At 43.5% G+C, this 72,089-nt stretch overlaps 3 protein-coding genes and 3 non-coding genes across 9 annotated transcripts in view; 2 read left to right on the forward strand and 4 right to left on the reverse strand.

Moving 5' to 3' along the window:
* Positions 1-3,589: 3,589 nt before the first annotated feature.
* On the forward strand, positions 3,590-3,683 carry trnai-uau (transfer RNA isoleucine (anticodon UAU)). The gene is made up of 2 exons: positions 3,590-3,627; positions 3,648-3,683. It is a non-coding gene; the product is annotated as a tRNA-Ile (tRNA).
* Positions 3,684-10,129: 6,446 nt separating this feature from the next.
* Positions 10,130-25,006, reverse strand: LOC148664487 (uncharacterized). Its single transcript, XM_088630909.1, has 3 exons — positions 24,970-25,006; positions 11,930-12,821; positions 10,130-10,331 (listed from the first exon to the last, which is right to left on the reverse strand). The coding sequence occupies exons 1-3, from the start codon at positions 25,004-25,006 to the stop codon at positions 10,130-10,132; spliced, it is 1,131 nt and encodes a 376-aa protein (XP_088487035.1).
* On the reverse strand, positions 18,837-18,924 carry trnay-gua (transfer RNA tyrosine (anticodon GUA)). Its single transcript is given in 2 exon segments — positions 18,837-18,872; positions 18,888-18,924. It is a non-coding gene; the product is annotated as a tRNA-Tyr (tRNA).
* Positions 20,383-20,454, forward strand: trnat-ugu (transfer RNA threonine (anticodon UGU)). The gene has a single exon. It is a non-coding gene; the product is annotated as a tRNA-Thr (tRNA).
* A 5,607-nt stretch (positions 25,007-30,613) lies between the features above and the next one.
* On the reverse strand, positions 30,614-40,689 carry LOC148664490 (uncharacterized). Its single transcript, XM_088631491.1, has 2 exons — positions 40,169-40,689; positions 30,614-32,700 (listed from the first exon to the last, which is right to left on the reverse strand). Exons 1-2 carry the CDS (start codon positions 40,548-40,550, stop codon positions 31,274-31,276), a joined length of 1,809 nt encoding a protein of 602 aa, XP_088487617.1. The 5' UTR covers positions 40,551-40,689; the 3' UTR covers positions 30,614-31,273.
* Positions 40,690-70,113: 29,424 nt separating this feature from the next.
* The window catches only part of LOC148664491 (uncharacterized), a 21,521-nt gene continuing 19,545 nt past the window's right edge, over positions 70,114-72,089 (reverse strand). For all 4 annotated transcript variants that reach the window (XM_088631505.1, XM_088631506.1, XM_088631504.1 and 1 more), the window contains 2 exons: positions 71,408-71,752; positions 70,114-70,427 (listed from right to left, as the gene is read on the reverse strand). The gene's annotated coding sequence lies outside the window, so the exon portion shown is untranslated. The remainder of the gene's footprint in view (positions 70,428-71,407; positions 71,753-72,089) is intronic.

The following is a 72,089-nucleotide window of genomic DNA, read 5'->3' on the forward strand; positions in this document are numbered from 1 at the left end:
GTGAGCTTTTGACATGTATGGTAGAGGTAGATTTTCAATGTGTGTTTGGGTTTTTGGTAAGAAAGAAGGCACTGTGAGGTTCAGATCATAGGTGAGAGGTGAGGAGTGAGCGAGAGAGGCTGGGAGTTTGATAGTTTGATATTGCGGGGGTAAAAACTGTTTCTGAGTCTAGTAGTCCGGACCCGAATGCTCCGGTACCGTTTTCCATGTCATAATAAACGCCACAAATTGTGTTAGTCCAGTCATATCAATCGTCCTAAAATTACGGAAAATCGGATGGGACTGGTGCAGTCAGCACCTATTTCTTCAGGATAGTCGAGCGGTTTAAAACAGCAAATTCACAGATTCGTGTTTCACTCTCCAAATAGAGGCACGGGTTCAAATCCCACTCCCGAGAATCAGGCGTTTTACCCTGTCTTTTTTACCTGCCTTTACACTGTTTCAGTCTTGTTGTGCTCGCTGACAATCACAGTACGAGGAAAACGGAGAAACTGCTTAGCAAAAACATAACGGACAGAAAAGAGCTTCGTAAACACGTGAATGTGATTAGCAGCAGTAAGGTATGTATTCAAATGTTTAAGGCTGATTTATAACAGCAGCAGAAGAAAGGTGCAGCCTTTGTGAGAATTCGCGGGTTTTTATGCTGCTTGGACTTCTTTCAAGCCTATGAAGTGACCCCCGTTTTATTTTCATTTTCAAACTTCAGAACCGAATAACAAAGAGGTTTCATGAGTGACAGCATTCCGTTCCAAATACCGTTTCCACGATGTATTCAGCGACGGGAATGAAATATTTTAGTGCTGGCTCAAATGCGAGGAATTTCAGAAAAACCTGGAAAAGCAACGCTTGCAGTAAATGACAAATGTAATGCGTGTAGTCAGCATGAACAGAACAACGCAATGCTCTGTAAAAAACGATCTGAAGCCGCAATTACTCTTTTATCTCGGGCAGTTCATTCCGATACGTTTCCGCAGAATAAATAAAATGCCGAGCTCCAAACATGTTGTTGCCATTATTGTTACTCCTGCTACTGTAGTTTAAAGCTTTAATCAGTGGGTATGTAATGTTGTAAAAGGGCTGGACTGATTTGTTCAGTCCAAATTCCACTATGTGAATTTATGCTTTTTTAATATAAGCATTAACAATACAATGCGTGCTCAAAAACCCTTACTTATTAGCTTAAGAAACGGCAGTGTTTTGACAAAGTGTGGTATTCGAACAGAAAATGCTGAAGTGTTTAATACTTGCTTGTGAGCAGATCTCCCTCGATTTAGACAAACTCTTGTTCGGCTGATGATTTCAGATCAAAATCTGAATCAAGTGGAAAGAAAGCTGAATTACGCTGGGTACTGGGTATCACTGTTACGCCATCAGGTCATGCTAGGAGGATTGGGGGGATCAAATTGACACAGAGGGACCCAATGTGGGGGCTGAACCCACAGTTCTGAGATTAAGAGATTCTTGCTCTTTGGACTGCGCCTATATAACTCTTGTGCTACAGCGGTAATGTTTCTGGGTGTGGATGAACATGACATTATAGACTGACAGCAGGAACACGTGGCCCACAGGCAGTGACAGTTTCGCTATATTTGGCTGCAGTATATTGTGTTGAGAGCAGCATTAACTTTCCTGCAGAGATGGGAGTGCCTTTAATACAGCTCTTTCAATCGGACAGAGTAACAGGAACTGACCTAAAGTTTCGGCTGTGGATCCATCTCCACATGGGGGACAGTAAAATAGCGATGAAGTAATGTTTCTGGGTGTGGATGAACATGACATAATAGACTGCCAGCAGGAACACGTGGCCCACAGGCAGTGACAGTATCGCTATATTTGGCTGCAGTATATTGTGTTGAGAGCAGCAATAACTTTCCTGCAGAGATGGGAGTGCCTTTAATACAGCTCTTTCAATCGGACAGAGTAACAGGAACTGACCTAAAGTTTCAGCTGTGGATCTATCTCCACATGGGGGAAAGAGACAGTAAAATTGCAATGAAGAAACATAAAGATTTGTGCTCGCTGCAAAGTAGGAAAGAGGTGGTCAGACACATGAAACAGCTTGGTGATAATTTGCAGTGACAATTTTATGTTATTTAGTACACGGATTTCTCTTCATGTTCCTTAAGATGTGTAATTTGTATGTTGGTTGTATGAGAACAGTTTCTCCTAAAGTCCTGTCAATTGACAGTGGAGAGCTAGCTGGTGCACATCTTCAAGAAGACTCTCTTTAAGGCGGTTACAAGTTTCTCGAACAAATCTGTGTCATATTTTTAAAATAGTTTAGCTAATGAGCAACGAGAGTACAAATAAATTCTCCCACCCTCCATTTGAAGATAAAACTCCATGTGCGAGTCAAAGTTTCCTTGAAGCTACTGATGTTCGTCATTATTGGACATTCCCGATGATATTGATTAAGAAGCTCAATTTTTACGTGTTGTAGTTCAACATGTGCAAAACATTCGTATCCCCTGCAAATATCGGCAAGGTCAGTGATATTCTCAACAATTTGTGCCATTGCAATTCGTGCGATTGGTGCCATACTTTTTCGAAATGTATACTGACATGCCAGGATCAGAGGGTCATATTTAAAAAACTGGTGCATTAAAATTTCTTGTACTTCAGGATTTTGATAGTCTGTTACATTGTCTTTCACACGGCGGTGTCAGAACTGTGAGACATTTTCATAATCGGGGGGAAGGCCGTAGCAATAAGCAGAAAGTGCAGTTACCTTTTCCCAGTGTAAGTCTGTGTTGTGGTGAGTTTTTAAAATTGGTTTGCGATTTTCTGAAATATATTCCATACAAAAATATAATTTGGACAGTCGCTATTTATTTGGATATTCCTTTTCAGTGAAGATGTCTACAGTATTCCAGCCGGATTTAGTACTGATCGAAGAGAGCCATCTACAGGCGAAAGGCGACATAACATCACAGCAGCACCATTTAAGGTGGAACGAAAAAAACGCATAAGAAGCTGGTGAATAAGAAGCTACTGTAACTTCAGCCTCGTAGCAGACCCTTGGAGGCACGCTCAAAATAATCATCTTTCCAAGTACTTAAGAGTCATATTTAGATCGCTTTACTGCAATTTTATGTGATTGATGGGAGATGTGAAGCCATCGAGCCTGTACTGCACTTTCACATTGAAACTGAAGCCATTTCTCATGCTTTCTCTCAGTTTCGGGGCTGCAATTGAGTGTAAAGGAGGCGACTTGAAATTGAAACGTGTAATCACCTTACAGAGGGTCTTCACGACGGGGTGCGTCAGCTAGTTCTCCATTATTGTCAGTTTACTGGACTTCTGAAGAAACCTATCTACAGCGAAGATACAAACTGCACAGTTTAAGGCACATGAAGAGAAATCTGTTTGCTGATTGAAAAATGTCGATACAAATAATCTGCCAGGCTGATTTACTTGTCTGACCACCTCCCTCAGTTCCCCTTTGCTGTTAGCACAATTCTTTCAGTTTCTTTTCTTGTATTTTCCTTGCTATTTTAGTGTTCCCCATGTATAGATGGATCCACAACCGAAATCGTTTTCACCCTGTGTTTCTGCAGCGTCAGTCTGTATGAGGAGCACGACTTGCACAGCTCCAGTGGCGCAATCGGTCAGCGCGCGGTACTTATACAGCAGTGCACAGCGGAGTCATGCCGAGGTTGTGAGTTCAAGCCTCACCTGGAGCAGTGTCTTTAGCTACTGAGAGCAACTTTCGAGTTTAGATACTGTTAGGTATTTGATGGAGATAAATTAACATCAAACGAACAAGTAAAGATTTATTTCGAGTCACAATCAAAGAAGGCTCCACAGCTGAAACGTTGTGTTTACTTCTAGTTTCAGCATGGAATAAACCTATACTTTTCCATTTGCAGCCCACGCATGCTGTGATGCAGCTCCCTACTTAAATTTCTATCAGCTGTGTACCTCCAGTTGACCTGTACATAAATATATGAGAGAGGTCTACTGAGACAAGAGGAGCACTGAAGACTTGATAAAGCTCTCGCATTAGATTCTGTGTTTATGTTGTTCCCCAGATTTGTTTTTAATGTTCTTTTTCTTTTGAAGTTGTTGCGTTTGGTTTTTTTTCTGATTGGTAGCTACAACGGGTCAGTTGCAACAAACTGGCTGCTGAAATTTGTCAGCAGCTCTGTAGCAAACCTGTTCTCAATTGCAACAAACCTAAAATAACAGCTGCTCCCCATTAGATGTTACTAAAGTAGGAGACTAAGCAGATGAAGTGGAACAATAGATTACATTGGAACTGTCCTGAATGTAGTGGAAATAATATCGTCATTAAGTAATGAACAATTGCTTTCCAGACACTACAATTATTCACAAGGAATTTTATCAATACTTATTTTATTAATAAAAGTGTAATATCTTAATAATCAACTTTAATGTTATCTTTATTAGTAGCTGTATTACAGGTAATGCATGCACAGACTTTATTATACTATAATGAATTTTCAGATATCCCGGGGAGAGAACTGAAATGAAGGAAATACATATTTAAAAGGGGTGTAAGTCTTAAATGTGTTCTGTCACATAGGGGTGTTAATTGAATAGATTTGTTGTAATATTATTTGACTCTACACTTGTGTTTCTCAGGAGACAGCATTAATATTGGGGATTTGCGGATACAGATAATAAGTTTTACTATACAGGCAAATGTATGGTTACCTTAATGAAAAAAAACTTTTATCATTACCCTTTTCAACATTATTATTTAAGACAGTCTTTCAGAACAGTATTCTCGTATTAGTGGCTATAGTCTAATCATAATGGTGGTGAAACAGGCGAAATGTGCGGAAAGAATTGGAGATGGAACAGGAGACTCATCCAGTCGATAGAAAGCTTGGGTAGGACTGCACTAACACCGTGCCAGTGCTTAGTAGCGTCATTTAAAAATAATACGTGGTTTAACAATATCAACTGCTCTACTGTGAGCTCAGCTCCACTACTAGTAATACATTGCCCAAATTTTCAAATTAGATACATGTGTTTTCTACGTGTATGTAATAGGTACTTTTTTGTTTTAACTGATTTAAAATATAATCTTTATAAAACAGACAAAGGGTTTATGTGTCGCGCTGAAATTCACACACAAGTAAGGAAAGATATCGCGCTAAGGAAGAAATCCAGAGTGGAGACGCCGGCGATTGAAAACAACCACATACAGCCTGTATGTGCTCTACCACTGAACAAACTTCCGACAACTACTGTATCTTTATCTGCAGCACTTTCTTTTAGGAAGAGTGAGGAGTCTACAAGCCTAGAAAATAAGACAACTAAGTGAACGACAAATTTTCACTTTTTGATTAAAGAACATAAAAAACACCTTTCTTCCAGCCAAATTCAAACCAGAGAACAAAGAGTTCCCAGCTGTTTCCACTATATTCCTCCGCTCTTACAACTGAGTTATCGAAAACACAGGAAGCCCACCTTTTGTCTTACATAAAGCACAATGTAGTGCAGCGGTCCTATTTATTTAAAACCCAGTTCGAAATCAAATCTCATTCCCATAGTCCTGTTTAGTTTGAATTTAAGCAGTTGTAGCAGCAATGCTTGGTAATAAGACAGAATTAAGCGTTGCTGTGCTTTCCTTAATGAGGCCCCATCTCAGTCTCCATCTCTGTGGTTCAGCCACAGAGAAAGTATTCATGCAGGCTGATTTAAGATGTTTTCTTTTGATAAGGGACAGCTTAGATAAGTCTTAGATAAGCAATTAAATAAGCCTGGCTATCATGATCAATGGTCATCCATTGGCGCCTATCTGTCTAGGGAGTGCCAAATGGACATTTGGACTGCATTCCTAAGTGTCAGGAGTATGTGACTCGTATCTCACCTTGATCAACCAATTAGAGACTGGCAGGGTGTGGTAACACCATGTGGGTCTCCAATGCCCGCCAAACTCTCAACCAATCAGAACACATCTGTGTCTTGGTCAAAAAGGGAGCGCAAGCTCAGATCAGGGCTCTCCTTGGCCATTTTCGCGCATCCTCAGAGACAATCACGTGACAAAGGCTGTTGTCTGCAAAGGGACTTGGACTTTGTTCTAAGCGCGGGGCCGAGGATCCCGTACGTACTCAGAATTCTACCAACGTGAACGCTCCGCTTGATCAACGGCAGCCCACAGTTGGACCCTCGTCGACAACCTGAATAGCTTATTCAGAAGCAGCGCTGGACCGGGAACGAACCAGCTTCTTCCTGGGCAAAAGAGTGACTTGTGAGGACTAGCCGTCACACTGCATAGAGTGCATAGTGCATAGAGACTTTCTACCAGCCAGCCGGACTGCTGGTAGATCCCCTCGGAGCAACGACTGCCCTGCGCGCCGCAGTCAGATTCCTCCGCCCGTCCTACTCCGAGCTGCACCTCGACTGGTTGGCCAGTAGCCAGAGGACGCCGGGACAACGCCCATTGGACAACCGCTGGGACTGAGGCTGCAACAGAGCCTGTCAGCTGGTTTGGTGTTCGTGCTGGGAAATTCCAAATCCATACACAGTGGATAAGTAAACCCCATGTTCTACATTGCGTCTCGAGAATTCAATTGTACCTCAACACAAGTTGTTATCAATTTAATTCATGAGTAATGTATTTACTTCCGAGTTTAGAGTAACAGTGGGTAATAACACTGATTAGCGATTTGGTAACCGAACGATATATATTGACATATATTCTCTGTTGTGTATCTCTTTGTGTTTGCATCTCTTCGAGATTATATACTTTGTATATTGATAACCCTCACAGTAAGGTCTGCTGCTCGTATCCAGGCAGACTAGTATATGTTTGGTGCACAATTTATATGAATAAATGTATCTCGTGTATTGAACCCGTGTGTGTGCGTTGTTAGTTGTTCTGACGATTGATTTTCTAAAAACCACAACGAACAACCTCGTGATTACTGCTACAATTAATAATTGTCTCAGTAAACCCATCAAACCTCTACACTTGTATAGTATAATTTATTATCTGTACCCGCAAATCCCCAATATTACTGCTGTCTCCTGAGAAACACAAGTGTAGAGTCAAATCATATGAAATAATACAACAAATCTATTCAATTAACACCCAGATGTGACAGAACACTTTTAAGACTTTAAGACCCCTTTAAATAAGTATTTCCTTAATTTCAGTTCTCTTCCCTCCATGGGATACCTGAAAATTCACTATAGCATAATAAAGGCTGTGCATGCATTACCTGTAATACAGCTACTAATAAAGATAACATTAAAGTTGATTATTAAGAAATCACGCTTTTATTAATAAAATATGTTTTGATAAAAGAAGTCTTAATAGAACCTAGGTAAATCCCTGTAGTAGTCTAACACCTACAAAAAGAAAAAAAAACAGAACAACTTCAAAACAAAGAGAAAAAGAACATTAAAAACAAATCTGGGTAACAACAAAAACACAGAAAAGTGAGTGCTTTTTCAAGTCTTCGGTACTCCATCGTGCTCCTCTCGTTTCAGTAGACCTCTCTCATATATTTGTGTATAGGTCTGCTGGAGGTCCATTGCTGATGGTAATTTAAGTAGGGAGCTGTGTCAGCATGTGTGGACTGCATAGGAACAAGTAAAATTTTATTCCATGCTGAAAAGAGAAGCAAACAATGTTTGAGCTTTGGAGCCTTCTTCAGGTCTGACAAGGAACAAACCTTTACTTGTTCCTTTCATGTTAATTTAGACCTGATCTCCAGCAAATACTTAACAGGACCTAAACTGGTCAGTTAGTTTAAATAGTTGAAAATATAGGCCACACTGCTCCAGGTGAGGCTTGAACTCAATCTCAGCATGAGTTCGATCGCACCACTGGAGCTGCAGAAGTCTTTTTTTACACAGACTAATGCAATTGCAATCAGTCACGAAACAAACGAGAACTGCAGCTGTACACTTGAGACAGGACGCTACTGTATTAATTTTGTTTAACACTCCAGTCGAACAAGCCGACATGTCACTATTGCTAAATCGTTACAAAAGACGTCAACTAATGACCAGTTTTATTTTTAACAGAACTTTACTGAAAGTTAAACTTATAAAACTACCTGAGCAAATAAATACAACAATTATTGTTCCTCTGACCTTCTCAGTATTTCTTTTTTTAAATTAATACATTTATTTATCCACAGTGTGCCTTGTGCTTACTTTTCAGAACTCTCTCTCCTGTGTCAGTAGGAGCTTACATTTCAAGTTAAGTTCTTTAATCAGTTCCAATATCTTCCTTTCAAAGTAGGGAAGAGCAAGCTGGCATGTTGTTTTGCCTGTGGTTATTCTTTATGACTATATCTTCTGACACCTGTGCACAATCCTACAACATTACAAGAGAAGCACTATAGCAGGAGTCATAAAAATGCAAGAAGCCACTTTGAACAATCTTTCAGAATTGTAAAACAACTAACCCTTTGCTTGGCTGTCATTTGGTTTGTATACCAGTCCATCAAGAGCCAGCACCATCATCATCAGGTCATGTGCAGTCCTACACAACCTTGCGATTGACTGGGATGAGCTACCTTTTCCATCTCCATGGCATGCAGCACACTCTGGCTGTTTCAACACAGTCATTATTGGACCACAGTGTACTGTCTCTTCTGTCCTGTGGCTATCATAATCACTTTTAAGAAGCCAAGTTTGTTTCTTTAACATGTGCTTGGGTGCCACCCATTTCCTTATTATCCCTGCTTTCCACTGAAAACCACAAATACAGAGACCCATCACAATAAAATACTTAGCAAATCTATGCAGTTGACTCCCAAATTTTATAGAACATATTAAAAGCTCCCACTCTATTTATATAACCATTTGCTCTGTTCTGTTCTCTTCACTTCCTAGCATATCTTAAAGCTCACAGCTACTAGTAATGATTGACATTAAACATAAATAGTAAATGACACTTCTGTAAATACACACATTAATAAACTTAATTATTAATAAATATGGTATGAATGTAAAGCAATTTTAATTAATATTCCAATACATTTCCAAGCAACGGATTATTTCCACTATATTTGGGAGCCTTCTAATGCAATCCTGCGTTACACCGAGTACGGTGCTAAGCCATATGAAGACAGTTTAAATTAGTCCGCTACTTTAGTTACTCTGGAGTGCTGCAGTTGTTACTTTGTGTTCATTGCAATTGAGAACAGGTTAAGTTCGGCACTGCGGACTAAGCACAGCAGCAAAGTTTGTTGCAATTGGACTTAAGGTGGAGCACAAGTTTAGACGGCATCTGCGTTCTAAGCATGGGTTGAACTCCTGTTAGTATGCTACTTTCAGTTCGATGCAATTGACCCATAGAGTTTGCCCTAATAAGATCTGAATAAAGCTTAAGCAGAGCCAACCCATTGCCTTTATAACTTCCATTAATCTCCACCCATCTTCCCTCGCTCACTTTTGATCTTTCTAAGACAAGCATTTAACTGGAGTTCAGCCCAATGATACTGCTGAGAACCAGAGAAAAAATATATATATATTGTAACGCCCTCGCCTGGTGGTGAGGAGGAAGCGCCCCTAGGCGTGCATAGTACCGCTGGGCATGCTGGGAGTTGTAGCCGGGGAGAGTCTGAGGGTCAGCACGGTGACCAGCGGCTGACCCTACCTGTGTAAATAATGTCCTAGTAGTTCTAGTGCCCTGTGTAGTCTTATAAGTGTATAGCGTGTTGTTAAGTAATTACCACCCTAAAGATGTGTACGTGTTCTGTCAGTCTTCTCATGTGCATGTATATGCTGTGTTTGGTTTTGTGGTTGTTAAAGAATAAAGCTATTGCTTGGTTTGTTAATCGTGTCTCCACTGGTCCTTTGTTCTGAGAAGAACCTGTGAATGCTATATCGGTGTCAGAAGCGGGCAGGATGGACAAATTGTGGCAGACACTACCCGATTCTGTCAAGTGCCGGTTGACTCTAAAAGAGACAAAACCCACCGGCAGCACACATAGGGAGCCTGAGCAACTCCTGGGTGCGACCGGTGGCCACGGCCCTTACCAGGGCTACTCAGTAGTTGTCCCGCCGGTAGAATTGGGGCGACTGACCGCTACTCCTGGCCAGTGGGTGCCCCTGAGAGAGGATACCCTCCCTGCCGGAAACGACCAGTGGCGCGGGTGCGACCCAGTCACTACAACAGGGAAGTGCCTTGTGAAACCTACGAGGCGCAGTTCCAGCTGGCGGCCCAGAAGAATGGCTGGAGCCGAGCGGAGATGGTGGCGGCTCTGGAAGGATCGGGCTGCCAAATGCTCTTGGATGTCTCGGAGGAGGACAGAGGCGAATACACGGCGCTGGCGGCAGCTCTCCAGCTGCACTTCGCCGTGGAGGAGCCGCTGGACCTGATGCGGGAGAGACTGGCCCTGCGGCAGCGCCAACCAGGAGAGCGACTGGGCCCGGTTGCCACTGATGTCATGTTCCTCGCCCGCCGAGGATACCCAACTTTTCCCCGGGAGGCGCAGCGGGAGATGGCTCTCCAGGCCTTTCTCAAGGCCCTCTCACCCGAGGAGCTGCGGCGCCACGTGCAGCTGGCCGCGCCAACATCGCTGGAGCAGGCCTTGGCCCTTGCTACACGGGCTGAGGCCGTGTTCGGGGTGACTGGAAGCGCCAGCAGACGCAGTGCACCCTGCCGGCTGACCGAGGCGACGACGGAGGAGTCCAGCGAGGGGGAAGAGGAGCCAGACCTTGCAGCGACCCCTGACGAACAGCCCCACACGCTGCTTTGCGACCGATGCAGGAAGAGGGGACTCCGAACTCCTCGATCGGCGTCGGGAAACGGGAACGGGACAGCTCGCTGCAGTCCGGGGGAAACGGGTGCTTGCCTTCCGTCTGGGTGCAGCGACGGTGCGCCACCCCTGCTACCTTGCACCCATCCAGGAGGACTGCATTCTGGGGCTGGACCTACTGCAGCGAGTGGGGGCCAGGTTGGACTTGGACCGGCAGGAGTTGGTGTGGCATTGCGTGGAAGCGAGGTGTGCCGTTGAGGACCTCTTCCAGCGGAGCTGCGAGGGCCTCGATCAGGACCAGCGGCAGCGGCTCCAGGAGCTACTCGCCCAGAACGAAGACCTCTTTGCGGCGAGAGATGAGGACTGCACCCGCACTGCCCTGGTCCAACACGAGATCAACACCGGCGACGCTCGGCCCATCCGCATCCCACCGGGACGCATGGTCCATGCCAAGCGGACCGCCGCCGAGGAAAAGATCCGGGAGATGGCCGCAGCGGGGGTGATTGAGCCCTCCGCGAGCCCGTGGTCGCCGCCAGCCGTACTGGTTAAAAAAAAAGACTGCTCGTGGAGGTTTTGCGTCAACTACCGCAAGCTGAACGAGGTCACCCGGAAAGATTCCTACCCCCTGCCGAGGATCGATGATGCCCTGGACTACATCACCGGGTCGACCTGGTTCAGCTCCCTGGACCTCCGCTGCGGCTACTGGCAGGTACCGCATGCTCCCGATGCTCGCCCGAAGACGGCCTTTTCCATCGGCCAGGGCCTCTGGCAGTTTACTGTCATGCCTTTTGGCCTGTGCAATGCCCCGGCGACGTTCGAGAGGCTGATGGAGAGGGTGCTGGCATCGGTCCCGATCGGTCCCGACGATCTGCTGGTTCATGCACGGAGTTTCGACCAGGCCTTGACGAACCTCCAGGCGGTGCTGGCCTGCATCCGCCGTGCTGGCCTGAGGCTCAACCCCCGCAAGTGCGAGCTCCTGCAGCGGGAGGTGACCTTCCTGGGACATATTGTTGGACCGCGAGGGGTGGCTACGGACCCAGGTAAGGTCACCGCAGTGAGGGGCTGGCCGACTCCACGCACCGTCGTGGAGCTCCGCAGCTTTCTGGGGTTGGCCTCGTACTACTGGAGGTTCGTCCGGGACTTTGCCAGCATCGCCGCCCCGCTGCACCGCCTCACCGACAAGGGCCGCCGTTTTGACTGGGACTCGGGCTGTGAGACTGCCTTTGGCCGGTTGCGCGAAGCTCTGGTGGGGGCCCCCGTGCTGGCCTACCCCGACCCGCGGTTGCCGTATATTCTCGACACCGACGTGAGTGACTCGGGGGTGGGGGCGGTGTTGGCACAGGAAGGGCCGGATGGGGAGCGCGTAGTGGCTTACTATAGTCGGGCTCTGACTAGGCCTGAGCGGAACTACTGCGTGACCCGTCGCGAGCTGCTGGCGGTGATGGCGGCGGTCCACCACTTCAGGCCGTACCTGTTCGGGACCCAGTTCCGGTTGAGGACCGACCATGCGTCCCGCACCTGGCTGCTCCACTTTAAGGAGCCAGAGGGACAGATGGCGCGATGGATAGAGATCCTGCAGGAGTACGACTTCACTGTCGTGCACCATGCGGGGTCTCGCCATCTCAATGCCGACGCTCTCTAGCGGCGCCCCTGCGAGGCCGCGGACTGCCACCACTGCGCCCGACGGGAGCAGCGTGAGGAGGCTGTCCGCACCGCGGCGGGGGTGAGCGCCGTGGCCACGGCCCGGGAGGGGCCGCTGGGGGTGGGCCTGCCAGACCTGGCGCAGCGTCAGGCAGCTGATCCTGACGTGGGGCCGGTGCTCCGCTGGAGGGCAGCTGGAGTGCGGCCTACGCGAGAGGAGCTCGCCCCGCACCCGAAGTCTGTCAAGGCCCTCTGCGCCCTGTGGGAGGCCTTGGAGGTAAAGGACGGGGTGCTGCGCAAGGGGTGGCGGGTACCCTCCAGTGGCGAGGTACGGTGGCAGCTGGTGGTGCCTCGGTCGCTCTGTGGGGCGGTGCTCCAAACGGTGCAAAGCCAGCCGGGCGTGGGACACTTCGGCGGTAAAAAAACCCTGCAGCGTCTCCGAGGCCGTTTTTATTGGGGTCTTTGCCACCGGGACGTGCAGCGGTACTGCCGAACGTGTGCGGTGTGTGTGGCGCAGAAGGGTCCCCCCGAGCGCTCTCGGGCCCCCCTCCAACAACGCCAGGTGGGGGCTCCTATGGAGCGGGTGGGGGTGGACGTTTTGGGCCCGTTTCCACGCACCGAGGCCGGGAACCGCTACGTCTTGGTGGCCATGGATTATTTAATGAAGTGGCCGGAGGGCAACGCCCTCCCAGACCAGAGTGCCCCCACGGTGGCCGATGCACTGCTGGAGGGGATGTTTGCCAGGCTGGGGGTGCCGGAGGAGTTACACAGTGACCAGCGGTGTAACTTCGAGTCCCAGGTCTTCGCCAGAGTGTGCCAGCGCCTGGGGATCACTAAGACGTGGACCACACCGCTGCATCCCCAGAGCGACGGGTTGGTGGAGCGGTTTAATCGGACTCTCGCCACCCAGCTGGCCACCCTGGTGTCCCGGCACCAACGGGACTGGGACCGCCACCTCCCCCTTGCGCTCTGGGCGTATCGGACCGCGGTCCAGGAATCCACCGGGTGCACCCCGGCTTCGCTCATGCTGGGCCGGAAATGCGAACACCGGTGGACCTGGTCTTCGGCCCGCCGCCCGGAGATGGGTCGGCACCACCGGCTGGACCGGACTACGAGTGGGACCTGCGGCAGCGGATGCAGCGGGTGCACAGCTTTGCACGGACCCACCTGACACAGGTGGGGGTCCGGCAGAAGCGGTACTACGACCTGCGCTGCAGGGGGCCTGCCTTCCAGCCCGGGGACTCGGTTTGGGTGTACAACCCGCGCCGCCGCAAAGGCCTCAGCCCTAAGCTGGCGCCGTCGTGGGAGGGGCCCGCTGAGGTACTCGGGGTGGTGGGCGAGGTCTGCTACCGTGTCCGGTTGCGAACACGGGGGAGAGTGGTGGTCCTGCACCGAGACCGCCTGGCCCCCTACCGGGCCCGGGAGGAGGAGCCGTGTGGGGAGGCTCCAGAGGAGCAGCTGGGGCCGGAGCCGGCCGATAGTGGGGCGTCCGTGGATCGCCAGCCGTCACCGCGGCGCAGCGGCCGCTCACGCAGGGTTCCGCAGCAGTTGGCCGAATACGAGTACAGCCTGAGGGGGGTGTTCGACGTCGGCGAGACGCCAGACGCTTCAGGTGGGGGCAGTGTAACGCCCTCGCCTGGTGGTAAGGAGGAAGCGCCCCTAGGCGCTCGTAGTACCGCTGGGCATGCTGGGAGTGGAAGCCGGGAAGAGTCTGAGGGTCAGCACGATGACCAGCGGCTGACCCTACCTGTGTAAATAATGTCCTAGTAATTCTAGTGCCCTGTGTAGTCCTGTAAAAGTATAGTGTGTTGTTAGGTAATTACCACCCTAAATGTGTGTACGTGTTCGTCAGTCTCCTCATGTGTGTGTTGATCCTGTGTTTGGTTTTTGGTGTGGTTGTTAAATAAAGTCAGTGCTTGGTTAATCGCTGGTATAAACAGATGTGTGCCATGTTTGCCTTTGTCAGCATTTGTTTCAAAAATAAGTTCACGATACGTTAAAAACACAAAAAGCACAAACTTCATAACACAACGATACAAAATCAAAACCAAATCATAAAGCCAATTAAGTACCTATCCTTTGAAAACAGAGAACACCTTTATATCTACAAAAAAACCGTGACATTTGTATCTATATTTGAATTACAAAGCAGACCAAGTAGTCGCTGCATTCAAAGTTCAGATCTTGGCCAAAACAAGAAAATCAGACCTGAGCTAAATTCGGAACAAAAGCCTCTGCTTCGCCGTTTACTGAGCTTTTGATCAACGTCTGAGTGAAAAAGCCACTCTCTGGCACATACTGCCCAATGTAGCGTAATATTTCAGGTGATCTAAATCCCAGTTCGACATCAAGTTTCCAACTCGTTTCCTTAGTCTTGTTTACCCACGAACCAGGATTCTACTGTATGAACTTCCGGGGATATTACAAAATGTTTGATGGGGCATCAATCATTCCAGGCGGAAATGGACTCTTTTTTTTTCTCGAGGGATCATATTAAACATTTCATTCATATCGAGAGGAGGATCACCATGAGACACAAAACAAACAGTTTAATTCTGTCTTTTTTAGAAAGTAGCGTTTGTGATACATTAATAATATTTTCGTGGAAATATAGAAGTTGTAAATTTTTTAATTTATATTTGAATCGAAATGTGGTTTTGAGTCAAATATTAGTGTGTTCATGTAATTAGTTTGTGTTTGTCATTACTATATATATATTGCCATGTTACTAGAATTTGTAACTAAAGTTTACTAGTTGTGTTTTTTTATGATGATTAGCCATTTGTTGATTACAATTTAAAAGGTATGGGTTTAATAGTCGTATATTCTACATCTTTTGCCCACTGGGATGTGCTGGTTTTAATTGAACAAAGTTAGATACACATTTTCTAATGCAGCCTTCATTACAAGACAGTTTATTTCTCGAAAGCGTGATATGTAAAAAAGAGAAAAACGAAAATATATGGATGACAATATTTCAAAGATGAAGATATTACTTTTGAGAAATTTTCATTTTATGTATCTAGACGCTTTTCAACCTCTGCTTTTAGAACTTTGCTGTGCTTCCTGAATCATTTTCAGTGTTATAAACTGGGTGTGGAGGTAGCGATCACTTTGTAGAGCAGTTGACAGGCTGGAGCTGTTCAGACTACTCTTGTTATTTCTCAAATGCTTCCATCTTTTTTCTTTCACGCTAGGACGCGAGTGTGTACATGTGTTTGGTTTTCATTTCACTGATTCTCATTGAAGATTTGGGAATTAAAGACGAAAGAATCAGTTGCCTTGGAAAGCAGAAGCTTTGGTTCACAACGATCTTGAAGACACGCCCATGTAGTGCAGCGTGTGATATTTGTACTATAAAAGACCAAGTGCTCAAAGTGACGTCTGCGTTTACCGTTTAGACTTTTCATCTCGGGCACACTTTTAGAAAGCAAAGATAGAGCAGTTGTGTTGAATCACACCACGACAGCTGTCAGGAGAGTGGCGCAGCGGAAGCGTGCTGGGCCCATAACCCAGAGGTCGATGGATCGAAACCATCCTCTGCTATACACACCGTCAGTTTAATGAAGTGAATTAAAACGGGTTTTTTTCTCTCGTGTGTGTGCAAACTTCACACTTACTGTATTCATTAATCTTTACCAATAGCAGATGCCCAAATGTATCTTTGGTTGTTCTGAGATCCTTGATAGTTTCCTCAAATCCTTCAAATGAACATCCATATCAAAGCACAGTGTACGAAGTTAATTTATTATATTTATTACTATATTTATTATACACGTGTAAATTAATTACTTTTTCGCAATAATTAATTTATTATATTTATTACTATATTTATTATACACGTGTAAATTAATTACTGCAAAAATAATTTACTTCGTACACTGTGCAGAGTGCCGTATACTCCTAGTTGCGGCACACACGATACATACTGTAAAAAGCCTCAGGCACTGTGTTAGATGTGTTTTCGACGTTTTATATGCGTTTATTAATGATTATATTTGATTATACGTCGAGGCGACGTATATATACGTATAGCCGTATTTTCGCCGTGAATATACGTATATTCGACGAATCAATGCCCACAGCTTGGCATACAAGGGTTTTGCTGAGGGGGTCTTGCCACCTGCCTGAAAAAAAACAGTAAAATGTTTGAGTGCCTATAGAGTTTATATTTTTATTTTCTTGAGAAAAGTTGATACCATTTCCTGGACACCCCGTCCCCCATCAGTGCGCGGTGCCCGGGGAAAAAGCTGTAGGGGGCTTCTGAAATTCTGAGGGGGGGTTGATATTTTGGTTGAAACGGAGCAGTATGGTGCAGCTACCCAAATGAAATCTCGCAGCTATGCCATTGATTAGTGCTTCATGATAGAAGATAACGACTAGCAATCTGGTATTTGCGATGAAGTTCAGTTTCACATTTTTCGTCACTCTCACAATTTGTATTGCCTGGAGCGAAAAGTACCATAAGCGTTCATTTTTGCAGCTACATAGACGTTCTGAATCGTTAAGAAAAAAATGTTGTAAAACCAACAGAAAGCACAGACTGCTATAACTAGTCCTAATTATATAACGATTTTAAGTATAATGATAAACTACTGCAAGGAATCGGTCCACCTGAGCAAACAGGATCGTAATGTTGACACTCAATAACGACACTGATATGTGCAGTTCCTGGACGGATAGCCCTCCTGCCCATCAAACAGACTGAGTGACTGTTCGTGTCATTTAGTGTTGTCTGACCATTGACAAAGTACAACTATTTTTTTAGGGCGCAAATTAAGTTAGGTAAATCTTTTTGCCCAAAACTGAAGGGGCGACACTCCTCCCTCCCCCCCGTGATGCCAGGCCTGTCCCCATCCTATTCCATAATGTCATTATATATAATACCATAAAACAGTACGATCCTTACTAACTGCATGCGTTAAAATTGCACATCAGCTCATAGCAGGGGGCACATAGCCGCGATGTATTATCAATGTTAAATTTCAACCATAATATCGACAACATTAATAAACGCATACGTTGAGAAAATATCGAACCCAGCATATTTTCCGGTTATATACCACAATGCATTGCTAGTATTCGTTGGTCACCATTTTGGACACGTTTTTCAAACGTAGAAGTATATCCGCAAATATCTCAGCAATCCTCTTTTGACGAGTAAGTATGAACAATAATAATACTATCTGAATACATACAGATCTTTCTTAATATTATTTTGATTAAAATAGTACGTGAATAAGCAAAAAATGGCACATAAAATAGTGTGAATGGGGAAGATGACACAAAATCGTTTTGCCGTTTCTCTTATTATTCTTATTCTATGTTGTACTTTCAAACTTTGGGTACTCTTTAATTAGGACAGACTTTATTGCTCAACTGCTATGATGCAAGCCAAATTTTATACATTTATTTCAGCTTTGAGCTTAGTAAACCGTTCATTTTTTAGATTATACTAAAGAAGATATTAATCATCATTTTTTGGGAAGTAATATTATATAATTTTCTCCTAGCTGCGGTGCTGAAGTCCCACCCTACATCAACAGAAAAAGAAATAAAGGAGCACGCAATGTGTTACTTGAAGAATGCATATGCAAGGCAGGGGGCCAGGAGATCTGGACACTGAAAATAATAGGTTTTTGGTTCTAACTGTTAGGACAATTAGACAGGGTTTGCAAATAGTGGACAAAAATCGTCTTAACTTCCATTGTAATATTTTTTTTTCTTGGAAATATAGAAGTTGTACATTTTAAAATGTATATTTGAATCAAAATGTGGTTTTGAGTTAGTGTGTTAATGTAATTAGTTTGTTTGTCATTACTATACTGTATATTGCCATGTTACCAGAATTTGTAGCTGAAGTTTAAGACTACTTGTGTTTTTTATGATTATTGCCCATATGTTGATTGTTGATTGATTGTATACAATGTATAATTTGAAACACATATGTTTCAGGTGTGAATGTGTATTTTCAGAATAAATTTCTAAACCTAATCATTGGCTTGGTTTACTTGTTTCTACACCTATAAAACCTATCTTTGATGTATAATAGACCTCTACCCATATACGTATAATAGACCTCTAATGTTATCCGTATAATAGACCTCTAACCATATACGTATAATAGACCTCTAAAGTTATCCGTATAATAGACCTCTAACCATATACGTATAATAGACCTCTAAAGTTATCCGGAACTCCAACCATATATGTATAATAGTCCTCTAAATTTATCCGTATAATAGAACTCCAACCATTTATGTATAATGAACGTCTAAACATAGACGTATAATTGACGTATAACTTTAGACGTATATTAGAATTTCATTCTAGACGAATTGCAGACCACATTTAGACGTCTAAGGTATGCGTTTAATAGACGTATATTATACGTCTTTTGCCCACTGGGTCTGCTTCGTGGTTTATTAAGCTTTTGATCAACGTCTGAGTGAAAAAGATTTGCTATTTTATCTCTTTGATTAAAGTTCACAAAAAGCACATTCCTTCGAGCCGGAGTCGAACCAGCGACCTAAGGATGCCTTACTATTTCCCCTACAGTCCTCCGCTATACCAACTGAGCTATCAAAGGGGTGTAGGAAGCGTTGTTTCCCTTGAATTTAAGCCACGAAGCAGGTTTCTACTGTATGAACTTCCGGGGAAATTAAAAATTGTTTGATGGGGCATCAATCGTTCCAGGCGGATATTGACACTTTTTTTTTTCTCGAGGGATAATATTAAACAATTCATCAGTATCGAGAGGAGGATCACCATGAGACACAGAACAGTTTAATTCTATCTTTATTAGAAAGTAGTGTTTGTGCAACATTAAAAATATTTTCCTGGAAATATAGAAGTTGTGATTTTTAAAACTTATATTTGAATCGAAATGTTGTTTTGAGTTAAATATTAGCGTGTTAATGTAATTAGTTTGTGTTTGTCATTACTATATATATATATTCCCATGTTACTATAATTTGTAGCTGAAGTTTACTAGTTGCGTTTTTTATGATATATTGTAATAAACAATATTGTAATAAACATTATCATGTTTAATACGATATTGTATAAAATGCATAATTGGAACTACATATTTTTCAGGTGTGAATAATTGTATATTTTCAGAATAAATTTCTAAACCAAATCATTGGCTTGATTTACTAGTTTCTACACTTATAAAACCTATCTTTGATGTATAATAGACCTTTAACTATATAGATATAATAGTCCTCTAAATGTATCCGTATAATAGAACTTCAACCATTTATGTATAATGGACATACTGTATAATCAGAGATGTCTAATTGACCTATAACGATATACGTATATTAGAATTTCATTCTAGTCCCATTAAGGGACATTTTGAGCCAGTGCAGTCAGGCCAGTTCCACTTCAACTGCGCCCGACAACGGAGGTCGTTTTGAAAACAACGAGAGTAAAGGGACACTGCATGTCTGCAGAACATCACGTCCGAGTTTCAAGACAGTAACATCAGAGATTGGAAGCTAGGGAGTTTCAGGTCTGTTTTTTAGTATAGGTTCATGAAAGAAATATTGCAAGAAATATTTCAGAATCCCAGTCAAATCCAGTACAATTGCTGCACAGATCTGCATTCTACAATAAGAAAACTGTCCGTTTAATCAAACACGCCTCATAAAGCATTTTTAAAACAGGAATGCATCTTTCTATAAAAATAAAATGACTTGAAGGGTGCTATAAGCTAAGGTGTGAAAGCCTGCTCTACAGAAGAAGTATATCCAGAGGTGCCAAAGAAGTCGAGGTTTCACCTCGTGAGAGAAAGCATCTCAGAAAACGAAGTTGCAGTCGCTTCCATGCATCATAACACCACTAGGTCAGACAACAAGAGCTGAAGAGCCGCTGTCGAGAGTAACGCGGCCGAGCGCTCTAAGGAGCTGGATTAAAGCTCCAGTCTCTTCGGGGGCATCTTTTGGGATTACACCACTGCTGCATATCTCCTTGTTAAAAATCCCTATTTTTTGTTGTTGCTGCCTCCAGGCGATGTAAACAAAATAATTTATCCACCCTCGAAGGCGCGGTGGCCAAGTGGTAAGGCGTTGGTCTTGTAAACCAAAGATCGTGGGTTCAAGCCCCACCCGTGCCTGTTTCATTTGTCACCACTCTCCTTTAGTTTCAAAGTCTTTAAAAAATTTGCAATGTAGGAGTTTCTATAGTAAGAAGAACATAACTGTCGCCAGTGATTAGTGTTCGTGCATATCCTGCCCTGTTTTTTAGTCGACAAAGCCTGTCTCTCTTCACACCCATCTTTCGAATGATCGTCTCAGCATTGGGAAGGAACGTGCGTTTGGTACAACCCCCACTCCATGGTCTGATCACAAACAGATCGAGTGAGCTCTGGTTGGAAGTACCGTTCAAAAGCACTAAAAATCTGACTTAGGAACGAGAAGACCGAGTTTTTTTTTTTAAACGAGTAAACGATAAAATTATATAAGTAGTGGGACAAAACATTGTCTGCCTGCAAGACTATGTCATGCTAAACGCCACAAATTGTGTTCTTCCAGTTGTGTCAATCGTCCTAAAGTTACGGAAAATCAGATGCAACTGGTGCATTCAGCATACATTTCTTCAGGATAGTCGAATGGTTAAAAATAACGATTTCATAGATTCTTGTCTTTTAAGCTGTGTGTTCCGCTCTCCAAATAGAGACGCGGGTTCAAATCCCACTCCCGACAGTAAGGCGTTTTACCCTGTCTTACACTGTTCCAGTCTTGTTGTTCTCGCTGACAATCACAATAGGAGGAAAACGGAGAAACTGCTTCGCAAGAACACAACGGACAGAAAAAAGCTTCGTAAACACGTGAATGTGATTATCATAAGGTATGCATTCAAATGTTGAAGCCCGAATTATAAAAGCAGCAGAAGAAAGGTGCAGCACAAGGCAATTTGTGAGAATTCGCGGGTTTTTATGTGGCTTGGACTTCTTTCAAGCCTATGAAGGTGACCCCCTTTTCATTTTCATTTTCAAACTTCAGAACAGAATAACAAAAAGGTTTCATGTAAGACCGTTGGAAATACCGGTTTCATGATGTATTCGGCGAACCTGAATGAAATATTTTAGATCGTGCTCAAATGCGAAGAATTAAAAAAAACCCTGGAAAATCAACTCTTGCAGTAAATGTCATAAATTTAAAGCGTGTAGTCTGCATGAACAGAGCAACGCAGCAGTCTGTAAAAACAAAGCCACAAGTCCTCTTTTATCTCGGGCAGTGCATTCAGATAAGATGGCTCTGCAGAAGACATGATAAATGCCGAACTCGTTGTTGCCATTATTGCTACTCTTGCTACTGTAGTTTTAAGCTCTAATCAGCGGGCATGTACATTTGTACAGGAGCTAGACTACTTTGCGCCATCAAAATTCCATTATGTGAATTTAAGGTTTTATTAATAACAGCATTAACTATACAATGCGTGCTCAAAAACCACTGCCCATTAGCTTAAGAAGCAGCCGTGTTTTAACAAAGTGTGGTATTCGAACAGTAAATGCTGAAGTTTTTAATACTTGTGAGCAGATCTTCCTCGAGTCAGACACACTCTTGCTCGCCCGATGCTTTCAGAGCAATATCTGAATCGAGGCTCAAAATGGAAAGAAAGCTGAATCAGGCAATGGTCATAAGGCACTCGGGGTCACTGTACCCTATAACGTCCTGCTTGCACTGTCCTACTAAAAGCTTAGAGGGATCAGAAAGGACACAAACAACCCTTGAAATCACAATCTTGAACTTAAAGGTCGCCAGCTCTACTGGCTGCGCCTCTTTTGCTCCTCTATTACAACAGTAATATTACTAGCGTTGATTCACCATAGTATAGTATGCTGAGACTTTGAATGCAATGGGATGGTGGCCAAGAGCTAAGTTTCAGTCTTCTAAACCTACTGTGCCTTCCTTTTTCACCTCCATGTTATTTTATCTAGATTGTCAAGTAACTTGCAAAACGTCTCTACTTACTCTGTTACTCTGTCTCAAAATTGTAGAGAAAAGTTATCTGTTATAGCCTTAACAGAATGCAGAAATCAAATATATGGGATTTGTTAAGAACTTTATTGTCTTTTCACAAATTACTACAGAATAATACAAAGAAGACATTTTATAGTCTTATATTGAAACCATGAAAGCTATGCACACATTCACAAGAGATTACAATAGAAAAATGAAAATTAGATCACGTATGATGTTAAATAATTTCTTTAAATCACACTAAATTGCAATCTTGAAACCAAAATTAGAAATATTGAAAACAACCTTTGTTCCCCAGGAAGAAAAGCTGTTTTATATGATGGGACCCGGTTTTAGGTAATCAAGATTGGGAAGACAACTGTACCCTAGCAAAGGAAAATGTTACACAAACTTTGGAAAGCACACTCTGAATCCATCCGTATATTTGATTTCCAAGATCCGTTCAAAGCAACTTGGCTCTTCACAAGCAAATCATTTCAGGGAAGAAATTCAGTTTAGTCAACTACTGGTGCATTCAGCACACCTTTTACTCCGGCTTGTCAGTATGGCTGAGTGGTCTAAGGCGCAAAACTCAAGGATGTGTCTTTCTAGCTGGCTTGGGTGTTCTGGTCTCCAAATGGAGGGGTGGGTTCAAATCCCACTCCTGACAACCTGTTTTTACCTCTCTTGAATTGTTCCAGTGCTTGCTGACAGTGAATGACTGTAAAAGCAGCAGAAGTAAGCAAGCAACTCAGTGCAATTTGCAGAGTATTCTGCACTGTTAAAATCCATGGGTTTTCATACTGTTTGGAATTCGTAGCTCAAGAAGTGACTCCTGTTTCATTTTCTATTCACCAACTCGATTTGCATTCTGCCCCTCACACCTCACAACAGAATAACAAATGGCTTCATGAGCCACAGGATCCCCATGCAGATACAGTTTGCACTATGTATTAGGTAACCCAAATGAAATATTTTAGTGTTGTCTCAAATGTAAGAAATTTCATGAAACCTCAGAATGGAAAGTTTGTAGAAAATGCCAGCAATTCAAAGTGTGTAGGCAGCATGAACAGACCAAGGCAGCTCTAAGTTACAGCGATCTGAAGCCACAATTCCTTATTGCGCTCAGCAGTGCTTTCAGAGTCGACGGCTCTGCATAAGAAATGAGAAATGCTGGACTCCAAATACGATCTTGCCATTACTGCTACTCCTGCTGCTGTAACTTAAAGCTCTAATCAGTTATCAAAGTTGTACAAGGGCTACACTTCTTTGCCCCACCAAAATACCATTATGTGAGATTAAGAAGAAGAAGTATTGCAACAAAGTGTCATCTTCAAACAGTAAATGCTCAGGTGTTTATACTTATTCGTGAGCAGATCACCCTCGATTTAGAAAAAACCTTTGCTTGCCCCTTGCTTTCACAGCGATATCTGAATCAAGCCCCAAAGCAGTAAGAAACTTGAATTACACAAAGCACATACGACATTGGGTTGTCACTGTACACTATCACGTCCTGCTTGCACTGTCCTACTAAAAGATTAAAGGGATCAGAAAAGACCCTTGAATCAACAATTCTGAACTTAAGGGTCGCCAGCTCTACCAACTGCACCTCTCTTGCTCCTTTATTACAATAGTAATATTACTAGCATTGGTTGAACATGGTATCATAGGTTGACAGCTGGAACACGTGACTCACATGCAGTGACAGTGCCATTCTCAGATATCGCTGCACCATATTGGTTTGGGAGCAGGAGTAAATTTACCATGGAAACACGTGTGCCTCCATTTAGGTTGGCAACTTCCAAGAAAATAATTTTCATACATTGAATTTGATCTTCATATTCCTTTTGTATTCTCAGCTGTAATATTTCACAATTACAGTTCAGATTTGTTGGAAAACTTAAAATAAACAATTTTCTAAAAATGATCTCATGAAGTATTGCCAGGATCTATATTTAGCGTTCGGTAGCAATAGTACTGCTGATATTAATGGAGTAGAAATGTATGATGTATTGACAGCTTTATCTGAAGTGAGAAGTCTTAGAATGCCGCCCATAAAAGTGTTAGGATTCATATGAAGAAATACCTTTTTCCACCCAAAATGCTGCTATTATGTGAACATTACCAGTTTCGGTAGATTCTGGCCGCGATTTTCCAAAACTGAAACTAATAACAATATTATTGCACCATGTTCGAAAAATGTATATCAAGACTAGTAAGAAGACAAGATTTTACAGAAATATTAAAAAACGATGCAAGCATAAAAAGTAGATAAATTAAATTCAATTAAGTTTTTTTTTTGTTTTGGAGAAATGGGCGTGCACACATCAGAAGACACTAATGTTTGTCTTCGATAGAGTGTGTGTATAACAGTTTAACACAAAAGGTTTTTAATTGTGATTTTGTTTAAATTCAATAAATCATCTAGCAAGAAATAAAGAAATTGTTTTATTTTGTAAACTATAAACCATGAAGAGATTTACAGGTCATGTCCTTCGCTTTGTAGGTAAACAATCAGTCTTTTAACTTAAGTGTTCAGCATTCAAGTGGATGGTTGTGTTTCTTGAATCTCTTGTGATCTTCAAAAGTCATTGTTTTGTCCTTCATGTTTTTGATTTGTACCATGGATATTTTACACGTTCTATTTATCATTTTTCTTCCCATACGGAACACGTTCAAGGTGTTCTTGTCGCTGTGCTGCATGTAGTTAATCTACACAAGAGCACATGTAACTGTACAGGACACGCAGTGAGGAGCTCGCGCAGTTTTCAGCTCAGTGTGGAGTCCAGAGGGAGGACTCGCTCGCTGAACGAGCTCTAAAGAAATCCCAGCTGAGATTAAACAGGTGCTTCTTTAACAGCCAAGACAAATCGAAGACCTTCTCTGGCTTTCTTGTAGATTACGTTAAATTAGTTAAAATCATTTGATAGTTAACAAGACTAAATGCATTGGAAGTACCTTTAAAGCAGTAGAGCAACATTGTAGCACTTCGAGAGTATCTAGATTTTATTTTATAAACCTGGGTCTCTCTGAACACAAGCGAAGACGTTTGCTATGTGACGGTGGTAACAAAACACCTGGAAATGCCAGGAATTGAACCCAGAACCTCAAACTTGCAAGGCATGTGCTTTACCACCAAACTACACCCCCTGTAAAGTAAATATAACTCTCTGCACAAGCAGTTCAGCACAGACAAAGAATACCTGCAGTTGCCAGCCTTTCCTTTTCCTTTACTATAGAGTAAATTCATGGGAACGAAGAAATAAGGATGGGAAAAGAATCGCATTAAAGCTTCAAGTGACTGGGCACAAATGAATCAGTTATACAGTCATTGGATGTCTGTGTCTTCATAAATTTTAAGACTTTAACTTTAACTTGTGCCTTTTCCTAAAATATTTACCATTTGTAGTGACTCTTTCATGTCAGATATTCTCAGTTCCTCATCACCGGAATCACTTTCAGAATAGACAGGAAATCTGAAGTCCATCTGGGTTGATGCACTGTCTGGCGAAAAAGCCAAGTGTTGAAAATAACATACCTAACCATAGATTGAAACAACAAACCCCCATCAGAAAATATTGTAATAAGTAGTTTATACCGGACACCCCAGCTAATTTTAAGCATAAACACTTTTAAATTGGTTGGGGTGCTATAGTAGACCCCAACCACAAACCTCATGATTGGGGGGAAGAAAAAGAAAATTATGTGCAAAATTATATCAGATTAGAAAATGTAAAGCTTTTGTGGAATGTTTAGATCTTTACATTTTACTGACAACTTCTCTGCAGTTGGAACTGCTAGGTCATTAAAGGGTTAGGGTTCATATCTCTAAAAAACACATCTCTCAGAACTTTACGGTTTCGGGCGTGGACAGTGAAGTGACCTAAAAACCTACATAAGGACTTGGCTTGCAGTGTCCGAGTCTGTCAGTCTTGGGAGATCTTTGGACTTCAGAAGAATAGAACAGTGGCACGCAAAGAGCAGATACAGACAGTGGAAGACTCCCTTTTTTGAAGCCTTGCACTACAGGACTTGATGGATGACGATTAATTTTTCTTGGGTATGTACATTCGTCTTATTAAAATTGAAATTACAGCATTGTTTGATGCATTTCCATTACATGCAGCAGATATACACCCGACGCAGGCGATAGGCTCAACAGGGAATAAATCTGTGGTGTTGGAGTCGTCAGAACTCTCCGGCATCAGTGGGTAAGAATTACAACCGTGTACATCTGTATTGTGGACAGTGTTCTTTCTTCTCTTTCTGAGTGAGTCTGGGTATAAGCCAATGGCTGTAGCGAACATAAATGGCGTCACAAGTGTCAGCTGCAGAGAACTTAACACCATTGCTAACGAGAGCATGTCCATTAGATTAGATGCAGGCAGCAGGCTCGACGGGGAATTAACGTGTGGAAGAGAAGCAGAGCGTTTCTAAATAATCTTTGACAAATGGTGCGTATTACTTAAGAGTTTAACTAATTAAAAAATGTCCTGCTTACATAAGTTTTCTATTTTCTTGGTAATTTGTGATATTAGGTATCATGGTCAACACCTAACACCCTTTTTTTTTTCTTATCCGTAAAGACACTGCTCAGGCTTCAAATAATGTTAGTGGGGCCCAAAACGTGAGGCACAGCACAACCATGAAAAAAGGTTAGTATTAATTAAGCGGTGCCAAGTTGTATTGTAAAACACCTCTTTTATCAGTTACAATTAAAAGGTTACCCAAAAACAAATATGAACCTGGATCCATATCACTTAAACAGTTACTTCTTTTGGAGGAATGTTAACTAATTAAAAGTTCCTAGTTTACGCAGTTTTCTGTTTTTGATGTATTCAGCATTGCTGACTAATCCTTAATACCCATTTCTTATTCACACAGACGCGGCATCTTCGAGAGTGGAAAAAGATGTGGGAGAAATGGGGTAGCAGACGCTAGGCCCAGTGGTGATTTCATCACGGAAGGCCGTAGTTAACAACGCTGTCTGGATCAAAACATGTCAGACCTTTGGATAGAACTAATAGTGCGTTTAGAGACTTGACGAGTGGTAATGTTTTAAAGTGTGTGAGCTACATAGCTCAGTTACTAGCTATGGGGAACACTAATGAAATGGATAAAAAGAGAAAATTAGTGCGCCAAAAATCTGTTTTTGCCGATGTACAACCCGATCTACCAAAAAATGTCCAGTCTTTTACCACTTTCCTTTTTGACATAACTTCAACAGCGTATTTAGCTCAAAAGGCAGCATTTCGCGACCTGGCAATGGGATTTTATGGTACAAATGCGCCGAACGCTGATGGATGTAAATGACTAAACACGTGATTTTAAAAGTGGTTAAAAGACCGACCCCTTACCAACATCACGCGTCAGTATGTTAATAAAAGAATTAAACTTGCAAAAGCATTTTTGTTGAGACACAAAAGATTCAGAGAGAGACACAACATTCCACATGACCAACCCGATCCACACAATGAGAATGCTGGAGTAGAAAATAATGTAATGGTCAGGGGTGCTGCAGTAGAACCTGATAACGATAACTTTGAAAACTGAGAGCCAGTTGTGATGAACGATGAGAATCATATTGGTGGCGGTGGCGATACGAATAGAGACCCCTTAGTTTTCCTGGAACTCGTGCAACGTTATGACAGTACCGATAAAAATTTTAGGGCATCAGAGAACTATAAAGAATTTCGTTTTGTTTATCTTGACAAAGTTGAGTCATATGTAGTGGCTATAGACACTGTACATGGAGCAGTCCAAAGAATACTGGATGAAATTTCACCAAGTGTAGGTCCTAATGACTTTGTGCAGTTGTGTTTGTCTTCCAGCAGGTTTAATGACCTGCTTTTCTCGCTCAGAAGGTGTCCCAGAGAATTAAATGAATTAAATGATTTTTTTAAATCACATCTCAGACCTCTTACAGAGCCATACAGATGTTCTAACAGATGACACCCTCAGATTAGTAGTCACAATATAATGGAATATGGAGGGCGGTGCTCACAGAAGGTTTAAATCCATTTTGTACAGTAGGGTAATAGAACGGAAGGTACACCTTGTCAACTTACATTATCTGGACAGTAATCTGGGTTTTGCAGGCTGTGTGTACGGCTTAATGAATACTCTCTACACGAATATGCGATAATTAAAGTGGCTGAGCAATTTCACCACGATTTGTCTTTTTCAGAGAATCAGAAAATTAGCTTGTCAGATGTTGCAGCTTTTGAAAAACATTTAAAGGTGCTCATTAAAATTTTGTACCATGATCAGGGCGAGTGGAAATATTTTACATCGGGCCCCACGCTGCCAGAATCTAAAATACTTTTTGATCAATAAATAAATGAAAAAGTATATCTTTTTATGTTATTTGTTTTTTGGGGTTCTCTTTATCTATTTTATGACTCAGACGAAGATCTGATCACATTTTAGGTCAAATGTATGCAGACATACAGAAATTTTAAAGGGTTCACAAACCTTCTAGTACCACTGTAGTTATTTTATTTTTTATTTTGTTGTGTCCATTGTTCCCCTGCCTGCCTGGCTCTTGACCTGTGACTGTCTGAATGCACACAGGAGACTTTCAGGAAGGGGGTTTGTCCTGAGCCTCTGTGAAATACCCACACACTCTCATGAATAACTGCTCCATTAGCACATCACTGTACAACTAAACCACTCTGCCAGGGAGAGCCAGGACTGGACTTCAGCCCTGAACCATCCCCCTCACTGCAGCAGGGGTGCAGACAAGATACTGAATCCATCTTTTCTCCAGAAAGCAATGGCCTCACTGCCATTTCTCCCAATCCAAGCAGCAAGTTACAACAGCACCATTTTCAACTCATCTGGGAGTTCCCACTGCAGTATTGACACAAGCCAGTGGACACTGATTTGGGCCAGAGCTGCATCGCTCCTGGTAACTCAGTGCTGCTTAAGAAAACCGGGCCTGCTCTTGTGCTGGGCAGACCAGTCACCTGTGTTGATTTGCCTTCACATGAGGGTACCATTCATGGATCCCTGTTGAAAAGGACCAACCAGTGACCAGCTTGATACCCCAGCAAGAAAGAAACTATACCGATCTCAGGTTCTGTTTTATGTGATTCTGATTGCATGTTAGATAGCAGTTTTTTTTTGTTATGTTTTAACAGCTTCTATATTTTAACATTTATATGTCATAACGTTATTTTTTGTTGTTGTTTTGTTTTATAGTGTGATGTACTGCAGTTATGTTGTTGTTTTGTTTCAGTTTTTATATAGGAACTGTTTTGCCATTTTATTTATTCTTCCATGTTCCAGTTGAACTGGTTTTCTTAAACCATTTAATCTGACTCAGTTTTGGAATATTCCTGAATGCTGCACTATACAACACAGGCAGAAAAAAGTCTCCAAAATAAAATTTCCAGACAGGATAAAATTGTCACCTGTCCAAAGGTTTCCTTTGGCACCCAAAATCCAGCACTGAGTGAAAAAAAAGTATAAGTTATTATTTTATATATATATAATATATAATATACTATATAATATATATATATTATATATATATTGTATGTATAAATATATATTTTTACAGATCATCACACTGAGTATTGGTGGTTCAGTCGTAAAATTTTTAAAGAAAGGGCCGAACATGCGAGGCGTTCTTGAATCAGAACCAGGCTATACAGGTTTCTGTTCTGTGGTGGTCAGGACACATTTCTACAAGAAAAAGGAGGAATTACTTCACTCCTATTAAGCATGAGCTGAAACAGGATAAGAACGGGAGATTTTGTGTGTTTGTACATATGTCAACGCATTATCTACATCGTAGTGCCTTTCTCATTTGCACAATACTAGAAGGACCATAGAGCAAGCTCTTTATCAAGAGTAAGATTGAAACCCATGCCTTCAGGGTGACAACACTATTAAAAGCTTTGGAAAATGTGTCGGCTTTTATAATCCATCTTATTTCTGGAGTGAATGTTCTATTTGAGAGAAAAGCTAAGATGCTCATAAAGGTGGGCATGGCATAGGTTCTGTGCAGGATCTGTGAATCATTTCATATGAGAAAATAATATTTAATTGCATTAAGTTTATATATATATATCGCTTGTCCTCTCCAGATTAAACCAAAAAATAGTTGCATTGAAAAAAACAAAACTTAACATATAAAAATATGGAATTAGTAGTAATGGTGCCAAAATAGATTTTCTTATTAGGACAGATTCATACAATATCTCTTGATTCTTTATTATTTCCCTCTTTATTGGATATATTTTTCTTGGATTTTATATTTATCCTCTCTGGGGATAAATACACTTTAGATTGTGCAACAAAGACTTTGAACTTTTTGGTAGAATTTAATGAGACAGTGTGACAGTTAAGGATCCTAATCTGTTTTATACATGTTTATTGCTTAACAACTTTTAACAAAAGCTGTTACATAATTACAAGCCTATCCAATGAGAACAGTCTTAATTGTAAATTAAACAGGACTAAACTTAACATCCCAAGACTACAAAGAAATAAAGAATTAATTCAATTTAGATTTAATTTTAAAATTGTATAAAACTAAAACTTGTATCCATTTAATTATACATATAAATTAAACTTCACGACTAGAACTAATTCCATTTTAGTCAACCATAAGTAAAAGTAAAACTTTAGTTACGTGTGATCTATACTAAATCAAAAGTGGGTAACTACAAAGTGACTATGACTAATAAACATTTTAGGAACAAGTAAAGGTTTATTCCACACTGAAAAGAGAAAAAAGGCAACACAACATTTCAGCTGTGAAGCTTTCTTCGGATATCACATGCTGACACAGCTACCTACTTGAACTAATAGACATTTTAGTTGACATGACTAAAAATATGATTAAATCAAACTGGTGACTAAATTGGTGTGTTTTTAAGTCGCTGGATAAAGACTGGATAAAACTCTTCCCATTGTGACTGTAGCTGAATGATCTTTCTCCTGTGTGACTGCACTGGTGGACTATGAAGGTCTCTTGTGAGTGTGCTGGTGGCTTTTTAAGTTCCTTAACTGACTAAAACGTTTCCCACACTGACTGCAGCTGAATGGTCTCTCTCCTGTGTGAACACACTGGTGAGCTCTTAAGGTACTTGAGTCAATAAAACTCTTCCCACACTGACTGCAGCTGAATGGTCTCACTCCTGTGTGAATACGCTGGTGAGCTCTTAAGGTACTTGACTGACTAAAACTCTTCCCACACTGACTGCAGCTGAACGGTCTCTCCCCTGTGTGAATGCGCTGGTGGGTTATTAAGTTACTTGACTGACTAAAACTCTTCCCACACTGACTGCAGCTGAATGGTCTCTCTCCTGTGTGAATGAGCTGGTGTCTTCTTAAGTTAGTTGAGTGACTAAAACTTTTCCCACACTGACTGCAGCTGAACAGTCTCTCTGCTGTGTGTATGAGCTGGTGTTGTTTTAAGTGGTATAATTGACTAAAACTCTTCCCACACTGACTGCAGCTGAATGGTCTCTCTCCTGTGTGAATGCGCTGGTGAGCTCTTAAGGTACTTGACTGACTAAAACTCTTCCCACACTGACTGCAGCTGAACGGTTTCTCTCCTGTGTGAATACGCTCGTGAGCTGTTAAGTTACTTGAATGACTAAAACTCTTCCCACATTGACTGCAGCTGAACAGTCTCTCTGCTGTGTGTATGAGCTGGTGTTGTTTTAAGTGGTATAATTGACTAAAACTCTTCCCACACTGACTGCAGCTGAACGGTCTCTCTCCTGTGTGAATGCGCTGGTGTCTTCTTAAGTTATTTGACTGACTAAAACTCTTCCCACACTGACAGCAGCTGAACGGTCTCTCTGCTGTGTGAATGCGCTGGTGTCTTTTTAAGAAGCATGATTGACTAAAACTCTTCCCACACTGACTGCAGCTGAATGGTCTTATTATCAAGTCCTGTTGGAGCTGCTGTTGTTCCTCCCTGTTCTGACTCTCCTCTGTGTTTTGTAACTCAGTACTGATCTTATCAACAGGTGCATCAGTCTGCTGGCCTGCAGGGTCAATCAACTGGGGCTCCATGTCCTGCTCTGGAAGATTAAACTCACCCAGTTCTTCACTGTGCTCTTGTACAGACACACAGCCAAGTCCACTACAACCTTCTGTAATATTGTATGGGTCCAGATTGGTAATCTTCTCTATAAAATCATCAGATAGTAGGAATCCAGGTGTCTCACTCTCAGGCTCTGTCTTCATCATGGGCACAGAGTCCAGATCCTCCACTCTCTGTCTGCTCTCTGTGGGTTGCTGATTGAGTTTCTCTTTCCCTTCTGCAGAAGTGAGCTCTGTCTCCTGCATCATACTGGAGCTCCACTCCTCCTCACTGTGCTGCTGTTCAAGAGGAGCCCTTTCCCCAGCGTCAGGGAGAGCACTGGCCTCTAATCCTGCAAATACAGGACACAAGGACAAGACCTTTAACATGGGATGAAAGTAGTATTAACAACATGGAGATCCAAGAAAACAAATGTTACAATATAAGGATTTTTAGCATCTATACAGACCACCACAGAATACTAAAACACCCCAATGTTCACTTTATCCTTTCATAGTACACATTTAGTCGACAGTGTTAATTTAGTCGACAAAAATTACGACGAAATGTTTTGCAATTTTAAAGAAAATGAAACACTAAAATAATCCACAATGATAGTGACAAGGACTTGATTACTTTGCATTTCTGCTTCAGTGCACTAAGATGAGACAAAATGACCTACTGGAGTAAAACTCAAAGTGAAATTAATTTTGCAACATGAGATTCACCATTTGTGTATTTACTTTTGTCTGGCAAAAAGCAGGCTGGCTGTAACAGGTACAATCCTAAGTCTGAGGCTGTGTGTGGACTGTGCATTGCCTAAGGGCTACGGATGTGTAAGAATCGCAGTTATCAGGATCTGCCATTTTCTATCTTCTTCTGTTTTACAACTGTCTCCCATTTCTGGATGGTCTTTTCAACACCTCCTGTCATGAATTCTTATTGTGTGTTAATTGACTGCCACAATGAGATGTATACACTAGAATAAGCAGATTAAAGAAAATTGAAAACTAGAGAAGAAAGACATGCTTGTGGTTCTCCATGCTTTCAGCTGGAAAAAAAAAAGATCTGGAGTCAGGAGTATTTCATGTATAATCAGACCAAGAAAAACTCTTGTACAACATTACCGAAGATAAACAGAACTCAGCCACATTATGAGTTGAAATCTGCAATAGATCTAAAGTGCCATCTGAGCTACAGCACCCAGACACTGGGATTAAGACATCTCTTTAAAGCCCTGGCCAAATCCAAAGACAGTACAGTTAAAAAAAACTACACATTCCTGTTAACATGGCGGTGCATTTGATCCTTGCCTTTAACCAATGAAACAGGGTGAAATGTCACATGGCTTTGGGGCCGAGTTTTGAAAGCTTAACTTATCGGCAAAAAGTGTAATTTACATCATAGGCTACCTCAAATTGTCACTTACACAACTCTGTATGTTGCTTAGGCCACTCCTATTTGCCTTTTTAGTTATGGAGTCGGGAAGATAGAGCTCTGGGGTGCAGCTAAAAAAGGTCCCGTTACCCACAGAATGTAGATGATCCTGAAGACCAGAGTCAGATGGACAAAGGTTGCAAGGTGGGGAGTAAATGGATAATAAACCAGACAAGTACTGAATAAGGATGAGAAAGTTAAAACTGACTCAAAACCTGATAGGAAGTCATTGCAAGGACTTGAAGACAGGCGTAATGTGATTGCTTGCTTGCAACCCAGTAAGGATTCTGGCTGCCAAATATTGGAGATTGCTCAGTGTGGATTTAATTACCCCAGTGAACAGGATGTGCATATATTTATTCTAGAAAAATCCCTTTCTTAGTTTGTCTTGTGCCCTTTAAAAGAAAGGGAAACAGTGTGATATTCTACAATGCAGAGTGCTACTACCAATATTTACATATGATATTCGTTAAACAAATTAATACAAGCAGTTTTTGAGGATTTATTTGCAAAACTAGAGATGTAGGTAGATAAGAGATAATTTTGGGAAAGCTGAGAAATGCGCTGATAACAAGAACACTTACTAAAAGGGTTAGGCAAACTTTTGATAAATTGACAGGAGATGTTATAAACTGTGCCAGCGGCCAAATCACCCTGCAGCTCTCAACTGGCAGCCCACTGAAGCTAAGCAGGATTGAGCCTGGTCAGTACATGGATAAGATACCTCCTGGGAACCTATGGTTGTTGCTGGTAGTGCTGTTACTGGGACCAGTGGGGGGTGCCCACCTTGCGGTCTATGAGCGTCTTAATGCCCTAGTATAATGGCAGGGACACTACACAGTAGTGGGCACTGTCTTTCAGATTTGACGTTAAACCGAGGTCCTACCTTTCAGTGGTCATTAAAGATACCAAGACGTTTCCCGAGAAGAGTAAGAAGTTACCCAAGTGTCCAGGCCAAATATCCCCCTTAGCCTTTACCATGGCCTCCATACTATCCCCATGTATGATTGGCTCACACTTGGCCTGCGATGGACTGGCTCCCTGTCCAGGGTGTAACCTGCCTTGCACTCGTTGCTTGCTGAGATAAGCTCCGGCTCTTCCCGCAACCCCGAATGGGATAATGCGGTTAGGAGGATGGATGGATGTTATAGACTGCAGAGGAAGATGATGAAGTTAAGAGACAGAATGTTTACACAGCTACTGAAATGAGGATTGCATTTTAGATTTTCTGCATTGAACTGTGTGTTGGATGCACGTGAACTGAAGGAATGTGCAAACATAGCTGATAGCTGATCCATGGAGCCAGGATCTTAAGATGTTTATATATAGAGTTAATTTGTTTAAATGACTAGTTATGAATATTGATGTGCCAGAGAGGTGGAAAGACTGTTTCCTTAAGCTACCACTATAAAATAATTTATCCTCAGTGAGATCCCGCCATCTCATAGCAGTTTTTATCACTATGTATAGAGTTGTTACAGTGTCGTTAATCCCATCCATTTTCTAATCTCTTTATCCAGTACAGAGGAGCTGGAATCTATCCCAGCATGCAACAAAGCACAAGACAGAATACACCCTGGACATAGCACCAGCACATCACAGGGCAGACGAACAGACACAAACACACACTCACAAGAGGATCAGTATTCCCATAAGCCAATTAAATCATATCACCTGAAGAAAACCCACGGAACCCAGAGAGAACATGCAAACTCCACAAATATAGTACCCCAGTAATTGAAACTAGGGCCCCAGTGCTGCAAAACAGTAATGCTAACCACTGCACCACAATTAGAAATGGACGGATAGCGTACTCATCTTTCTAGTTCAAAGAATTGCATGCATAATTTAATTTTGAAAGCCACCGAGACATCTGGTGCTACTGTTGTATTTGTGAGAAAACATGCAAAAAGATTGCTTACAACAAGTGATACGGCCAGCAGCCATATAAGTCTGCAACTCACTACTAACTGGTGTGAGCCTGGCCAGTACCTGGATGGGAGATGTCCTGGGAAAAACTGAGGTTGCTGTTGGAAAAGGTGTTAGTGGGCCCAGTAGGGGGCTCTCACCCTGCGCTCTGTGTGGATCCTAATGCCCAAGTATAGTCCTTCGGATGGGACGTAAAACCGAGGTCCTGACTCTCTATGGTCATTAAAAATTCCCAGGGCGTTTCTCGAAAGGAGTAGGGGTGTAACCCCAGTGTCCTGGCCAAATTACCCATTGACCCTTACCAATCATGGCCTCCTAATTATCCCCATCTATGAATTGGCTTCATTGTGTGTCTGTTTTGTTTTTAATGTCTTAATCTTGTTCTTCTTGTAATTAAATTGTTGTACTTGAAGTTGTAAAACTCAAAACCTTGGTTTACCAGGAGACTTTAATGTGATTTCTTATTATAACATGCATCTGCAGTTGTTATGTTTATATTTCACTATATTTACCCATAATCATTATGCCAGCATAGGTTAAAGCAAAAATGGACACTAGACTCTAGAACCCAGTAAAATAGTAGATAATTTGGATTTGTTGATGTCTTTTAAGATTTTGAACACTTGATTCAGGCCCCTTCATAGCTTTCTCTGTTCAAGCTAAAAATAAAAAGGTTCAGTGTGTAGCAAAGAAGCACCAATAGATTGAATGTGGAAAATAAGTCTCGTTCTAAGTTTCTTGCTTTTGAGAGCAAACTTACCCAGATCTGCAATATTTTAAAATATATGCCGTCGTTTAATAAAAATATCAATGTCCAGTTATATGCTTGAACGAGACAGAAAAATAACGATTATGACCTACATATTAACACACTGACCAGAATAATTGAAAAGCTTTGATTCAGAGCCCCTGCAGTTAGTGTTAATTAGAAAAACAACAGTGCTGAAACCTGAGCACAAATTCAGCTGCTCTCCAGCTTTGTTCCGCACGGCTTTTTGTTACAATTGAGCTGAGAGCTGGAGATGATCTCTAGATAGAACCATATTAACTAGTCCGCAGCTGTGTGCTCCTTTCGAAAGTTTGTTGCAATTACTCTACTCTCCTCCCCCATTGATAGCTGGAGTGTGGTGAGCGTTCTTGCGCAATATGGCACCATTGGTGGTGGTGGAGGGGGGTCCCCATTACCTATAAAGAACTTTGAATGGAGTGTCCAATAAAGCGCTGTATAAGTGTAAGCAATTAATTATTATTATTAACAACTGTGCCATCTTAATCCTTAGTTAAGACATTTGATTTTTATGAACAGTTAACATTGATTATTCATTCATTCATTATTCAATCATTTGAAAGTACAATAGGCTTCTGCAAAAATAAATTTAGATGGCGAGAAAGATGTGTAATGATACATCTATACAAGGGAATTAGAAGTCAAACAAAATTCACATTGTTTAGTTTTAAACACTAAGTTATATATGCAGAAGCAATGGGTGCCATTTGCACTTTAATAATAATTGCTTACACTTATATAGCACTTTTCTGGACACCCCACTCAAAGCGCTTTACAGGTAACGGGGACTCCCATCCACCACCACCAATGTGCAGCCCCAACTGGAGGATGCGACGGCAGCCACAGTGTGCCAGAACACTATCAGTGGGGAGGAGAGTAGAGTAATGAAGCCAATTCATAGATGGGGATTATTAGGAGGCCATGATTGGTAAGGGCCAATAGGAAATTTGGCCAGGATGCCGGGGTAACACCCCTACTCTTTTCGAGAAACCCCCTGGGATTTTTAATGACGACAGAGAGTCAGAACCTTGGTTTTACATCTCATCCCAAGGACGGCGCCCATTTAACTTTGTGCTATAGAACGCTCAGACTGTATTGATGAGCTCCGCAACTCCTCTCTGTCTTGGTACTGCCTTCCTCTCTGAAAGCGCGCAGAGGGCAGTGTGCTATTTTCCCAGCCTCTGATTGGAAACAAAAGACCAGATGATCTGCTTCACACCACAAGAAGAATGTGATTTTGTCTGCATGAAATGAGTGTTGCATTTATGAAATTCAATCATTTTAAATGTTTAATTAAAAAGTAAAAAACAGCATACACAAATTTTCTAAGCTGATCATAAGGAAGAAAACTGACCCATTGGTTGCACATACAAAGTGTTTTTTATCTAAACCAATTATATAGATTTTAAAGTCATGCAATGTTTAAGTTAGACAGGAACACATCATTGTATAATATTTTTTAATCATTTTATTTTTTATTTTTAAAAAATTGCTAGCCCAGCATGGTAAAAAGCACTGTTATAGACTGAAACACAGGCCTGCCATAATACTTATACTTAACATAATACTAGCACAACATGAATAACACTTACACTACTCTTAGACTATGGCAGTTTTTCAACTGAATTATTATGGCATCAAAAGACCTAGTTATAAATAATATCAGTGAGATAAAGAATGTGTATATTACTTTTCCTGTTCTGTGGTAGTACTTTAAGTAACTCATGCAGTAATTACCCTATGGTTATTACAAATTCAGTATTGGTGGAAGCCTCTACTAAATAAACTAATTTTGTTTTAATCAGTTTAATTAAGATAATTAATTAAGACTAATTGTAGTGAAAATTGAGTTGACTGGACTAAATTAAAAACAGATGACTAAAAGGTGGCTATGACAGACACTTGACTTGACTAAGACTATGACTAAATCAAAAACTGGAGACTAAATTAACACTGCAAACAAATACACAGAAAAATAACACGCAGAATTAGCAACTTTTCTAAACACACATTACATTTGTTGGTAACAAATACCTCTATTGACCGCAACAATCAGCACTGACCAGCAAAGTCTTTTAATAACCACGTTAAGGTTTAAATGTGAAAACAGCGTGGTGATTGGTCAAAGCCCAAGCATAGTCCTCAGTGTGCTGTTTAAGGTTGAACTCTAGAAGCAGTGACTGGCTTAGACAGTGAATTCAGAGAGGGGCACAAATGAACCAGGCAGGAAGGGAGACAGTCTGATACAGAACTGTTTAATTACAGAGAGGCTCCCAGCTGAAACAGAAAGAGGTGAGCTAGTGATTCAGAAAAAAAAAACAAAGAGGGGAAAAAAGGCAAAAGGGCACAGAGATAACCAGTGGGAGAAAATGAGACTCGGGGATGATTTTCCACTGAGTCATTACTTGATATGAGGGAAAGGGTTGTTTTGAGTTTACTCGCAGAAAGGGAAGGGAATGCTAACACGAGTGCAACACTCAATAACAACAACATTGGATTGAATCATAATAATAAAGTTTTCTTTTTATTTTATATAACACCTTTAAAAGAGGCTTCTCAAAGCTCTTTACAGGGGAAAAAAGCCACACAGTGGGAGGAGGCAGCAGAATTAAACAGGTACAGTTCAATAAGAGCAGACAACACTGTCCAGACATTGTCGCACAGAAATACCAAGAGAAAAACCCTGGGAACAGAGATTCCTTAAAAATCCAGGACACTCCTCCAAGATCAATGAATAGAGCAGAATCCCCAAACTTAAAACACCCCAATATGCTGCAGCTCACCAGAGACATTCCAATATTCACTTGTTCCTGCACCTCAAACCCCTGACCAATAGAAAACATAAGAATGCATATATCTATCGACTGACTGACCATTTTTATCCTGTTTAAAATGTCACGTTTATGTCCAGATTTTATTTGCTTTTGTAAAACCCAAATCACTGAAAAAAACATTTGGCCAAGATTATATTAAAAATAAGTTAAATAAATTAAAAAGATATTAAACATAATTCCAAAGATAAAAAAAAACATTCAACAACAAGATACTAATGTATTCTGTAACAATTATATAAATACAGTAGCTCATCATTTTTTGCTCCAGTTACTGAATGATATAGACTAAAAAACGTCTAAACAATGTGTTCTCGGCCTTGTTACTGAAATACAGATGAGGGGATGAGGAGAATGAGAGGTTAATACAGACCTCTCATAACTGGTCACTACAGTACATTAACACTTCACTGAGAGAAAAAGGTTAATAAAAACACGAATATCCCAAATATTCCTGACAGAATATTCCAGAGGAATTACTACAGACAGACCCTGGTGGACTGGAATGTTAAACAAATATAAAAGCTAAACAAATACTGTATTTGTATTATAATAATTGTGTAATATTATATACTGTATATATATTTCCTAATAACATCGGATTACACACCGATTTAGAGAAACAGATGCTGAATCTGCTGAGATGCTGAGTTGTTTTTAGCATCATAACCGGATTATAATAATTTAAGTTTCCAGTAAAGCATCCTGTCGCTATATCACACAAGTCTTTCCACTTCACTTTGTATCTCTCCACTATATTCTCACCAGTGAGGAAGTTAAGGACATTGTTTTTAAACTCACACACACACTGACTTCATACAAGTCACCACACTGACCTGCCAGCTCCAGTTTCGTGTCCATTTCTTCTTTTATTTCTGCAGTGACTTCACAGGGAAGCGTGTGTCCAACACGATCTGTCTGTCCCTGATCTCCTCCTGCTCCCGACTCCTTCTCGCACTGCTGAAATCTCACCTTCAGGCTCTCGTTCTCCTTCTTCAGTTGCGCCATTTCACTCCCAACACTGTCCTCCACACACTGTGTGATTTTAAACACGGCCCGTCTCACCAGGACCTGGGAGACGCTGCGGAGTTTGTCTTGAAACTCAGAGTCAGACATCCTGTTTCTGAAAACGTCTGAAACTTCATACACGATCGATTTGAGCAAAACCTGCATGAAAGAGTGAAGCTCAGTTTGCAGATTCAACAAACACTCCGCCATCCTTCTGTAGAGTCGGTCAGAAACAAAGGCTAAATTGTGGAGTTTAAACGCAAAAACGTTCTTATTTTATTCTTCACAGATCCTGCATTCAGGCCTGTATTCCGTTATACACAGCTGACAATTCGTAGCATAGTAAAAAAAAAAAAATAACTTTCTTCTTGATTATTTAGCTAAAACAATTGACTCAATCACTGTCGCGTGGGTGAAATATCTGTTGTGTTGAGTCGCGCAGCATGATGACGTCATTCTTTAGGGCTGCCGCAGCTTCAGAACAACTGAGGAGAGGAATTTTGAGACAGAGGTATTTCTGCAACCCCTGCAACAGATATAAACCTCACCACACCTGCTAGCGCCATCTAGTCAGGACGAGTGAATCACCTGCGAGTTACGCAGTGTGAATTTTTTGAAACAGACAATGTATTTCCAGATTTTACTTGCAGGACACTATAATGCACATTATTATCAGCGCAGGATTTCATGTAAAGCTATTTTTAAATCGAAGCACACATCACTAATCACCTGCTCTGCTCAGTTTTGTGATATAATATTAAATGCAATCTCTGAATAAGTCACTGAACTGTTCCAGACCAACTGAAAGGACGGAATGCAGACAATAACTTAACAGATTTAAATTTTATTCTTCTATTGCCCCTCCACAACCCACTCAAATTCATCTTATCTAATAAATACATTTTTTCTTCCTTTCATTTTCTTTATACACCTATCTTTCCCTTCCTTACTATTTTTTCCCAATGTTTTTTATCTCTCACATCTCTCCATACTTATAGCTTTGTTTATCTTAGATTAAATATGTCTCAACAAGGCCACATACTTGTTTAAATTGATTTATTTTTCCTTCCAGGCTATAAACAGTGTTTTCATCTTCAGTCTGTCCAACAGGTTGATTGGCCCCATATTGTTCATCTGTTTCTACAGAACAGCTCTTCCTCCAAAATGTAAGCGTAGCCAATGAGACTAGGAGCCTGCAGAAAAGAAATATGCCTATTGTAATAATTCTAAGAATTGTTCTAGTGCAAGAGCTTAACCAAAACTGTACCTGTATTTCTAGGTGTTATACCAGTTCAGTCATACATATACATTTTGTGATCAGTCACCTTGGAGTCTGCTTAACCAGTAGAAATCAAATACAACTGAAGTTTTTCTTGTTGAGACTTAAACTGTTAATCTTCCATATCAGGTAAGTGTATAAAAAGTCAGCTGTAACTCTTCTTGTCAGAACTACTCTCCTGACTGTAAGAAGGATACTTCTTCTTGGTCATGCATTCAATAAACTCCTCTTCTACTTAACAAAAAATGTCTCAAGTGGATTTTTGTTCTACATCTCCATTCGCAGGTTTTTGGTAAAAAAAAATCGCCAGGATTTTCTTGTTAGCTGGCAGAATTCCTTCTGCACTAATGAGCAAGATTTGTATTTCATCTTTCACAAGTTATATGCAATTTTTGAAAAACAAGTTGTCCAAAAAGGAAATGAATACTTGCATTGAACCAAATCAAGCCATATTTGATCTTCAATAATTATGATACATTCTATAGGACAAAACAAGAAGAAAGATACCGCAGGATTTCAGAAACAGGATTTCCTGTTTATTGAGAGAAGCTTTTACCATCCAGGAATTTTCGTGTCCAAGGACTTCAATGTGCTTTCCATATACAGCTGCCACTGAAGCACAGCACAGACTCAGAAGCTTGACATCTCCCAAGGAATATGTTGAAATTGTAGGTGAAAGAGGAAAATGACCCTCAAGTACAAGGACAAGATGATCATCTTGATCTCACCACCTCATGACTGGTCTAGTGGCAGTGCCCTGACAAGGTGGCTGAGTGGTTAAGGTGATGATTGCTAATCCATTGTGCTCTGCACGCATGGGTTAGAATCCTATTGTTGTTGTGTTGTGTTCACTGTTCCTATTTGAAACTGTTTAATAAGCATTCTTTGTCATTGGTGTTCCTTTACGAGAACAGTAGCCAAAGAGCTTCCTCTATATTTATTTGAGTGAAGGGGGGGAAACCATGTATGTGCAGAAAATAATCATTGAATTGAAGTGCTGCCCCACATAAGTAATGTCTGAACTTATTGTTGGTAACCTGGAGAGCAGACCAACCTCTTCAGTGATGTAAAGCACAGGACCTGCAGTATGTAACATACACTAAATATGATATTTCAGTCTTCTGTGGAGCAACTCATACGAAACTTTAAATCCCAGGGTTGTGAATTCAAGCTCCATGCTGGTGTAGCGGCAAGGCTTATTAATAATACAGGAATTAAGTTTTCTGCTCCCTTGCCTTGCTCTCCCCCATCCTAGTGGTGCTGGACACAGAGAGGCCATTCCATTTGGTTCAGATTTAAGATGTTTTTCTATCTGAGTTTTTTCTATGTTTTTCCTGATAAGGAACAACTCCCAAGTCTGAGGTTCTCTAGCCACCCTAATAAATGGTCATCTCTGGTGCCTTACTGTCTGGGAGATTCCAAGGGAGAGTCTCATCCTAGGTTGTTTACAACCCTAATGTCAGAGAGCATAGTTATTCATCCTCCACCTTGATCAGCTAATCAGGAACTGGTAGGGCAGGGTAACCCCACATGGGTCTCAAATGTCCACGGAACATTCAAGCAATGAACAACCGTAGTTCCTCCAGATAAAAAAGGCAGCACAGGGCCCAGAAGATGCCCCTCCAGGACATTCTGACTCAGCTCGGACAATCACGTGATGGAGTCGAGAACGGAGAACGTTCGCGTGTAACCAAAGGATCCGCCCGAGGTTAGCCCAGTAGCAAGCCTCATGAACCCACCGCGAACGCTCGCCTGATCAAGGAGTGAACTAAGATCGGAACTGTCAATAGCTGGATCTTATTATTCAGGGCTAGCACTACATTGGGAATGAAACGGTCTTCTTCCCATCGAAAGAGCGGACCCACAGTCACTTTTCATGTCCACAGTCTCTGCTAGTGGAGCCAGGACTAACTCCCCTCCTTCTCCCACACATCACGCCAGACCAGGACTGCCTGGCGCTGGTCCAGAGGATGCCGATTGGATGCAGCAACAGCCTGTCACTGTTCTCTTGTGTCCGTGGGAGATCTGAATCCACACAGATTGGATGAGTATTCAACATTCTGCATTACAGCTCGAGAATTCAATTGTTACCTCAACCCCAGTTGATATCAATTTAATGCCTATGAGTGATGTACTTCCCTTTGAGTATCTAGTGTAGAAGTTGTAATCAAAGTTAATTTACGAAACAGTATAAATGAATGGTATACTGAATGTATGTCCCTCATGGTTTGTGACTCTTCGTTATTGAATATACAGTATAAGGTCAGCAGGCTTGGGGAATTGAACTTTAAGGTGAAGACTGCGGGTTCAGTAGCAGCAGAACCTGATCAGTATCAGTTGACTCCGATATACTTTGAAAACTTAACTTCTGGATTTAGAGTCAGATATGCTACCGTTGCACAATGGGGTACTTAATTAAAAAAAAAATAGAAAAACAATCAGTGTTCCTGGATCTGTTATCGAGAACAACACCTGCACAAGAGCTGCGCAGGAAGAATGTTATGTGGTCTGGGAAGAAGAGACTCTGTTTGGAAGAGCGGTGCTCTTCACAGGATAATTTTTTTTGTGACGCTGATTTGTCTCCTTTGGGGAATTCAAAGGCACTGCAGCTGTGATAATATATTTCAAGGATGTAACTGCTGTGCTACAGTATGTGCAGAATTTTAGAAAACAGTTCGTCAACAAAGTACACTGTTTAGGTTAGTTTAGAAGACAATGTACCAAAACAATATATGCTGTCTGGGTCATTAGAATTAGCTGAAAGTAACTGATAAGCTTTGAATAACAAATCTAGTTTTTCTTCTCTCGCTCTATGATGTAATCTGTTTTCTCTTAGAGAAAGGGGAAGTTTTAGAAGGGACCAAGTGCTGAACTTTTTTACAGCGCAACGTCTTATAAAAACCCTGTACTGCTTGTAACAAATTGAGTCTCTGGTTGCACTTTGCGAAGTGGCAGCAGGGCTCCCAATATTGCAATATTGAAATAAAGACCTTACTCAGGTGAGAACTCTCTCTTGTGGCTTCCTTGATAGTTATATTTCCATGACAGAGCTCGTGGTGCAACGGTAGTGTGTCTGGCTCCAGATCAGAAGGCTGCATGTTCAAATCACATTGAGGTCAGCTGTTAGCTTTTCAGGTTATGCTGGTCCTGAACACGGAATTCACACCACGAAGTTGAGTTCTATCTGTACACCACATAGATAATCTAAACAAAATAGAGCAGTACAGGACACGCAGTGTGGAGCTCACACAGTGAATAGCCTTGAACACAAGAGAAAAGGCACAGTTCACATCTGCTAAACATCATGTCTGACTTTAGAGACAGCTACTGTACATCAGAGAATGGAATCCCGGAAGTTTCAGATAATTTTTTTTTAAATACAGGTTCAAGCAAACCTGAAAGTTAGGGAGTTTCGGACACTTTTCTTTTATTAAATAGTGTCTGAAGCCTGAAAATGTAATTTGAAAAAAACCCCGCTATTGGACATTTTGTAACGATTTGCTATTTCATGCTGGAAAACAAAGGAAACAGACCCAACGTTTGCTTTCAGGTGCGGTTCATTACATAATAGATATCTATTACTGAGGAGCTTGAATAAAATTTACACGAGCCAGGTAGAAGTCGAACCTACAATCTTATGATCCGAAATCAGATGCGTTATTTATTAAACCGCTGGTATTTCACAAAACCTGAATTTCCCCATAGTGTGCTCAGCACCGCTACTAGTAATACACCGCCACGTCTAAAATTTCAAAGTGAGAAACATGTGTTTTCTGATTTTTTATGAGTTTTAAAATATCATCTCTGTAAATCAGACAAAGGGTTTATGTTTCGCACTGAAATTCTGATTGACTGAGAAATCAAAGAAAGACTGTTTTCTTCCACAACACCGTATAATTATCACATCCACCAGACTCTCCAACTTCTCCAGAGCTTGCTGGGTGAGCATTTGCTCTGATAAATTAGGTCACGTATCATGTTAAATCACTTCTTCTCAACACAACATTTCCTGATGCACATTTTCTCTATGAAAAAAAGACATTTTTCCCTTGCACGATTTCTCGTTTTTTATCAAAGCGTACAGAAATAAAAAAGAAGAAGAAATAATGTTGCAAAAGAACTCTGTCGCCCTTGGGAGATGTCAAACCCATTGGACATGAAAAATGCCAGATAAAAGCCAGTTCTCTTCGTTTCTCAGTGTCGGGGCTGCTACTGTATGTAAAAGAGGCAATTTGCTCTGAGAGCAGGTTCAGCGCTTACTGAACGCAGATGTCTCAGAGCGGTGTGTCCAAGTGGCTGTAAAAGGGGACAGGTGTCCTGTCACCATAGGTTAGTTGGTTAAAGTGCCTTTCTCTTAAACAAAAGAACCTAGGTTCAAATCCCAGCTGTGTATTTCTTCTTATCTTGTAGTACAGAACGTACCATTTTGGTCACTCACAAAGGGCTTGATTTTGTTAAATGCAGGTGTTCATTTCCTTTCTGGAAAACTTGCTTTTGATTAAATTCACACAGCTTGCAAAACATGAAATTCAATTCTTGGTTATCAGTGCAGAAGAAATATTACCGGCTGGCATAAAGAATGGTAAGAGATTTTTTTTTAACCAGAAACTTGTGATTCGAGAACCCAGTAGTCAGTCTCTGTGGCGCAATCAGTTAGTGCATTTGGCTGTTAACTGAAAGGTTGGCGTTTCGAGTCCACCCAGGGCTGGGTTTCTTTTGCGATGTAAACATTGTCTTCGCATAGGTAGATTGGATTTCTCAGCGAAACCATAGCCATTTTAATATTTGCAGGAAATTCGAGTGTTCAACGCGTGTCAAAAATGTCCAATAATGCCCAACATCTCAACTCCCCAGAAAACCATATTCACACAAGAAAAATGATCGTCGAATCATCATTTATACTCCCATCACATCCTCTGCTGAAATATTTTAAAAATACAATGCAGATTTGTTTGAGAACTTGACAAGCATTGTTACGTTAGCACTGTGCAGTTGGATTTTGATATTTTGACATATTTACCTTAATTTTAAACATTAATACAATCTATTGTAATTGTGTTGTAATATTAAAATATCTTAGCTGAGGATGCAAAGGGGTGAAAGGGAAAGGTCAGAGGGTACAGTAACAACAAGGTTAGGATTGGTGGAGGTGGTAGGGGTGTTGATGGTTTTTCTCTGTAGAGGACGATTGAGTTTTTTATCCTTCTCTGAAGTGAGAAACTGGAAGAGTTGGGAGTTGAGAGATCTGATGAGGTTAGATATAAAAGGAAGATGATGTTGAGCTGTTAGCGGTAAAAATTACTTAATGTCTTTGATGTTGTCATCAAAGATAAACTGCAGTAAGCAAAGATAAAAAGAAAATTATCCTTGCTTACTGCCCTGTCTTTCTCACACCTGAAGAAGGCTCCACGGCCAACAAGTTGCGTTTCCTTTCCTATCTTTTCAGCATGGAATAACCCTTTACTTGTTCATTTGCAGCCTACGCATGCTAACGCAGCTACTCACCTGATATTTAACATTCCTATAATCACAAATATGAATGTCCACTGTGGGTATATTTTCCATGATTATTTATTCTGTCATTGAAGCATATTTTATGTCATACCGAAGTGTCATAATCACTGAATTTTTTTTTTCATTTAAAAAGTAAGAAAATGATAAATCACTATGAATTGCATTTAGCCTGTTCTGATCTAGATTTTCTATATACTTTAACATGCCACGTTCACAATGTCACAACTCAGAAATGCAACAGTGAAGTGTTGTAATTACAAATGTACATAGTGTTGGAACATTGAGATGTTTTGGTAATGAGGAAGGAGGGACATGCCATGTTCAAATGGTACAGTAAGATTTCTTGTATTTTGGGATTAAGAGAACCTGTTACATTGTGTCTCACACGTCAGTGTCAGAATTTTGAGACATTTTCATAATCAAGAGGGAGGGCCATAAATACAGTAGAAAGTGCATTCCCAATGCATTCTCTCATGCTTTGTTCCGAGGGTCATATTTAAAAAATGTTGCAGTAAAATTTCCTAAAGTTCAGGATTTTGATAGTCTGTTCCATTGTCTCTCACACCTCAGTGTCAGAATTTTGAGATGTTTTTATAACCAGGGGGTAGGTTTATAGCAATAAGCAGAAAGTGCCATCTGTCACGATCGCTAACCCCTCCTCTTAAGGGAGCTCCAGCCCTTCCTCGTTCCCTCCCATTGTTTGCACCTGATCCCTATTCCCGTTCCCCCTTAAAAGCCAGACGCGGACCTCACTCCGGGTTCCTCATTGATTTCCACATCATGAGAGCCCGGGGTCTTGCTGCGTCTGGCTCCGTTATGCTTTTAACTTTCTGTTCCTAGTTCCTGGTTCCCCTCGCCGGTTTTAACTCCCTGGATGGATCCCCTGGCCTTGGACTCTACTCTTTGTCTCTTTTGGATTTCCTACATGGATTGTTCACCTGGACTCACTTCCCCTGGACGCCTGCACTGCATTGACACGCCCCCCGTCTCCAGACCCTTTTCCTGCATGACTATTTTTCCCCTTGTGTCTTCACTATTCTGGATCGTGTCGTCCGCATAGGGCCCGGAAAGAACTGTTCGTTACACCATCACCCTTTTCTTATCCTCGGTTAACCATATATTCTCATATGCCATGTTCTAAATGTCCCATTTATATTAAAATTTCTTGTAAAATGCAAGATTTTAAGACTTTTTATGATCAGAAGGCAAGGTCGTGGTAAATATGCAGAAAGTGCCTGTGAACTTATGTTTTGCCTTTGTCTTATTTACTTATTGTGTTTGTGTTATTGTGAGTTTTGAAAATTGGTTTACAATTTTCTGAAATGTGTTTCACACAAAAATGCTATTTGGATAGTCACTACTTACATATTCCCCTTTACTGAGGATAAGTACAGTAATCCATCCCGATTAATACTTTTAAGAATTACTATAGAGAGCTATCTACAGGCGAAAGCCGGCATAACATCACAGCAGCAGCATTAAAGGCAGAAGAAGAAGCTGGCGAATAAGAAGCCAGCTTCAGCCTCGTTAATGCAATATCATTGGGTGAGGTGAAAAAATATTTCTTGCTCTGAATCCTAACATTTTTATAGGAGGTGTTCTAGTACTTCTTGCCTCAGATAAAACTGCCAATACATCACTTATTTCTATTCCATCAATAGCAGCGGTGTTATCGGTACTGATTCCTAAATGTACGTCCTGTCATCATATAAAATGTCGAAAGTTTTGACTGGACTCAACTGATCAAATTTCTCTTCGATGACAGTTATAATTTTATCCAAAATACATCTGAAACAAATTTGCACGTTTTTTTTTATCCAGAAGAGCATCATCAAGAGACTCAAAACATACCTCCTTTCCAGGAGGAAGGATTGTTCAAATGCAAACATTGGTCCAAGATCAATGTACTTTCCTATCGCTGTTGCTTCTTCAAATCCTTCATTTGAACATCGATATTGAGGGATGATATCGTACAAATTCTTTTAAAGCAAATTTTCTTAAAATATAAGTCTCTGTTATAGTTGTCTTGGAAGTTTCGCAAGGTATAATAGACAACCTTGTGCCCTCCGCTAAAATATGATAAAATACAACAAAATGTATTTACATAGAACAGCATTTATTGTTACATGTATATTAAAATTAAGATAAATATACAAAACTATTAAAATACAAATGTACAGTCCTAACATAATCATGCTGTTCAACTGTCCTTTTTTGCTTGTCAAGTTCTCCAACAAATCTGTGTTGTAATTTTAAATATTCTAACTAATGGTGCAATGAGAGCATAAATGAATTCTCCTGCCAGCCATTCGAAGATCAAAGTCCATGGCTGAATATGACGTCCTTGAATTATGGTCATTATTGGCCATTCCCAGTGATATTGACTTACATACTTAATTGTTTAACAAAAGAATCACATTTCCCGCAAATATGAAGTGGGTTAAGGTTTTGCTAAGAAATCCAAATAAGTAGAGATGAGGTTTACATTGCAATAATGAGAAGTGCATTTCTGGGTGGGCTTAAACCACTAACCTTTCAATTAACAGAGACTCACGTGTGTCCCTTTTCTCCATTTGCAAGCTTCTGATTAAAAAAAAGAAAATAATGCTTCTTTCTTACCAGCCTGCGATATACAAGGCAAGATTTGTATTTCATCTTTCACAAGCTGTATGAATTTCATGAAAAGCAAGTTGTTCCAGAAAGAAAATGAAAACTTGCGTTAAACAAAATCAAGCTGTACATAATCATCCATAGTGATACATTTTGTAAGACAAGACAGGAAGAAAAGCACTGTTGGGATTTGAATTCAGCATCTCCTGTTTAAGAGGAAAGCATGTTAACCAAATCAGCCAAAGTGCCATCAGTGTATCAACACCATCTCTGACTCAGTGATTGCAGCTGACTGTCACTGGAGGACAGTTCATCGTGAACAAGTCAGCCTGCATAATGAGGGGGAAGAGACTGACCTCTGTGATGCAGTATCGACAAATACTAACCTTCTGTCCAACTGTTCTCTGCTGCATTCTGGATTAGCAGGTAAATATTGGTTTCCATGCATGTGTAGGGGTTTTGTGTATTTACTTGGACAATTATTAATTGTAGCAGTAAGTCACAAAATGATTCTTTGATGGCTATTAGAAAACCGACCTTGCGGGTTAACTCATTAACGCACACACACAGATACTAATACACTTATTAATACATAAAATGTGCATATAAACATAACAGATCTTAAGAGTGTGGGTTAGCAGAATACAAAAGGTATATATTAAATCACGAAGAGTTCCAAACCAAGAGGGACATACATTCAGTATACCATTCATTTAGACTGTTTCGTAAATGAACTGGGATTACAACTTCTACACTAGATACTCAAAAGCAAGTACATCACTCATAGGTATTAGATTGATATCAATTGTGGTTGAGGTAACAGTTGAATTCTCGAGCTGTAATGCAGAATGTTGAATACTCATCCGATCTGTGTGGATTCAGATCTCCCACGGACACAAAGAAGCAGTGGCAGGCTGTTGCTGTGTGCAATCGGCGCTCTCTGGCTTGGTGCCAGGCAGTGGCCGGTGCGGCTGGCGTGAAGGAGAGGAGGGAGAGATTCCTGCTGCGATGCGCTGCTAATGCTCTTTGAAGACCGGCTAGTTAGTGTTGGCTGAAACTAGCAGAGCTTGTGCACATGGAAAGTGACTGCGGGCCCAAGCAAGTCACACTCTTTAGATGGGAAGAAGACCAGTTCGTTCCCGATGTAGCGCTAGTCCTGAATCCTGAGATTCAGCTGTCGACAGTTCCAACCGTAGTTCACTCGTTGATCAGGCGAGCTTTGGCGGTGGAGTAACTGTGGTTCACGAGGCTGTCAGCTGGGCTAACCTCGGGCAGATCTTTTTGTTATGCACGGGCAACCTCCGTTCTCGACTCTTAGAACAAAGTTAAGTCCTGGCACTTGGACACACTGGCCGTCACGTGATTGTCCGAGCTGAGTCTGAGAACATCCTGGAGGGGCACCTTCTGGGCATTGTGCTGCCTGTTTTATCTGGAGGAACTACGGTAGTTCAGTGGCTTAAAGTTCCGCGGGCATTTGAGACCCACGTGGGGTTACCCTGCCCTTCCAGTTCCTGATTGGCTGATTGAGGTGGAGGATGAGTAAGAATGACCTTAGGGTTGTAAACCTTGGGATGAGACTCTCCCATGGAATCTCCCAGACAGTAAGGCGCCAGAGATGACCATTTATTAGGGTGGCTGGTGAATCTCAGCCTTGGGAGCTGTTCCTTATCAGGAAACTCTATCAGCTAGAAAAACACCTTAAATGTGAACCAGATGGAATGGCCTCTCTGTATCCAGCTGCACTGAGATGAGGGAGAGAGGGACTGGCAAGGGAGCAGCAAACTTTATTCCTGTATTTTAAATCAGCCTTGCTGCTACAGAAATGTCCTTAGAAGAAAAACATCTTCTATGATAGTGGTACAGTCCATCACGCCCCTCCTATAGCCTTTCGAAGAGAAAAAAAAACTGACAACAAAGTATGTCTATGTGTGGTAATCAACCAGGTCTTACAAACATTCTTAAACCCTTCCACCTCTTTTCATTGCAAATGATTTGTATATGTTAGAAGGTTAATTTTGGCTTCTGATATTATGGTGGATTAAGAGTCCTGGAATCTTTGTAGATGTACAAAGATGAAAGAAAGAGCAGTGTAATCATGTCCAAGAGAAGGCAAATGTTGGACTATCTGCTTGGAGTGAATGGAGCAAAACGTAGGCAACTCCTTGAGCAGAACCTGCTTCATCCTTCAGATTGGGGTTTCTGAAGATCTGTACATTTGAACTTTCAAAGTGACTAAAGTAAAGGAGTTTTCCCTTTTTACCACATAATTCCCACAGATCAACACTAACAGAGAGCCTAATTCCAGCCAGGATTCAATCACTGTCTCTCAGGCATCCCAGCAGTGGATTTCATGACTTCAGAAAGCCATCTTCACCAGTGGAGAACTCAATGCTCTGAGGTTTACTGGCAGAGTCTCACACTGGGTAATGTTAGATGTTGATAAATAATGTCCTATGGAATTCTACTATTGATAAATTCTACTATGGAACTGTGATGTGTCCTGAAAAAAATCTTCTATGATAGTGGTACAGTCCAGCACAGCCTTTAAAATAGAATAAAAAACGGACAGCAACAAAGTAAGTCTGTGGTGTAATCAACTAGGTCTTGCAAACATACTTAACCTCTTCCAGCTACCAACATTACAAATGCTGTTTACACATTAGATGGTTATTTTTGGCTTCTGATATTATGGTGGATAAAGAGCCCTGGAATCTTTGTAGAAGGACAAAAGATGGAAAGAAAGGGCAGTGTAACCATGGCCAAGAGAAGGGAAATGTTGGAGAGATCTTTTTTCATTCACTTTTTATCATTGTTTTTCCAGCCCAACAAAGATCAACATATATGAGCAGGCGTCCTGTACCAAATCCAATCTGCCTTCCTTCCAAGCATACTGGAATGTCAGTGAATTAAATATTGACATATGAAAATACACAAAAATATGCAATCACACTGTAGTGTGCTCTCTGAAGGCACCAGTTCTGTAGGGTTTGGGAATTTACTGGGACAATTATTAATTGTAGCAGTAAATCACAAAATTGATTCTTTTGATGGCTTTAGAATCCAACCATGCGACATAACTCAAACAACGCACACACACAGGTACTAATACACGAGGATACATTTATTAATACATAGAATATGCATATAAACTTAACAGATCTTATTGAGAGGGTATCAGAATACAAAAGGTATATATTCAGTCAGTTACAAAGTGTTACACATATCAAAAGGACATACGTTCAATATATCATTCATTTAGACCGTTTCGTAAATGAACTTGGTTATAACTTCTACATTAGATACTGAAAACAAGTACATAACTCTTAGGAATTAAATTGATATCAACTGGTTGGGATAACAATTGAATTCTCGAGCAGTAATGCAGTGAAGTTGAATACTCATCCAATCTCTGGGGATTCAGATCTCCTGCGGACTCAAAGAAACAGTTGCAGGCTGTTGCTGTCCAATCCGCGCTCTCTGGCTCGGTGCCAGGCTGTGCTGTGCGGCTTGCGACGGTGCGCTGATGATGCTCACTGACCGGCTAGTTAGTGTTGGCTTTAACTAGCAAAGTTTGCACACAGGAGAAAAGATGACTGTGGGTCCCGGCAAGTCAGGAAGAAGACCGGTTCGTTCCTGATGAAGCGCTAGTTCTGAATAGTGATTCAGCTGTCCACAGTTCCGACCTGTTCACGAGGCCTGCTGCTGGTGCTAACCTCGGGTGGATCCTCTGGTTACTCTCTGGCAACCTCCGCTCTCGACTCTTAGAACAAAGGAAAGTTCTGGCACTCGGACACACTGGCCGTTCCGTGGTTGTCCGGGCTGAGTCTCAGGATGGTCAGGAGGCGCGCTGTGAGAATGTCCTGCCCTTGGGAGCCTTCTGCTCCTGGGCCGTCCTGCCCTGGAATTCTCCTTTGAATTCCCTTTAGAAAAGTCCACAGAATTCTCCTGAATCTTACTACAGGCTCTCTGTGTTGCCTGTTTTTACCTGGAGGAACTTCAGCTCGTTGATTGGCTGAAAGTTCCATGGGCATCAGAGTCCCATGTGGGTTACTCGGCCCTACCAGTCCCTGATTGGTTGATCAAGGTGAGATATGAGTCATTTACTCCTGACACCTAGGAATGCAGTCCAGATGTCCATCTGGCACTCCCTAGACAGATAGGCGCCAATGGATGACCATTGATCATGATAGCCAGGCTTAGCTAAGTGCATCCCCCTTTGGGAGCTGTCCCTTATCAAAGGAAACCTTAAAACAGCCAGCATGAATAGTTTCTCTGTGGCTGCACCACAGAGATGAACAGAGATGGGGTCTCATTTGGGAAGGCTCAGAACACTTAATTTTTTCTTATTAATAAGCCTCGCCGCTACAACACATATGCAGTTTGAGCAAACATAAGACAATAACCAAGTACCACAAACTACCAGGCATCTAGTATCATTAGCAGTTCAGGTGGGGAGCTGTGTCACCATGTGTAGGCTGCAAAGGAACAAGTAATAGGTCTATTCCATGCTTAAAAGAAAAGAAAGAAAACACAACATTTCAGCCGTGGAGCCCTCACACCTGAAGAAGGCTCCACGGCTGAAACGTTGTGTTTTCTTTCTTCTCTTTTCATCTAGTGTCATTAGCCTTTTAACAGTTCCTGTCAAAATAAAATAGAAATGGATAACATTCTAGAGAGAGTTTGAAATACCAAGGTACAATTTAAAACATATCTCTTCCACTACAACCACAATATTTTGGAGAGATCATTTAACCTCACTGTTCTGACATGTCCGTTAGCCTCCGTCCTGCTTCAGCAATGAATGTGGCGGGGCACATTCTGAGGGAGATGAGGTCAATCAGGTGGCAGGAAAACCACGCTATGCTTTTTTTTGAGATCCTGAAAAGGACAGAGGGGCCATCTATATATGTGCAGCTGGATATGTAATTGCAGGTGGCTAGCAAATTCTGCTGAAGCCCCACTGCCTGGTGTGGACGGTAGCTGTGCATGTTGCAGCAGAATTGTGCATGTGAGATCAAGGGGGCATGTCATGTGTTTCAGCACTTCACTCCCTTCAGAAGCACATGATTCCCTGAGTTCTTTGGGTGACCTTCATCTTTCACGATGAAGAATTCCTTAAGAAGAATAGATCTCGGCCCACCATCCGAATGCCTCCGTCTCAAAACAGCGACCTCCCACTGCCCTTGGTCTGCAAGGCAGTCTTTTCAAGTGCGATGACGACGCCGGGACCTTCGTTGCCTATTGTACGAGCTGAACTTTTGTGCTCATCAATTCAACGCTCTTTCCATCAACTCATCTTGTCTTTTGACGCTTCGTGTTTTGCGCTCCTTTGACTATCGGCATATCGGGTGACTGCAAACACTGAAGTTCTTGCTTACGGAGTGTGGAACATTGTTTTCAAGTGATCGCTGTTCTGTCATGTTGACGCCGAGTGAATCTTTCTTTGGCAACATGGGCAGGCTGACAGCAGTGCGAGCGAAAGTAATGGCAAATTTCTTGACTTATTTCTGAATGTGAATGTTCTTTAGAAAAGGGATGCGGCGTTGCTTCTCGCCCGTGTAAAGGTCACGCATTCCAGACGTGGTTATGAGCGAACAGTTGCCGCAATTGTTTGAAAAGAGCAAGAGAGGAAGCAGCCCTGCCCCGTGTGAGGATCAAACTCAGGCCCTTCAGATGACGAGACTGACGCACTACCAATTACGCCAACAAGCCCAGCTGCAGTACACACACCGGAAAGTTTGCCTCACATGGATTTCAGTCGCCCGTTCCCTAATCTTTAGACGCCCTCTGCTGAATGTTGCATTTGTCTTTTGATCTCACCGATACATTTTTGGTCTGTTTCTGTTGCAAGTCCGTCTTTCAGATCTCACCTAGCACAAGTCTCTGTGGCTGAAGTGGCCTCTCTGCTTCAGCATCGTGCCCTCACTCAGCCATTAAAAATGTCACTCGGACTTCTGACATGCTGACATGAAAAGTCAAGAGAGAGGGGCGGAGTGACGCTTAAGCCAGAGAGAAGATGAAAAGGGGGCGTGGCTACGAAACGCTTGACAGCTGCACGATGCTCTCCATGCAAGGCGTGACCACAGGCTAAAGGACACCTTTCGGCACATCAAGCTCTAAGCACACACCTGGAGGATGCAGGAATTGATCCTGCTACCTCCCACATGCAAAGCAAGCGCTGTACCATACAAGCCAACCCCCCTCGCTGGGACTTATGCCTCGGCGTCACCTAGTGCCGCTTGTTCCCCTCTTACCGGGCACAGTTCACTGCCCTTCGTCTGCAAGGCAGTCGTGTAATTGCGGCTTTCTTGACTTATTGATGAAGGTCTGACTGGACGAGCGAATGGCGCCTCTCCCCCATCCTCAAGCTCGCTGACAGATTGAAATGAAAAGTGCTGCTGTGGCTCGTTGGTCTAGTGGTATGATTCTCGCTTAGGGTGTGAGAGGTCCTGGGTTCAACTCCCGGACGAGCCCTCGTGTGCTCTTTTCCTCCTCTTCCACAAGACTGGGAACTGATATCCACATCACTTCGCAGCGTCTGCTTACGGCAAACGATGGAATGTGACTAATGACTGAACGAGCCTGGTGAATTCTCATCAAGTGGCACAATGAGAGCGTGCAGTCAGCTGTCCAAGGCGGCAACCTCATTGCTCGTTCAAAAGAACACGTACTGAAAACTCATCACCACTATGTCGTAGATGAGCACCGCGATCGCTTGTTGTCATGCGTCCTTACTTGGGAAATGCAGAAGCAAAAACTGCCCTCTCTCAGCCACCCAAACGTGTGCGGCTCGCCTTGCGCTCTCTGCGCCTCGCATATTTGTGGAGCTGTCTGCTCTTCTTTCTGTTGAAGTAATCAAGTTACGGGGCGTCCTGCAGCCTATGATGTTCTCACTGAGAGCTTTCAAGATTTGAAGGAAAACTACGAGCTTGATGGCTCAAGTCGAACGAATGTGATTGTTAAGTAATCGATGATCAAAAGCACGTCTTCTAACAATTCGTGAGAGTATTATCAGCACTGTTTTCACTCGGATATACTTTTCACTTGCTAAGCTGACAAATTGGCCGAGAATATGCCGGAGACGCACTCAGTGCAGACTGAGGTTCGGAAGGAGGTGTGGCCCTTCAACGCTTGACAACTGAAGGACATTCTCTCCGCAACGGAGGAGCACCTGTCAGAAGTCGCAGAGGCTAAATGAGAGCACCGGGCTCCCGAATCTCCAAACTCAGACCTGGAGGATGCGGGCATTGATCCCGCTACTTCTCGCATGCTAAGCGAGCGCTCTACCATTTGAGCTAATCCCCCTCGCTTCATGCTTCTTGGCATCATGGCTTACCGCCTCTGCCCCTCTTACCGGGCACCGCCCACTGCCCTTGGTCTGCAAGGCAGTCCTTTCAAGTGCGATGACGACGCTGGGATCTCCGTTGCCTATTGTACGAGCTGAACTTTTGTGCTCTTTCCATCAACTCATCTTGTCATCTTACAGTCTGGGTAATTGGAGACTGCACTGTTCTGCTTCCTAAGGTCATATACGGGTTTTTCTCATGAAGCCGTATTGAGCAGTATTTCTCGCATTGTGAACATGTGCACACAGCGGTCCCCCGGGTTCCAGTTAGTGCGTAATTACGCATCGATGAAAAACGAAATTAGCTCACTGAAAGTTTGATGTAGAGAATGTGGAAATTTCCACAAGTTGTGGTCTTTAAAATGCATTTGGTTTGAAGACGTTCTGTGTTTCCATTGTGAAGATATGGACAAAACAATATTTGAGCGTGGTAAAAAAAAGTCATAAAAATGGCAAAGTGAAGGCTGAGAAAGCATTCACAATGCATTTTAATCACAAAGCAAGTGTTTTTGTAACTCTAAGAGATTTCGCGAAAGCACTACAGGTGTGCCAAAATCATTTTTGAACTTCAAGCTAACTTTACCCCGGTCTTAGAGAAATGACTGCCTTTCACTTCTCTGTGTTTTCTTTCACAGCGCTGTGCACTTTTTCATTGCCTCGCTTTCAGAGCCTCTGCACAGCACACGACTGGACATCAGGAAGCACATTGAAGTGAAAGCAGAAAGCGCTGCGACATGCACTGTGCAGATCCCGCCACAATAAGAGGTGAGTGGGTCTGTTCGATCACAGCTTTAGGCGTATCCCAAACAGTGTGCGTGGCAACAAAAAAAGCTGCTCTGTTTTGAACTGGGGACATTCCACATGTGAGGCTAACGTGATAACCACTACACTATGGAAACAGTGGGAAATTGTGCCCAGTGGCCCAGTGCTGAGCTTCGCCAATGCTATTCAGGGGCTATTCAGGGGCCAATGCTATTCGATGTGAATTGAATGCTATTCAACTCACCAATGCTATTCAGGGGTGGAAAAGGGTGGAGCCGTGTGTGTCTTTTGTTCAAAGACACCCCCATCTCAGAGCCGGAAGTACAGGCCTTCCTCCCGCAGGTCCACAAAGATGTTATTTTTTAAGAAGATCCTGCGAAAGTAGGCCATCCGCCTTTCAGCCCTGCAGTAGGCCAGGCTGAGAGAGAAGCAGTCCTTCACCCTGGCAATGTACAGCCTGACAAGGTCTGGCTTCAGGCCATTGTACATCATGAGGTTCCTCCTCTCCCAGACAGCTGTCCTCGTTAGGCTGAGGAGGAGGTTCACTAAAATGGCGTTAACCCCCCTCTCAGACCCGCGGTACCCAAAGAGGAACAGCTCTTTCCAGGGCACCCCGTCAAGAACAGCTCCTCGAACTGAGCGAAACAGGCCATCCAGCAGATCCGTCAAGTACGCCCTGGCTCGAGCTGGGGGAAGATCTTACCCCAGAACACCTCTGAGACCGGCACTCTGAAGCATTTCACCAACATCAGCCTGTAGAACATGCTGGTTGTGCACCCCAGGAGGTCCACCCCACGGTCTCCCCACTTCACCCTCATCTCCGGCCAGGCCGGGCCTGCTGCCCCGTCTTGTAGATGGAGCTTCTCCAGCCAACTGTCCGGGAGACTGAGTTTGAGCTGCTCGTAACATCCAACATTCTGATGGATGTTACTGACTGGCAGCTCGTCGTCGACCTCTCGGACAGCGTCGACAATAGCCTGGGTGGGCAGAAACCCGTCTTTTACTTCATCAAGAAGATCCTTGACCTTGGATATGCCAGCCTCGTAGAGCCGCCTGTTCCATCGAGACCCCAGCAGGGGGTTGAGGAACAGAGGCTGCTACAGAAGCTGGGCCCGGGTCTCCGGCGTGTAGGAGACATGCTGGGACATGAACTCCCCCCACTCCAGCAGGACCTCCCTGTAAAAGGGGGGCAGATGTTTTACCAGCCCCGGAGTCAGCCTCGTCAGGAAGTCTCCTGCCCTATGCCCCCACAAGTCTCGAGGGCCCGGGCGGTTGTACCCCGGCTCGCCCACTCCCCTCCCCTCCTCCACCTCCCTGTCCTCCCTCTCCACCCAATCCATCTCCACCACCTCCCCTTCCCCCTCCATCTTCATGCCCTGTAATACCCCTCCTCCGTCCCTGCCCCATCCATCTCCAGACACCCATCCTCCATTCCTACTTCCACCACTTCCCCTACCTCTCCTCCCATGACCATTTCCAACTCCCCTTCCTCAGTCTCTGCCAACGGTGCATGCCCAAGTATTGAAGAGGCTCCCTCACCAGGCAGGGCGGTGTCTTGTGGCCGCTGCAGGGCAACCGGGCGCTTCCCCTCAGGCTCCTCTGGGTCCTCGGGCATCTCTTCGTTTGGGCCTAGGTCCACCTTGCCAGGGTCTTGTCGCCGTTGCCGCTGCTGCTTGGTCACACGCCTCGCAGCAGCGCCTTTGCTGACCCCAGCAGGCATCTCATCCCCTGGCCCAGAAGAGGGCCCTGCTGGCTCACCGGTAAGCTGGGGAACCGCTGACGGTGATGGTGGAGGTGGTGGTGGTGGTGCCGTCGCCTCCTCCCTCTGCCTCTCTCCCTGCACAGGCTGGGGTGTCATAAGCCCACTGGTACGCTGAGGGGCCGCCTCTGGTGGTGGTGGTGCCCGTAGGATCTCAGCTGCACCACGCTGCACCACCGCCTGTTGTGGAGCAACCTCCCTCCGCTTCTCTTGCGGCACAGAGTGGGACGCAACAGGTTTGTTAGGGCAACGGGGCACCCCCGCTGGTGGAGATGCTGGCTGGTCCCCGGCTCCTTTCTGCTGCGCTGTACCCAGGATTGGATGGGCCTCACTCTGCCTCTCCCCCATCACCGGCTGGGGCGATGCTGGCTCACTGGGGTCCTGGGGCGCCGCTGCTGGCAACTCTCCATGCTCAGCTGCAGCGGCCACTTGTAGTCCATCTTCAACCCCCTCAGCGTTGCGGGCAGCTGCTCCTGTGGCGGCTTGATCTTCCGGCTCCGGCTCGCAGTTGCAGCTCATGAGCGCATGGAGGCAGTCCGGGCACTTCCTGGCACGGTGCAGTTCCTGGCACGGTGGCCGGGCTGTCTGCACTCATAGCAGAGGAACTTGGAGCAGTCCTTGGCGATGTGCCCCGAGTCCAGGCAGACATGACACACCCTTTGTTGCTGGTCGTGGAGGACCCTGAAGTACTGCCCCCCCTCTGCCGTGGTGAAGCGGATGCTGTATGGCAACGAGGCTACATGCTCGGGAAAGCGAATCCGAACAAACCTCGTGCCATCAGCAATGGTGGTCCCGGGGTAGTGGCGCATCCTGATGTCCGAAATCACTCTCACCCCCCAGCTACTCAGCTTCTCCTTGATAGTCTCGTTTGAGATATATGCCGGGAGGTGGAGGAAGGACACCACTACCTTCTTCCGCTCCAGCCAGCGTCAGTAGCAGGGTGTGCCCTGTACATCCAGCCCCAGAGCCACTGTGTCCGCATGTTCTTTTGAGTCCAGAGTCAGTTCAAACTCTTTTGGCGTCCAGGGGTGGCAGGCAAAAAGAGAGCCCTCCCCACAGACGCCGTGCACCGCTGCGATAATAGCACCCGCAGAGGGTTTCTCCACGCCGCTCACATCCACCACAACAGTATGCGCCCTTGCAAAAACCCGCCAGGGGGGTCGGTCCAAATTCCTCATCCTTCTCTTACCTACACCACTCTCCTCCTCCACTACAATAACATTCTCTGCCTCCATGTTTTTTCCTTCCATTAAAACACAAACAGGACTCAGAAAGCAACAAAAAAGCAACAAAAAAAAAACCAAAAGTCTCTCCCCTCCCCAAAGAGAGCTAGGCTGAAGGGGAGGGCTAGGCTGAAAATTCACAAAAAACAAAGTCTTACTTGAGACAAACAAATCCTCTATTCCTCTCCTTCTTCTCCTTCTTATAGAAAGGACAGCTCCGTCACCTCTTTTACGACGCTGCTTTTTTTCCCTTGTGTTTTTCTCTTCTTCCCACGTTCTCTCTCTTCACTGCCTTCGTCCCCGCTCTATTTCACTTCAGCCTTTCACTCTTGCTTCCTTCCAATGAGGGCGGAGCTGCGGGAGAAAGGGCGCTATAGAGGATCGCTGTGGATAGCTGCTGCTGTGCTTTGACATCTGAGCTCTGTGGAAAACGATCTCAATACAATTCTGAAAAACACGACTCCCCGAACGCTAGCCGAAAATGTCTCCACAGCCGGAACGCTGTGTCTCTTTTCAGCTGGCGATGAACCTTTCCTCGATCCTTTGCGGACTTGTAAAACTGTTCATGATCAGAATAAAAAACGCTCACGCTAATACACAAGCACCCGTGTCTCACCAAAGCTGACAAATAAACAGACGGAAAAGCCGCACTGCACGTGTGAACAGGGGAATGAGCGAGCGAGCAGGGATAGGGCGCCTCCTGCGCTTAAGAGCTTACAGCACCTGGTATTCCCAGGCGGTCTCCCATCCAAGTACTAACCAGGCTTGTTCCTGCTTAGCTTCTGAGATGAGAAAAGATCAGGCATGCTCAAGGGGGTGTGGCCACAAGTGAGAGCAAGCTTCACAGGCTCCCTTCTTATAGAGAGGACAGCTCCGTCACCTCTTTTACGACGGTCCTTTTTTTCCCTTGCGTTTTTCTCTTCTTCCCACGTTCTCTCTCTTCACTGCCTTCGTCCCCACTCTATTTCGCTTCAGTCTTTCACTTGTAGCGGCAATGCTTGTTAATAAGACAGAATTAAGTGTTGCTGTGCTTTTCCAAATGAGGCCCCATCTCTCTGTTCATCTCTGTGGTGCAGCCACAGAGAAACTATTCATGCAGGCTGATTTAAAGATGTTTTCTTTTGTTAAGGGACAGCTCCCAAATGGGGATGCACTTAGGTAAGCCTGGCTATCATGATCAATGGTCATCCATTGGCGCCTATCTGTCTAGGGTGTGCCAGATGGACATCTGGACTGCATTCCTAAGTGTCAGTAGTAAGTGACTCATATCTCACCTTGATCAACCAATCAGGGACTGGTAGGGCTGAGTAACCCACGTGGGACTCTGATGTTCATGGAACTTTCAGCCAATGAACGAGCTGAAGTTAAGGTAAAAACAGGCAACACAATGACTGGAGATGTGCAATAGATAAGAAATCCTAAAGAGGTAGATGGTGATGGTGTAGGTGTGGTCCGAGGGGGATGGCTAAATGTGTTCGCCAGTCTCACTGCTTGTGGATAGAAGCTATTGAAGAATCTTGTGGTAAGTGTCCGTATGCTCTTATATCTCTTGCCTGAGGGCAGTGGGGTGAAGAGCTCATGCCCGGGGTGGTGACTGTCCTCTGTGATGGCCAGAGATTGTTCCTTGGAGATTACCATCTGCTGATAAGATATGATCACAATATTGACCATATACAATTTCTTGCATAAGGAATTCATATTTTGCATACACCGATCTCCCCGGAGTCCCAAGTGATTCTGGTTTTGGAAAGCTAAAGGACAATGAGCTTCACGATACCAGGGGGACAGTGGGTGGTCAAGTCTCCCCTAAACAATGTCTCTTGTAAGATTATGATGTAAGTGCATTTAATAATGTTGTTGAACTCTCTTTAGCCAAAATACAGAGGAGCCCAGACCCAGAATGTTACACATACTGACAGAGAGTGATCTCATTATGTGTGTTTGGATTTTAACAACTATTATTATTGTTTGCTAGAACCAAAACAATCTATGTTAAACATTTTCATCTTCAGCCAAAAATACAAACCTGTGTACGTAGTGTGGTACAAGTTCTTGTCCAATCCTGCTCTTGCTCCAGGTTGGAGGGTTGCACTGATTCTGAGTCTTGTTAGCTGGTATGGATGGGTTTGGGGGTGTTGATACCAGAGCGGTCCAGGAGGGGGATGAAGGTGTCTCGGGGGCATTCTTGTTTTTCTATGAGTTCAGGTTGATTCTGTTGGTTCTGTCACGAATCTCCCTCAAGCAGGCAAGCGCTCCCGCATTCCCTCAAGCTCTCCCCGTACCAAACGTGCAAGTGTCAATCAGTCCTCTACTTAAACCCTCATCTGTCCCCCGGTCATTGCTCACGATTGAGATTCTCTCCCGGAGCTTACCTACTAACTACGCCTTTGCCTTACTACGACTTCTCCCCTGGACCTCGACCCCGCTTTTCCGACTTCGCTTTAGCCACTCGATTTTGTACCTTCGCCTGTTTTACGCTTTCTCGGATCCTGACCCCAGACTGTCTCTTCGTTTACGTCTCTGCCTTCTGAATCTACACCGACGCAACTTCTACGACTTCCCGGACTTCGACCCCTGCCAGTCCCTCGACTACGCCTTCGTCTGTCGATTCTGTGCCTATGCCTGTACTACGGCTTCCCGGACTCGGACCCCTGCCTGTTTACTCCGACTACGCCTGCGTCTCGCTCCAACCTTACCAAGGGCACCGCATTGGATCCCTATCCTCAGCAGTCAGCCCCTGCGTGACAGGTTCTGAGTGTCTTGGTTACATCCGTTTGTGTGTATAGATGAAAAAGCTATTGAAGAGCACCCCCACACCCCCCACCCATCTCGGTGGAAGTTGCCATGTTCAAAAAATACTAAAAAGATAATTAAAGTTGCACACAACAAAGCATGACTGTGAAAGGTCAGGAGGCCTGCCTAGTTAACACAACACTTGATTACAGTAAAAAAAAATCATTAAGAAATAAAGAAATGTTCCACAACTCGAAACAAGGTTGTATGAAGTTAGGGGAGCTGTCTGGTGTATAAAACACCTGGTTGCAGGACTGTGGCTGTTGTATTTGAAATGCTATTGAGCCATGAAGACGACCCACCTATCCCAGTGTATTGCCTGTAGTATCTTCAAAAATTCATAAACAAATAAAGAAAGGTTCCACAACATTGTGCAGCATTCCACAGCATTGTGGGTGCTGTGGTTTAAATGCTAATGGTTTGTGAACAGAATACCCCTATGCCAGTGCATTGTGCCATATTAAATAAAAGCACGAGAAAAAGAGATTCAGAAAGCAAAGCAAAAAATACCGCAAAAAATCGGTTTGAACATCATGGGAGCTGTTTTTAATAAGTTGCTGAGTAAAGAATATTTTAATCTTCCTGCTGTCAGTAGTATTGTCAATATAGTTGACCCTTACCTGGGTGAAAACAGGGCGTAAAGGAAGGGTTTCAGAAATCAAACAAAGCTTTATTCCCGTGCTTACAGTCTGGGTAATTGGAGACAGGGCTGTTCTGCTTCCTATGGTCATATACAGGTTTTTCGCACAAAGCCGTATTGAACAGTATTTCTCGCATTGTGAATGGCTGTACACAGCGGTCCCCCGGACTCCCAGTTAGTGCGTAATTAAGCATCAATGACAAACTGGAGGTTTTAAAAAAAATAATTAGCTCACTGATAGTTTGATGTAAAGGCTGTGGAAATATCAACAAGTCGTGGTCTTTAAAATGCATTTGGTTTGAAGGCGTTCTGTGCTTCCATTGTGAAGATATGGACAAAAGAATATTCGTGCTTGGTCAAAAAAATGTCATAAAAACGAAAAAGTAAAGGCTGAGAAAGCATTCACAATGTATTTTATACACAAAGGAAGTATTCTCGCAACTCTATGAGGTTTCGCGTAAACGCTACAAGTGTGCCAAAATTGTTTTCGAACTTCAAGCTAACTTTACCCCAGTGGAGAGAGCGATGTCTTCCTCGTTAATATAGTGGCAAGTATCCCCGCCTGTCACGCGGGAGACCGGGCTTCGATTCCCCGATGGGGAGTAGCTTTTCAGAGTGCGAGACCACGGAGGAACTGTGCAGAGACTTCTAATACCTGGAGGCAAGGAACTACTGGTTCAGTAACTGACGACAACGGGAGACATTGGCATTGGAACAGAGGTACTGTACAGAGACTTTTAACACCTGAAGGTGACGAACAAGGAAACTGGCACAGCTAGCCGATTCAAACTGAGGGGAATGTAATACAGCCTGCAGAGGATTTCTATCACTACCTGAACGGAGACTGGGGAAATAGGACTGGGCGATACTCCTCTCCTTCAAGTGGGCCATCAGAGACTACAGGGACTAAGCAGAAACATTTGTGTGGCCCTCTTCAGTATTTTACAGGGAAGACTGCTGCCCCTCTGTATTCAATATGACTCTGGGAAGGACCTTTTGCTGCTGCGAATGCTGTTTTTCGATGAAGTGATAATGAATGTGAATGTTGTTAGTAAATAAAAGGGCACTTATACAATACAAATGCTTGTCGCTGGTCTGTGTGTGCGTTGGTGATTCTGGGAGATAAACAGAACCTGTGGTCATGTAGAGGGGCCCTAGCACCCCGTTTGTATTGTTAGGTGGTGTAGTCGGACACGAGGCAGAAACATTCCTCGCCCATAGGGTTCACCTTACTGTGACATAAACATTAAAATAAGCCCCTATAGGACAAGCGGAAGTGAGATACAACATCAAAAGAATACATCAATTAAATAAAGTAAGGGGATCTCTTTAATTCAAGACTCCAGCCCAGCCTGCACTCAGGGAGCAATCCTAGGGGTGTCATCTTCACACCTGTCTTTCCTGGGGAAGGATGAAGGACCGGTCCCCCTCAGACAGGAGCTGGGTGCCCTGGGTGTGCGGTTCTGCAGGCTGGATGGCTGTTAGGAAACGTGGAGAGACACTACAGCCGCCGAGCTCCGAGCAGCAGGACTGGGAAGTCTGGACAAGAGAACCATGCCCCCTCTCTTCACGGAGATCAAGACCACCAAGATCTCAGGGAGACCATGTCCGAGGTTTAAATACAGAGCGGGCTTCGAGGCCCAGATCTCCCAGGGGACCGAATCTTCTCGGCTTGGGAGCGAGGAAGAGCAGCTCTCGGTCTCTCCGCTGGAGAGACCTGCAAACCGACACTCAAAGCTTCCGAATTAAGAACGCCTTTCTAAAACAAAGCACAAAGAAGCCCGTTTTGTCTTTAATTCTTTTTATTGGAAAAAAAATTATATGCAGCAAACTTTTACCTTAACAAGCGTTCAAAGCAGCTTCTTTCTTGGCTTCTTTGGCAAGAATCTGCTTCAACAACATGGGTGGGCAGCTTGTTCCCCACCCCCACTACCCTCTGTGTACAGAAGAGCCTCCTGTCCTGACTGGAGGATCTCACCCAGCTGTGTCTGGAAAGAAGCCAGAGTATCGGCTTCAACAACACACCTGGGCAGCTTGTTCCACACCCCCACTACCCTGGCTCACTGCGGGTTTATCTAGTAAAGGGTCATACTCACTGTGTGTGTCCCATCTCTCTGTGGGTGTGTCCGATGCCGGGGGGGAGAGCTCCCATTTTGGGTGTGTCAGACGTGGGCCCTTCCCCTTGTGGGTGTGTCTAATTTGGCGGGTCTGCCTAATCCCACTCCCACAGTGAGCATGTCTAATATAGTGTTACTCCCACTGTGTCTAATACAGTGTGGCTTCTTTTCAGAAAGTTGGATGGGATCCAACCCCTCCTACCCCAGCATCACAGAAGGTTTCCTGACTAGGACTCACTATAGCTCACTATAGCTCATCTGCAGTCGCAGTAAAGCCCGATTGATCTAGCATTCAGAATCCCAACCAACCTGACAAACAAACTGCTCTCCCCCTGTGCTCTGGCAGGCAGTACTGTACCTGTAAAGCACTGACCACTGGGCTAAACGACAGCTACTACCCCACAGCAGTGTGAATTATTAACAGCTACAGTCACTGAATGCAACTCACCTCTGCACTCTGCACACACCCTGGACAGGACAGCAGTCCATCACAGGACACACACACTCACACACCCTGGAGAGGACACCAGTCCTTCACAGGACACACACAGACACAGAAACACACACCCTGGACAGGACAACAGTCCATCAGAGGACACACACACACACACACACACACACACACACACACACACACACACACACACACACACACACACACTGTACTGACACAGCTGAACACAGGGTGCTAGGGTTCAGTGTTCAGTCATCTCCATGCTGCCTGTGACCTATTTCTCTAAATCACACCTGACAGCAGGTCCAGTCGTAGGCAGCGGGCCCTGTCACAGGCAGGGGGTTCTGTTTCAGGCAGCGGGCCCTGTCTCAGGCAGCATGTCCAGTCGCAGGCAGAGGGTCCTCTTTCAAGCGGCGTGTCCAGTTGCAGGCAGTGAGCCCTGTCAAAGGCAGGGGGTTCTGTCTCAGGCAACGGGTCCTGTCAGGAGCAGTGGGTCCTGTCTGAGGCAGCATGTCGTGTCTCAGGCAGTGGGTCCTGTCTGAGGCAGCAGGTCGTGTCTCAGGCAGCGGGTCCTGTCTCAGGCAGCGGGTCCTGTCTCAGGCACTGGGTCTCAGACTCACCTCCTCCCTCTTCCGCTGGATAGAAAACTTGTCCGTCTGCCTGCTCCCTCCAGTGCAGGGTGTGGTTCCCCAGGAGACCCCGCTGGGCCAGCAGGTCCTCCATCTGCAGACACAGATGGACTGAGCGCTGAGCGCCAGGCTGTGTGCTTACAGCTGTGCTCAGTGACTCAACAATCAGGCCTGCTGCACTGTTGGACAGCTCACACAGCACCGGCGTGCACCTCAGACACATCGCTAACACCCCTGGATTCAAACAACACAGGTTCGAGCTCTGAAACATCCTGTCGGAGACCAGATCTTCTCCGTCTCTCCTGCTGAGCCCCTGGATGAGACCTGGATCTGAATCCCTGAGGATCAAGGACAGGAAGTTTATAACCCACCTCTCAACATCTGGAACAGTCTGTCATCGGAGTCTGAAACGCTCCCTTCCTGGGGGAACCCCAGTCTCCTTGGTGTAATTCCAAATCTGCTGTCTGCTCTTCAGCCTCAGGATGGTCCTCTTCCCGTTCCTCCTCTGTGGGTCTGGGGCAACAGGCATCAGTGAGGTCAGGTGAGGGGTGTGAGTGTGTGAAAAGGTCAGGTGAGGTGTGTGAGTGTGGTGAGGTCAGGTGAGGTGTTTAAGTGTGTGTTAAGATCAGGTGAGGTGTGTGAGTGTGTGAATAGGTCAGGTGAGGTGTGTGAGTGTGTGATGAGGTAAGGTGAGGTTCTGTTGCAGACCCAGCACTCTGGAGTGTGACATCGAGCGCAGATCTCTCCTTGCTCAGATGTCAGGCGAGAGGCCTGGTCTGAGAGCAGACAGACTCTGGGTTCTGCTGTCTCCACCTGCTGGTCAAACACGTGCAGAACAGGGAGCCGCCCTTAGTACATCCTTCAGCAGCCATATCACTCTGCAACTCACAACTGGCAACCCACTGAAGCTAAGCAGGTGTGAACCTGGTCAGTACCTGGATAAGAGACCTCCTGGGAAAAGCTAAGGTTGCTGCTGGAAGAGGTGTTAGTTGGGCCAGCAGGGGGCGCTCACCCTGCGGTCCATGTGGGTCCTAATGCCCCAGTATAGTCCTTCGGATGAGACGTAAAACCGAGGTTCTGACTGTTTGTGGTCATTAAAAATCCAGGGTGCTTCTCGAAAAATTTCCCATTGGCCCTTATCAATCATGAGATAATGAGTCTTAAAATCCCTAATAACCCCCATCTATGAATTGACTTCATTACTCTGCTCTCCTCCCTACTGATAGCTGATGTGTGGTGAGCGTTCTGGCGCACTATGGCTGCAGTCGCATAATCCAGGTGTATGCTGCACATTGGTGGTGGTGGAGGGGAGTCCCTATGTCCTGCAAAGTGCTTTGAGTGGAGTGTCCAGAAAAGTGCTATATAAGTGTAAGCAATTATTATTATTATCATCTCTGGAGCAGAGGAAGCTCAGATGCTCCTCACAGCTGCGGTTGGTCCAGCAGCCCCCTGTCTCTGTTCAGGCTTCACAGGGGCTGGAAGCAGGCCAACCAGGGGCTCCCCCTGCACCCCAATTCTGATTGATCAGGGGGGCCTCGTTCGCCCAGAACCAGGACCCCAAGACTTGGTTCTGTCGCAGGCCCAGCCAGACCAGGGTGGACTCAACAGACTGTCCATCTGCCTCTCAGGCTGCCCTGCAGGTCCACCTGTGCACGTCTCTGTCCACCTGCTGACCCAGGCTGCCCTCCTGCCCAGTTCCTGAAGCTGGACACCTCCTGGTCTGACCACTTCCAGGGCTCATTGTACAGGCTGATCCACATCCTGTGACCCCGCACTGACCTCCTAACCTCCTCATTCTCACTTTGGCTCCTCACACTGACCAGCTCTGTGTGCTTCTGTCTGCAGAGACTCTGGGCTTCAGTACAGGTCTGGTTAAGTTCAATTAGGGTGACGTTACTGCACTCTGAGCAGACAAGATAATGTATCAGTGAGTCAGTGAGTCAAAATGTCAGTGAGATACTCGAGTGATGGACTGTCCTCTTACCTCTGTTGAGTGACAGTGGTGAAGTGTGACTCTGATTTAGAGCAGAGAGATTTCAGTGAGATACTGGTGTGATGGACTGTCCTCTTACCTGTCTTGTTGAGACACATGAAGTACTTTCTTTCCTCACAGTCTCTCTCTTCCCATCCTCCCTCAGAGTCCATCAGCACACAGACGCGCCCCTGGGTTTGAGCGCAGGGACTCCCTGTGGCACTCTGTGTGTTCTTATACACACCAATCAAAGCTGCTCCTACATCACCAGTGTTTGTGAGGCTTAGAAGTTGTCTCTGCTGCTCCTCAGTGAACACAGTGACCAGGTCTGTGTGATTTTACCGGCAGTATTTCTGAGCTTCAACCCATGACAGTTTATAGTGTGTAGCTGTAAAAAAAATACATATACTGTAGAAATAATATTTCTGTACATTCTGAAATTGTCGTTTACTTGATATTCTGTCTCTAAATTCATTATTTGCTCTTGATTGAGTTCTGTATTGCAGCTGTGAGAACAAGGTCAGATGAGGGAGAAACAGCTCTCTGCTGCTGTTCTCTCAAGCTGGATTCTCCTGAGACAAACTTAGCCCACTGACCTACTGCCTGGGGCTCTGGGACAGTCTGTTAGGGTTGGACTCAGCAGTGTAGCAGAAGAAGGGGCTGGGATATCTTCCAGTTGCATCGTTCCATTCACCTCTTTTTTATTATTATGTACACCATCTTTTAAAAACATCTCTGTGCACTGGGCTCCTCCTGCACCTGGCTCCCCAGGACTCCAGTTGCGAAACCCAGAGCACCCCCCGTAAGACCACTCCCAGCCATCCTGGAGCAGAGCAATCCAGACAGCGTGTCCCTGCGCCATCGTCTTGATCTGCTCAGACTCTCCCACACTGTCCACCCTGAGCAGGTCGGTGCAGCTCTGTCTGCAGTGTCTCTGGGCTGCAGCGAAAGTCTTGTTTTCCTCAATTACTCTGTACTGCTGTGTCCCACCTGTGAAGACAAGTCAGGAATGATGGTGTGTACAGCTGTGAGACTACAAATCCTACAATACTTTGCACCCCCCATTTCCTGTTTCTTGTTCATTCCTATGTATAGTTAAATAGGTAAAGTTTTATTCAAACATTTTAGCTGTGATGCCTTCTTCGGGGTCTGATAGTTAAAAAGCTCTCATTCCAATCCCTTTGTTATCATCAGTTCCCCTTTCACCTCGGTGAGCTGGACATGTTCATGTTATTTTGTTATTATTGGCAAAAAATATTTTTCAATTTTTTTCCATTTCTCTAGATCTGATAATCGGGTAAACCAAGATGTGACATAAATACATTTTTTTTTTGTTTAGATAAATGTTTTTTTAAGCAATATAAATATTGAACCTAATATGTTTGCTCTTCAATGAACACAGTAACCAGGTCTGTGATTGTGCCAGCAGTATTTTGTTTTTGTTTTTGAATTTTGTTTTTATTTAAAACTATTTTCATTGCATGGACAGTTATGGACATTGTCAATGTGACAATTACACAATATGCAATAACATTAATACAATAACCTTCTCAGTGTGATTTAGAGAGGTCTCTGTGGTTTATGCTCTCGGATACTGTATGATATTTGTGATTACTGAATGCTCTGTCATTCTGAGAGATATTAGTGTTAAGTTACAGCTTACTGTAATAATGAAAATACGTTTAAAATTCTAAGAAAAGGGGTCTTTATAGGTCTTTTCCTGTGATATGATCCCAGGGAAAAAATGTGTTGAAGTTTGTGTATTTTAAACCTGATTTGTAAATGCACACGTAATTTAGGACTACATTTCCCCTGATGCAATGCAATACAATGACTGCAACATGTGATGAGACTACAAATACCAAAATGCACTGCAATTGAGCTCTTCCTGTTCCCTGCTTATTCCTGTGTTCTACAGTTTAACTCAGATATCACTTTGAGATTCAGTCCTGTGTACAGGGTTGTCTCACCTTGACTCTCACATATGAAGTAGTTCTCCTCACTACAGTCTCTCTCCTCCCAGAATTCCGCTGCGTTGAGAGCAGCACAGGGGAGCTGACTCCTCCAGTGAGCGAAGGTCACGACCTCTCTGCCAGTCCACCGCCAGCTCTCTCTGCAGTCTCAGTACAGGCCCATCCCGGCTGTGCCACTGGGCAGGTTAGTAGTATTGCGGACTGTGTCCATTTCTGCTGTGCTGTTGATGGAGGCCAGGTCAGTGTAGTTGTCTCTGCAGTGTCTATGAGCGTCAGCCCAGTTCAGGGGTGAGTCCACAAAGTAGAACTTCCTGATGAGGCTGGATCCAGAAGGATAGAGCACTGGTAACACAGAACCATGGGTTGTGTAAGTTTCTCAAATTAATCTGTATTGCAGTTAAAAGGGTCTATAAGCTATAGAGTCAGTTTGTTTAAATACATTGTGAGACACAGTAACACCACATTGCTGCTGTACTCCACCCGAAACTCACTCGTCACACCGGCGATAAGAGAGGTGACCCTCCTGTCTGTAACGGACAAGTCTGTGTGTGACTCTGACAGCATGGCTGTACTGTACCTGAGCCCTGTAGACACTAACAATGCAGCTGGATCTGCTGAGTGAGACAGACTGAACACTGTCCATCTTACAATAATGACCTGGGGGAACCAGGTCCTCCTG

This window comes from Lepisosteus platostomus, chromosome 5, assembly GCF_059453375.1.
Source record: "Lepisosteus platostomus isolate fLepPlt1 chromosome 5, fLepPlt1.hap1, whole genome shotgun sequence".
Classification (NCBI taxonomy): Eukaryota; Metazoa; Chordata; class Actinopteri; order Semionotiformes; family Lepisosteidae; genus Lepisosteus; species Lepisosteus platostomus.

Excerpts from the sequence above, each read along its gene's own strand:
- LOC148664487 (XM_088630909.1), bottom strand. The coding sequence starts at position 25,006 with ATGCAGCACAGCGACAAGAACACCTTGAACGTGTTCC. Across the intron at positions 12,822-24,969 it reads GAACACCTTGAACGTGTTCC|TACCGCTGCACGTCCCGGTG; the intron begins GTATGGGAAGAA and ends CACGTTCGGCAG. Across the intron at positions 10,332-11,929 it reads GGCCCCCACCAGAGCTTCGC|GGCCAGTCTCTCCCGCATCA; the intron begins GCAACCGGCCAA and ends GCGCTGCCGCAG.
- LOC148664490 (XM_088631491.1), bottom strand. The coding sequence starts at position 40,550 with ATGGCGGAGTGTTTGTTGAATCTGCAAACTGAGCTTCACTCTTTCATG. Across the intron at positions 32,701-40,168 it reads CACGAAACTGGAGCTGGCAG|GATTAGAGGCCAGTGCTCTC; the intron begins GTCAGTGTGGTG and ends CTGTATTTGCAG.